This window comes from Nymphaea colorata, chromosome 5 (genome assembly GCF_008831285.2).
Source record: "Nymphaea colorata isolate Beijing-Zhang1983 chromosome 5, ASM883128v2, whole genome shotgun sequence".
Classification (NCBI taxonomy): Eukaryota; Viridiplantae; Streptophyta; class Magnoliopsida; order Nymphaeales; family Nymphaeaceae; genus Nymphaea; species Nymphaea colorata.
This window is the reverse complement of record NC_045142.1, coordinates 18,019,156-18,085,220: the sequence shown is the minus strand read 5'-3', so window position 1 is coordinate 18,085,220 and position 66,065 is coordinate 18,019,156. Positions and strand designations below refer to the sequence as shown.

At 38.0% G+C, this 66,065-nt stretch overlaps 5 protein-coding genes and 1 long non-coding RNA gene across 15 annotated transcripts; 3 read left to right on the top strand and 3 right to left on the bottom strand.

Annotated features, from left to right (window-relative positions):
* Positions 1-3,716: 3,716 nt before the first annotated feature.
* LOC116255134 (probable nucleolar protein 5-2) lies at positions 3,717-9,284 on the top strand. Its single transcript, XM_031630893.1, has 10 exons — positions 3,717-3,872; positions 4,818-4,927; positions 5,037-5,078; positions 5,208-5,387; positions 5,460-5,624; positions 6,140-6,340; positions 6,442-6,738; positions 6,904-7,104; positions 7,202-7,336; positions 8,534-9,284. Exons 2-10 carry the CDS (start codon positions 4,850-4,852, stop codon positions 8,978-8,980), a joined length of 1,746 nt encoding a protein of 581 aa, XP_031486753.1. The 5' UTR covers positions 3,717-3,872; positions 4,818-4,849; the 3' UTR covers positions 8,981-9,284.
* Positions 9,285-11,620: 2,336 nt separating this feature from the next.
* On the bottom strand, positions 11,621-20,400 carry LOC116255141 (uncharacterized). The gene is made up of 9 exons (XM_031630903.2): positions 20,143-20,400; positions 17,974-18,086; positions 16,693-16,865; positions 15,399-15,492; positions 14,764-14,874; positions 14,558-14,647; positions 13,097-13,182; positions 12,735-12,799; positions 11,621-12,278 (listed from the first exon to the last, which is right to left on the bottom strand). Exons 1-9 carry the CDS (start codon positions 20,330-20,332, stop codon positions 12,175-12,177), a joined length of 1,026 nt encoding a protein of 341 aa, XP_031486763.1. The 5' UTR covers positions 20,333-20,400; the 3' UTR covers positions 11,621-12,174.
* A 2,742-nt stretch (positions 20,401-23,142) lies between these two features.
* On the top strand, positions 23,143-30,938 carry LOC116255053 (uncharacterized). Its single transcript, XM_031630786.2, has 11 exons — positions 23,143-23,423; positions 24,334-24,429; positions 26,197-26,348; positions 26,448-26,541; positions 26,794-26,864; positions 26,962-27,068; positions 27,489-27,610; positions 27,896-27,984; positions 28,515-28,574; positions 29,339-29,443; positions 30,570-30,938. The coding sequence occupies exons 1-11, from the start codon at positions 23,258-23,260 to the stop codon at positions 30,675-30,677; spliced, it is 1,170 nt and encodes a 389-aa protein (XP_031486646.1). The 5' UTR covers positions 23,143-23,257; the 3' UTR covers positions 30,678-30,938.
* Positions 30,939-31,925: 987 nt separating this feature from the next.
* Positions 31,926-37,587, bottom strand: LOC116255222 (uncharacterized protein At2g33490-like). Its single transcript, XM_031631003.2, has 10 exons — positions 37,549-37,587; positions 36,077-36,211; positions 35,568-35,640; positions 35,173-35,247; positions 34,772-34,833; positions 34,611-34,679; positions 33,802-33,830; positions 33,518-33,722; positions 33,229-33,426; positions 31,926-32,129 (listed from the first exon to the last, which is right to left on the bottom strand). Exons 2-10 carry the CDS (start codon positions 36,200-36,202, stop codon positions 32,049-32,051), a joined length of 918 nt encoding a protein of 305 aa, XP_031486863.2. The 5' UTR covers positions 36,203-36,211; positions 37,549-37,587; the 3' UTR covers positions 31,926-32,048.
* A 2,127-nt stretch (positions 37,588-39,714) lies between these two features.
* Positions 39,715-46,166, bottom strand: LOC116254241 (probable serine/threonine-protein kinase At1g54610). 5 transcript variants are annotated; one of them, XM_031629478.1, is made up of 8 exons: positions 46,009-46,166; positions 45,078-45,703; positions 44,528-44,812; positions 43,021-43,338; positions 42,354-42,581; positions 41,507-41,607; positions 40,857-40,971; positions 39,715-40,365 (listed from the first exon to the last, which is right to left on the bottom strand). In XM_031629478.1, the coding sequence occupies exons 2-8, from the start codon at positions 45,441-45,443 to the stop codon at positions 39,988-39,990; spliced, it is 1,791 nt and encodes a 596-aa protein (XP_031485338.1). In that variant the 5' UTR covers positions 45,444-45,703; positions 46,009-46,166; the 3' UTR covers positions 39,715-39,987. The 5 variants fall into 5 exon arrangements, with proteins under 5 accessions (XP_031485338.1, XP_031485341.1, XP_031485342.1 ...); XM_031629481.2 differs by having other exon boundaries at positions 45,078-45,655; positions 46,009-46,156; XM_031629482.2 differs by having other exon boundaries at positions 45,078-45,610; positions 46,009-46,152.
* Positions 46,167-51,403: 5,237 nt separating this feature from the next.
* On the top strand, positions 51,404-59,485 carry LOC116253995 (uncharacterized). 6 transcript variants are annotated; one of them, XR_004172603.2, is made up of 5 exons: positions 51,404-51,715; positions 54,047-54,134; positions 56,331-56,423; positions 57,958-58,071; positions 58,870-59,485. It is a non-coding gene; the product is annotated as an uncharacterized LOC116253995 (long non-coding RNA). The 6 variants fall into 6 exon arrangements; XR_004172604.2 differs by having other exon boundaries at positions 56,338-56,423; positions 57,958-59,485; XR_004172602.2 differs by having other exon boundaries at positions 57,958-59,485.
* The last annotated feature ends 6,580 nt before the right edge of the window (positions 59,486-66,065 follow it).

The following is a 66,065-nucleotide window of genomic DNA, read 5'->3' as shown; positions in this document are numbered from 1 at the left end:
GTAGTTTGTGAATCATTCAAAATCAAAATAGTCATCTTTTTATGTAAAGAATTAGAAACCGAAGACACTGAAAACATGATATTAAAATCAGGAAATACGTCACCCCATTGGAGTGCTGTTGATATTCAATCCAAAGTGTCCAATTCAATATGAATTGAACAATTCAGACCACATGGAGTATAATTAAAATACAAAAAAACTTCAAAATCTTAACAAAAAAATAATTAATTGAATCGCGGACAGAGTCGAATTGATTTGCCGCCAAGTTGATACGAATATGCTGATTCTGAAAACATTGCCTGTGAGGCATTCTCAAACTAAGATAAGCCAATCAATTTTCATGCTCTATACACCACACTCTGCGCTCCATTATCTGGCCTAAGAATGTAAATGGTTCGTATCTAGCCTTTGACGAACTGGAATTAGTCAGATTTAGATTTTGGACCCAATCTTTTCATCACCAAATTTTCTGCAAGCTAGCATAAGATATGACATTTACATATAATTAGGATGAATTCTTATACAATCTTAATCAGATCTCGTAATCAGACAGATTTGGCCTTAAGGTGCAGTCATAAAGGGGTCGAATCACCCTTAATCTACATTTCCCCCATCCAATGATTCTAAGTGCAAAAATTTGGAAAAATAGAAACATGAAAACAAAGTTGCGTTGCCAACATAATTCATAATAGAAAGAAAAGAAAGGTGAAGCGAGTTATGTGTCTGGAGTGGGTGATTGGCTGCCCAAATTATGAAAATTCCCTGGATCCAGAAAAATAACCCCTTCATGGTTGTTTGGATAATTAAAGAGACCGTTTGGCAGTTGGAACACTCTGTGAGTGTTTCACTAGAACGATGTGTTTATGAATTTGACTCAATCTTTTTTGGGGCAAGTTCATAGAACAATTACAAAGTGTTATGTTTCTCAAACGACCCCAAATTGTTCCATGAACCAACCTTTTTTTTTTTTTGGTCGGGTTCATGGGACCATATGTAACATTCCATTAGCCAAATAACCCATTATATAAACAAAAATAAAAGGTGAAAACATATATTTTGCAGAAAGATAAATTATCGACCGCTTGCACGATCACGTGGTAGCCTTTAAAGAGTTGAACATGTGGTCAGTGTTGTACCCCGAATGCCCACCGCTTTCTAACATCAGATTGAACTCAATAACAAACACAAAAGCCCCCCACCACTCAATAAGAAGTCTCCTACTATATTTTGGAAATCTTTTTTTTTTTAAACATCAAGAGAAAATTCTGCTAATGTTGGTGTTGTTGATCCTCCAATTCAAGCAGCAGCCCTTAGAGGCATTTGGCAACAGGTTGTTCCATGAATCTACCCTAAACACTGAGGTAGATTCATGGAACACTTTATTATAGTATTCCATGAATTTATCCCAATCTTTACGGCTGATTTATGAAACAACAACAAACTATTATTATATATTGCCAAACAGTCTCTTGCATATCATTGGTAGCTACCACTTCTTGCACAAGCTCTCCATGGCCGCTCTCTTTGAAACTCAATGTCGCTTAGATCAATTCATGAAAATGGCAGCTTGTAGTACTTTATTTAGTTGACTTTATTTTGTGTCATTGCTTGAATATTTGCACTTTCAGTGAAGAGTGAGTGGGAGAATCCTCTTCTGTTGTTCTGAAGGGTGTTCTGTTCTTCTGCTGTTCTAGTCTTTTATTGAATCAAGTAGGTCCAATTTGATGGTGGTTTTGGTTTCTTTTAAAACCAGAAATAGAGCAAAGACTGGTAGTTTTTTTCCTCTTCTTTTCTCCCGCTTTAGTTTTTGGTTGGTAATGTCCTTGCATAAAGTTAATATCTAGGAAGATCAATGGAAGTTACAATATTTCATTGATGTTATTGCTTATTATTCAGTTTTATGATTAGATGCATGATTATGCTTGTGCCAAAAGCTCCTAATACTTGGGACAAGTCATACAATAACTGGCAGCTAAGGAATGGTAGCAGTGACAAAGTCTCTCAGCTTATCCGAATCTGAATCCCAAATCCGGTTTCACAATTTGATCTATACCCGATTTTTACATGTATATCCAAATCCAAATATGAATTATGAACCAAAGCTGGCCAAATTTCAAAATATAAAGGCATTGGGTATAGGTTGTTTGTTTAAAACTCAATCCAATCTGAATATGAATCCAATCGAATATTTATGTATATATGAATCCAAATCCAATCAGATGTTATTTCTTATATCTGAAGCCGATCTGATTTCTTAATCAGATTTTTTTTTTCTCATCTCTGACTTTTTTGAAATGGTTTAATCAGATATAGATATATTGACATCCCAAATTTAGTACTGGTCCAATCAGCTACACCAAACCCTTTATAGCCACACAAGAGCACCCATATTGTGGCCCTCCTTTTGCATGTGTTTTTTTGCTTTCAGTGCATGCATGTACTCTATTTTGTGTAAACTTTGAATAACATCGCAAAGTAAGTAGGATGTATGCGTATATATGATTTTATTTTTATATTTTTTAATATAATGTAGAGACATCTTGATAATAAAAGATATAAAACAGTTAAAAGTAAAAATGTTAAGAAGAATTCCCCAAGATATTGAGAGATTAATGCACATGGTTAAAAATGAGACAATATGAGCATAATGCACCCTACTCACATGAATATCCACTAGGAGTGGACGAAATCGGCCCAGACGAGAGTCGAAACTCCCCTTTCCCATGCCTCTTGTGTCTAGGCTGGGAAAAAAGAACACACTGTCGGGTACTGTGCCCGATCCTGTACAGTCGAAAAACATAGTCCCTATGGGTATCCAAACAAAAAAAACACGGTTCTTATCATGGTCTCTGGTCGATCAGCTAGGCTATGTAGATACAAAAACACTAATTCTTATTATGGTTTTCGATCGACCAGCTAGGCTATGTACCTTTAAGCAACATGAAGATCTATTCTTTTAGGTGTTTTCCCCTCCATAGGGGAACAAAAAAGTCAATTTAGATTTTTGAAAAAAAGAAACCTTGTTATTACTTGAAAAATTAATTGGGCTCCTCAAAAAATTTAAAGATCATACTCTCCCCACGCCCAAAAAAAGAAGGAAAAAGTCGTGGAAATGTTGAGAGCAAAATACAAACGCAGGACTAGAGCCTCAAATGCAAGAAGTGTTGGGAAATTTGAGAAGCAAAATCAATTATGTAATGGTGTCACATAAAAGCCGTGAATAATATAAATATTTGCAAGTGAATGCATGATTAAAGTGCAAGTAGAGACACACATATTTCGAACCCTACTTAAAGTTATTCAATATCTTATTGTATGCAATATGCATTATTAATGAAAAATACATTCATCAGTTTAACAATGGCACAAGCTAGGAACCGATGTAGATATCATCTCATGTGGTTGTGCAGTCAACAGAATTGTTTTGAAAATTACAAAAGGTAGCCGTCCTTTTAGAATTATAATAAAAAGGTAGGCCCTAATTAGAAATGTACAACAAGCCGAGCCAGCTTGGGCTCGTACCCTGTTTGATACGGAGTCCGAGTTCCAGGTCTTGACCTAATCTGACCGGGTCTGGTTTATAATAAGTTTGAGTCCGAAACTACCAAAGCCAATTAGGAACTAAGTGGGTCCCGAAAGACCTGGGTCCGACACAGACCCGACCCGTTGATACCAGGAGGGTTTAGGGTTTTTCTTGAAACGTCTCCCTCCGTCTCCTCTTCTTCTTCTTCAATACTCTGCGTCCGACCTTTTACCAGAATTTCTTTTGCCCGTTGAGGCTTCCTCCCAAGCAACGTGCGTCTCCTCCTCTTCATCTTCGCATCTCAGAAGCGGCTCCCCTTCCTCTGAGCATACCTCTCTGCCGGTGATAGGTAAGAATGTATTCTCTTATCTCTTTCTCCGCGGGTGAGAGGTAAAACCTCTCTTTCTCACTGTTCCGTCTCGCTTTCTCTCTCTGTCTCTCTCGCTTTCGGTCGATAGTTAAAGAGGGCTTTGAGTCCTCTTTTTCCAGCAGGGGAAACACAGGGCTTTGAGTCCTCTTTTTCCAGCAGGGGAAACAGAGGGCTCGGAGACCTCTCTCTCTCCCTCTCATTCTGCAACTGCGTTTTTTTTTTTTTGTTCCTTTTCTTCCCTTGTAATGGAATTTGTAGATGCCTCCGTTGCTCTTCTATTCGCTGTCTGTTTCTACACAGACAGCAAGTCAGATAATTAAACCGATGCCTTTCTGTTTCCATTTACATGGCTTCCATAACACACTATGCTTGAAAGTTTGGCGTGATAAGGAGTTATTACATGGTTGTATTGTGCTTAAAGTGGAAATGGTTTTTCTTTTGTCATGGTGTTTACAACAGGCAGCAGGCACATTTGGCAGTTCTTTTTTGTCATGGCTATTGTCCTGTTTGTATCGTGCTTACAGCAGTCATGCTGCCCATTTGCAATGGTCGTAAATGTTTTCCTCTTCTCCTTATCATATGTCATCAAACAACAGATTGTTTTTTCAATTCTTTTTTTGTTCTGATGCATCAAACGCCTTGAATTTGGAAGGAGTCAAAATTTCTCCTATTCCACATTCTCCTTGGAGAACATTTCTAAAGATCTTTCTCCATTAAAGCTTTTCAATGCCATCGAACGCGCTACCTGAAGGCTGTCTTTCTTTTTTCCTCTTTCTCCCTCGCAAGTGCCCTGAACCAGTCGCAGGTCTCTCTCCCTCTCTATGTTTTCTTGTTTCTCGTATTACTTTGATGTAAAAGAACCATTAGGTGACTATTTGAGTGGTCTGTTGATGTTGGTAGTGTTGGTGGTGGTGGTGGGTGCAGGTGTCGGGAAGGGCGAAGCAACCTGAGGCGAAATGCTGGTTCTTTTTGAGACCCCGACGGGGTTTGCTCTCTTCAAGGTCTTGGATGAGGGGAAGCTCTCCCAAGTAGAGGTGGGTGTCAACGACTCTCACTCTCTCTCTCTGTGCGTGCGTGCGTGCATTGACAGATACTAGATCGTCAACTTATTCACCATGTATCGCTGTTATGATATTTTTTCAGGATTTATGGAATGATTTTACAACTCCAGAATCGGCCAGAAAGGTCTCTCTGTTCCCCCCAACCCGTCTTCTCTCTCTCCACCTTCTCCCCAGTCCTCCCCCTGCCCCCACCCCCCCCCCAAAATCTCTCTCTACGTGATGATTTTCCCAACTTCTTGTTCGTTTTCTGTAGGTGGTGAAGCTAAAGGCGTTTCAGAAGTTTGAGAACGTCCCAGATGCATTGAGCTCGGCCACTTTTCTCATTGATAGTAAGCCGAGCAAGGCTCTGCGCAAGTTCCTGCGTGCCAATTGTGTTGGTGAAGAATTGGCTGTCGCGGATGCAAAGCTCGGAGGCATCATAAAGGAGAAATTGGTATTCCTCTTGCTACTCACTTAGATTTAGCATTTGATTTTCTCGTTATCCAATCTTTGGTGTTTCTGACAGGAAATAGAGTGCGTACACAACAGCGCAGTAATGGAACTGATGAGGGGAGTCAGAAATCAATTGAACGAACTCATAGCAGGACTAGATGTGCAAGATTTCAGTCGAATGAGTTGTGGTCTGGCAAGGAGCCTGTCAAGATACAAGCTGAAGTTCAGCCCAGACAAGGTGGTGATCATTGTCCTTATATAACTTCAAAATTGTATACTTTTTAGGTTTTTGACTACCCTTCTTCCTTTGTCTTTTAAAGCCGATTGGTTGATGGTTGTGCTTCCACTTCCGAAGTTCTTGTTATGTTCATTACTTCCTTTCCTGCTATCTTAGGTACTTGGTTGGTGAAATATTATGTCACTCACCCTTGGATCTTGCAGAATGTCGAAGTGCTTTTTTCAATCCATTAAATATGATTTGAAACTCTGTAGGGTCCGTATAACGGGAGCCAAGATTTTGGGAAGGGTAGTTCCTTATATTGAAACCACCTGGTAATTGGTAAACTTCAAAGTGTCTCCCTTCATGTAACTGTGTAATGTATCATATCTTCTGCTTAACAACAACGGTGGATAGAAGTTAGAAGTTAGAACTATTTCAATGCAATCAACTTGTCAGTATTTTGTGCTGTGTCATACATTTAGGATTTTTCTCCATGTCCTAAACCTTCATTATTTGTTTTTGTGTTGTTGTAGTTGGATACTATGATTGTTCAAGCTATTGGCTTACTGGATGATCTTGATAAAGAGCTTAATACTTATGCCATGAGGGTGCGTGAATGGTATGGCTGGCATTTTCCGGAGCTCGTAAAGGTTATTCCGGACAATATTCTTTATGCCAAGACAGTAAAGCTCATGGGCAACCGCTCCAATGCTGCAAATCTTGATTTTTCTGAGGTAAGCAATGGCATTTACTTCCAAATAATGTGTTTAGGTTTTTTTTCTTTTTGAGACGTTTATGTATGTTTAATTCTGTGTTAGCGGTTTCCATTCTTCAGATATTACCTGAAGAGACTGAAGCTAATTTGAAGGCCGTGGCTATGATATCAATGGGCACAGAAGTCAGTGACCTTGACTTGATCAATATTAAGTCCCTCTGTGAACAAGTGTTATCTCTTTCAGAGTATAGAGCTACACTGTATGATTATTTGAAAAATAGAATGAACACCATAGCCCCAAATCTCACTGCCCTTGTTGGGGAACTTGTTGGAGCTCGTCTCATAGCACATGGAGGTAGCTTGTTAAACTTGGCAAAACAGCCAGGAAGCACTGTCCAGATTCTTGGTGCTGAGAAGGTAAGCTTGTTTATGCATATTCCTTTATGATGAAAGTTGAATGCCAGCTACCTTGTAATATTTCATCCATAACCTCCTTCAAGAGATACACAATGATGCTGTATGCGACTCTCAGCTCATCTATGAGGTTCTGATCCATGTGTCTTGTTTCTTTTATATGTACAGGCTCTATTTAGAGCACTGAAGTCGAAACATGCAACACCAAAGTATGGGCTGCTATTCCATGCCTCTTTGATTGGGCAAGCAGCACCTAAGTTCAAAGGTAAAATATCTAGATCACTCGCCGCAAAGACTGTGCTAGCAATCAGATATGATGCACTTGGAGAAAATCAAGATGCTTCTATGGGTCTTGAAAACCGTGCAAAGGTGACAAACAATCTTATCCTTCAGTTGTCCAGTAATTATTCAATCTATTCTGGTGTTTTGATCATTTCACTGAGTCAATTTTTGAACTTTTGACCAGCTTGAAGCCCGTTTGAGGAATTTGGAAGGTAGGGAACTGGGACATTCAGCTGGATCTACTAAAGGAAAGCCCAAGATTGAACCCTATAGCCAAGATCGCAAGGCAGGCTCTGGAGCATTATTAATGGCTGCAAAGGTGAGTCTCATTTTTCATTTTCCCAATTTTCGTGTCTGCAATCTGTGGATATATTAGGAAAATGGTTGTGTCATCATGAATTAGTTGTCATTTTCTCTTTTGCTGAAATACGAATTCTAAACTGTTGATGATATAGTGAGTTCAGAAGAGTGAATTCACCCAGTTCTTAATGGTTCCACTGGGTGCACCATGGCAAGGATTTGTAGGTTTGTTGTTGGAGCATTTGACTGAATATATAATAATTATTGGCTGGTTAAACTTAAACCCTATGACACACGGACACGGCTAAACTGCCCACGTACCCCTATTGGCATGCGGATCCGGACACGGGACACGGCTGGGACACGCCAAAAAATAAAAGTTATTAATTTAATGTTTTTTTTCTTCATTTTATCATTTTTTTGTGATGCATCCAATTATTTCCATGAACAATCCTTTCAAATACTCAGTGCTTTTCTGATAAAACAAACTTTCTTACGAGATTGTAAGAGTGAACTATTATTTTAATGTTTTTTTTTTCATTTTATCATTTTTGAGAATATAACAATTTGCTGTGATCGCATGTCCAAAAATTTTGAAAATTGCCGTGTCCCTTACCCGTATCATGCCCGCACTCATGTGACATAGCTTAAACCCAAGTTTTACTGCTACATGTGTCCGTTATCTCTCTCTATGTGCAGTCAAAGAAGATTGTGAAGGCCACACAAAAGGATAAATGCTCATCCTGATGACTAATTTCTTAATGTAGAATTGTGGTCTGACCTTCATCAGAATTTATAGATTAATTGAGGCCTTGAGAGCCTCATATGACAGTTCCATGAATGACCACTACAAGCAGCGTGCTGCTGCTAGGTGAATTGGTGGAATTGTGTACCTAAAGACACTTATCTGTTCCAACTTCCATCCACATCCTCTCTGCCAACTGTACAAGATCATTGGATTGCCTTGTACCAGCAGGGCTGGTGTCTGCTGAAGTTGGATGGATAGCTCAAGAGGGTTGCTCCTCAATCAAATAAGTCCCTCAGCTTTTTTTGGAAATTTTCGTACTTGTTAATGTTGCAAAGAATTTCTATTCGGCAATTTTGTTTTGAAACTATATTGTATGCATTTTATGGTTATTAATGTTAAATTAACTTCGTGGAATAATGCTGCTACTGACAGATCTAATCACTTTACCCCTTTTCTCTTTTTCTTTAGACTTATAATCCAGCATCAGACTCTGTTCTTGGGAAGACAGTGGAAAATGAAAATGCGCCAGCTGATGAGCATGCAGAAGTTCCAACGAAGAAGAGGAAACATGAAAAGGTTAAAGCAGCAGAAGACTCTGAAAGAGGAGTTGATGTGGCAAACCTTGACCAGGAAGACGGAGTGGCAACTCCTGAAAAAAAGAAGAAGAAAAAGAAGCATCAAAAGGAAGAGAGCTCAAAGGTGGAGGAAGTTTCTGCTCCGAAGGAGGAAGAAGACACCGGAAAAGAGAAGAAAAAGAAGAAAAAGCATGCCACATCAGAGGAAGATCAAACTGCGAAGCCAGAGGAAGAAGGCGGTTTAAAGAAGAAAAAGAAAAAGAAAGATGAAGCTGCTGAGCCAGAACAGAACGATGGAGAAAAAAAGAAGAAAAAGAAGAAGAAAAACAGAGATGACTGAGCTTTTCCACAAAACTGAGATGGCATAGCTTGCAGCACAACATACGATGTGGCATAAGGTGCACGTTGCTGCTTCATTTTTCGCGTGATGCCTCCGGTTAAGTTTTAATGCAAAATTTCATGTATCGCTCCTTAGTTTCATATTTTATAGGTACCTGTTCTCATTTTTGCTGCATGTTACTGTTAGTTTCATTGCCCAGATCCAAATGGGTAGAGAATATTTATGAACAGGATGAGAATGTTTTTTGGATTAAAATCTGTTAAAATCTTTTTGCAAGTATATATATAATATTCCGGGTTCCTCATCCCTGACTACATTCAATTACCACCACTGTTCTTGGGAGGATTAATGCTTGTACAGCACACCTACAAGCTATTCAAGGTATACATGGTGCTTGTTGACTGATGATGGTGTTAGAACTTAGAACAGGTACAACATGAACGAATTGTTCCACAGATTCATCTTCCTAAGAATACATACAAAATCCGGGCATGGCCAAGGCAGAAAATAAGTTCAAAGCTATAAAGGTTTCCGTCTTCCCACAGTAAAGCAAGTGATTGGCATCTTCGAGGGGCAGAAACGGTGAGCTGATACTTGAAAACTTTATTTGCTGGAGGGATAGTGGTGGCCATGATGACGAACACAATGATTAAAGCCCCGAATAGCATCAGAAACACCCTGTCATCTTCTGACTCTAAGCAGCAGTGTTTCCCCATGACGACCAATTAAGGAGGATGGCTCTGGGTACAACTGAAGACGACGGTAGGGTTTTACAGCAGTAGCTTTATATCTTCAATGGGTAAGTCGGGGGCGTCATGAATCATGTCTCTGCTATTTCAGTCGAGTCTTCTGGGTTTTGCAGAATGGCTTTTCTATTGAAGACCAAAATCATGGTCTCCACCTCAAACAGGCTTTCCAGTTTTTATTTGGGCGTTTGATTGCTTCTGATCTGAAATCATCGGATTTGAGACTATTTTAGTTTGGAGTCTTGCTGCTTACCTGTGCATGATGGGCTGTGCCTTTTGGGTGTTGAAGGATGCAGTTGTTCTTTGTCCACAAAACAAAAAGGTGAAACCGCATGAGCTAGAAGATGTTATGGCTGGCACAACGTCAGTCATCGGTTCAATTCCCGTGTGCATCAATCCCCTATATAAACCCCAACAAGTATAGTTCTTAGAATCACGGGCACTAGCTTTCGGGGTTTTACATTCGCCGCCCGAAAGGATACTTCTCGTAGGATTTGAACCCAGAATGTCTTGTTAGTGGACGAAATCTAATGTAACCTGCCAACTGTGGGGCTTAAAACCAATCTTCGTGATGCTTGGTTTCTGGAGCAAAATTTAAATTATTTGGAGAAATGAAAGACTTTCTTGACTTGCTAACCACTAAAATCTTCAGCTACCAAGGAACTCTTTTAAGTTATATGTAGGGTTTTCCAAATTATAAGTTGTGTGAATTTAACTTTTTTAAAATTGAATCATAAATGTTACAATTTTTTTTTTTTTTTTTAAAAAGTAACTATTTGAGAGTACAGTAATCAGAGTTGGGTAACTGGATATGACCTCAATCTTTTCGAGAATCGGGTCAGGTCCAAGTCGATCCAGATTGTGATTATATTTGGGAAGAAAGCGATTTGGGTTTGGGTTCATTGGATTCCCAATTCAGTAGAACTGTTTTTGTTAAGGTTTAAGTAATAGGTCACGTTCAAGTCCGCTTTTTCTCTTTTTCATTTTCCTTTGCTTTTTTATGCTAGAAAATTTATTTTTTAAATTGAACAAAATTGAACCATTTGTAAAATATTACTAGAGATTGGACTCCACACGACTACTAGTGCGAACCAACGTTGTTAAAGACGATCCTTAGATTCAATGCAAACTGGACTGAATCGGCCTGTTTGAATCAAATTCATAAGATGTTACAGCTAAATTTAAGTGTTTTAAACATTTTTTGTTACATGATTATTACTAGTTTATTCATTTTTACATTTATTTAAAATATTCATAAATTTTGTTTATATAACCTTTCAGCCGAACTCTCATATATATTGGATTTTAAAATCAAATCGGCGAGCTCTTAATTGTCCTGATTCAAGCCATTCCAATTGAATCGATTTTTTGAGACTTTTTCGAAAAAAGCAATTCTATTTGAAAAGTGACCATAGTATTTGGAGATTTTGATATGACCGGGCAAATGGAATTAACAACCCACCACCCAAAAAAGAGGCCCAGAAACCCCCTTCATTTCCCCTACCTCTTAGTCCTGGACGCTTTGGCATCAATAATGGCAGCAGTGTACCATTGAACTTAGGTACTGCAACCGACGACTTAGTATAGCGCCTACAAGAATCAAACTAAAAGCCCGACCAGCTATGCTAGGCCTCTTGAAGCAACATTCTGATATTACAAAAAAGGACAACAAATGCAAGGGATTCTTAAACACCCAGATCAGGACTCACAAAAGAGAAATTACAAATAAGAAGCAGGCAAGGAATTTGGTTATATTTTCTGCAACTGAAAAAAAAGCAATGTGACGAAAACAAAGATTGGAACAAAGCTTTTCTATGGCTGTAATCTACAGGCGTTCAAGTTCACAGTTGAATCCTGATACCTCTAGCCGGCGGCATTCAACTAAGCTAGCTCGTGTGTTTAACAACACTTTGATTTCAGAAACCCAATTTCAGTTCACATGATGGGGAAGAACAAGCCTCATCAAGCCAAAAAATATCTGCCGTCAAGCACCAATCTTTTGATAATCCAAGAGAAGCCACTGGTTGGAATTGTCAAATACCATTCTTTGGGTATTCTGTTACCACAATCGCATTAAGTCAATAACCAGAGACTAACAAAACAGGCAAGGTAATGTTAAAAGTAGTGGTATTTCACTTTCACCATCGAAACCGCTCCCACTTCCCCTCCTTTTGGTTCCAAGACCTGCGTGTGCTGGGCAATAGAAGCCTTAAACAGTCACTCATCTGGATTTTCCAGATCTTAAATTTGAACAATGATCTCAGTACATTCAGGTACGGGTGGTATGATGATACCAAGCTGCAACGTTTATTTGAATATGCTGAAAACAATAGTGGCAGGTGAATGATCTGCGTGGCCGTGAAAAATGTGATTGTTCAACAGTAACGTTTAAGAGTCCCAAAATTGTGGATGTCCCTGCATCTAGCATTACTCAGAGGAATCGCAACTTCATACCCCCAGGAAACTCTCAAAGCTCTGGTATTTTGGCTCCCAACCAAGCTCGGCGCGTGTTTTCAAGTTGCTTAACCTCTTCCCCAGTGGGCCACTAGTTCCTGCACATTAGGTGCATACCTTCAGATACAGATTCTTTTCAAGGCTTTTATCTTTCATTAGTATACAAGATTCTCATATTCAAACAGAAAAATTACAGGGAAACTAAGAGTGCATTTGATTCCATCAGGTACCATGTCCTTTGGCTTTACTGGACTAAAAAACAGACAAAGAGGTATTCCCTGCCCCTTCTTCCGATAGTCGGGCAAGAAACTCATGAATGCCATGACACTGTTTTATTTCATGCCTTTAAATGTGTGACCTACTACTTACGGGTAGCATGAACTCGGTGTGTTTCCCAGGCCAACTTCATGTTTCAATGCTAGGTTTCAACAATTAGATCTTTGGATATACGATCATTTGAAAGGAATGTGATTTTGGTATGGCTTCCAGACCACATGTAATACAAGGATCTGAGATCTACTGTATTTAGGTGCACCCATACTGAATTATCTTACCAGTAAATCCCTGAAAGGTTTTGTTGAATTTTCGGCTTCTATTCACAATGTCCATCAGCTCCACCCTGCAAAATAACAATTCGAATGTGTTATCATAAATAAGCAGGAAAATTGCTATGCAAACTCGCATGTTGGATCGAAAGTAGGGACGCAGAGGAAATGAAACCAGCAAGAAATGAAATGATGGAAGCTTCATCACACCAGTCCTTCCTTTTCAATCACTTATGCTTGCTTATGTTTCAAGAACTGAAACGATTGATCATAAATTTTTTCTTTTAAAATTAATGCTGACAGAAATCATAAATATTGGTTTGATTTTCTGATTGAAAAGTTTAAGCAAAAGATAGCACTAATAAACATACCTCGATAAAGGATGATTGTCACAACCCAAGAACACCCTACCGCGAAGCTGCTTCTTTAAAATTGTAATTGCAAGAGATGCTGCGTCCTGTCATGAGTATAATAGTCAGAAATCCAGTCTAGAAGACATCAGGTATCACTGGATCAAGTATTTGTCAGACACCTGTCTCAACCAGAATCCAACTTCTCAGGTATGGTGATGAAAATTATGATCCAAGCACCCCTTATATCAATGCAAACCCTATGTCGTATGGGAACAGGTACAGGTACCACTGTGGGTACAGAGCATTTTCAAAAAACTTGGGTATGAGGACACCAACATATATATATATATATATATAAAGAATTTAAAGTTTAATATACTCATAAAAGCAATTGGTGACTGTACCAATTGTTATCATGCTATGCTCCTTAAGTAGAAAACGTATTAATACACTGAAAACACACAGCCGTAACAGCACGGTATGCAATATAGAATACAGAGCACTGTCTAGCATATAAATTTAAAAGAAAAACAACATAAACACTAGCAATATACATCACACACTGTATGCATGTAAATTCAAAAGAAAATAAATAAATTCTCCAAATTACTATCGGCAGCAAGCCTCTGAAACCGAAGAACGCACAAAATATAGAGACTCACATTTCATGTGGAACGGTGGAAGCTACAGCAAGAAAAAGAAGTAATCAATACATTCAGACACTGGTTTTCACAAAGGATTAACCTCAACCATCAACAGATAGCTTACTGACAGCAAGAGATATCGACCGATGGAAGGAGATATTGCCAATCTGCCAGATGGCAGGAGATATTGGCACAGGCAACACCTACTTTATGCATAATGCAGGCACACAAAAAGCTCTTACGAGCATAGAACCAACAGTTCCAAATTGAACATTCAAGAACACAGAAATTGCAGAAACAACCCGATACACCTGATATATATATATATATATATATATATATAACATAAATGATTTGATGCATGATGTTCTAGAAAATCATCTAGAAGATAGCTAATACAGCCATAAAAGGATGTAGCAAATGTACAAGTATGCAACCATCAGTCATAACAGAGAAGCATAAGGTTGGCTAACTCCAAAATGGATAGATCCAATATGCATTGACCTACTTATCTTTATGCAAGGTTAAAAGTCACCAACTGGCATTCTGTCAAAGTAAAAGCCATTGTTTTTACGCTAAAGGATATAATAGGCATTGCCAAATTAGCTACCCGTCTAGACAAAAAAAAAAAAAAACAAAAGATAGGCAACATCGAATACGTTAGTCAACTGCACTGCCGTGGCAATCCAGGGAAAAGAATAAATTAAGAAGTCACACACCACAAAGACTCAACCTCTATGAAAAGACTGACAATATAATGTCAGAACTTTCTTTTAGTGCTTCAGATGATGTGCCAAACATTTTCAACAAAAAGATGGAAGGCAAGACTTGTAACCTCATAGTGAATAAGATTCAGTATATGATCTGGACGACTGTCAACAGTGCCTTTCTCCAGCCAATATAAGTGGGCACCCTTACTAGAACTGTATTGAAAGTCAAGGCAATCTGCTAATTCCATGGCATAATACTATAACTTCTGTTATTTAAAGTTAAAAAATACATAAGTATAAAAGTGAAAAATAAAAGCAGCTCCAAGGATATATAAAGTCCTGCTAGTCTAACCACACAGCCACCAACCTCAAGGACTTCCTTTTCTGCTTTAAGAAGAACATCTGCCCGAGGACTTCTCCCAATTGGCAAAACTGGACTGTCCTGCATAGAAATCAAAGTGATGACAAGACCACATTAAAGGCTAAATTTGAAGCTTAATATGATATTTATCATTTTATCTAAAAAGAAAATGCAGCACAGTATTCCTCCCCATATGTTCATGTGTTAACAGCATAAAGTGAGACACTCCTAGAAAACCATAACATGGAAAACTCTTGGTTACATGTGAATTTGTCCAGCAACAAATAAAGGCTAGCAAGAGTAGACCTATGAAAAGTAAAACAAGAGCTTCGGTACTGTAGGGGTGAAAGAATGACTATAGATCAATTGACAGCATAATTAGTTAGAGCCTCGAGTTCATTAAGTTAACAAGTCACTAATGGTACTCCCTGAAACTTAGCAATAAGGCCTCAGCTTAAACTTCAGAAGATGTTCTAGGGAGCTTATGTTAACATCATTATTTAATGTCCATCCAATAAGCTTTTGCAACCCCAATGCAGCATGAAACAAGAGGGAAGTGAAAATAGAACTGAATGGTAAACCAATATCCTTTCCCTAATTGATACCTCAGAGCACCACCCATTGTCTTCGGAGTCATAAACAGCTGTGCTTGATGTAAACAAGAATGAGCCCTCACCGCTCCACTTTGATGCAGCTAGCCTGAAAATTGCTTGATTCATTCAGATTAATAAAATCTTCTACTGCCACAATAACCATTCATAGAAACAGATTAAGTGTTTGTCAAGAACAAGATGCAGCAAGAACTTTACAACCATTAGCAACATAATAATCCATCTAAAAGTTGTATGTGAACTACAAAAAATAAGTTCTATAAGAAAGTTTATTAACTATGTTAAAAGAGTTGCATGCTGCTGAAGTACAAGCCATAACATCAAAAGCAAAAAAACATCTCTAGTATCCAACAAATGTCATATACCACATGTAACCATTAACATGCAAAAGTTAGCTGAGTTAAATAGGTTTACACCATTGTCACAAATATCAACTGCAGATTTCTATCAGTGAGGTTTCTCGGGTATTACGTAGAATTTGGTTTTCATAGGAAAATTTCATGAAACAAAAAAAACTAAAAATTATTAAGGAAGAATGAAGAAAATTATGAAAATCTGAGTTTTCCATTATTACAAAATTGTTGTTAAAATTTAAAATGTCAAAAGAATCCTCAAAAGTCAAAAAATAAAATATACCGAAAAACTTTTTCCCTAAAAACACAAAAAACACACATTTTCTTTTTGGCTTTTTTTTTTCAAAATATAGTAATCTTTTCAATTTTGTTTCCCTTTATTTTTTTTTCTCTTTTTGCATTTTTTTGAAAAGAAAAACTGATGTTTGTGGTACTGGTTTACCCTATGTCCAAGTGCTGAACTGAATATTTTATGGCCTAAAGGTTGTCTGCTCCAAAAGTTTATGCCTGTGCTTCATATGAAATAATCTCATGTTTTTTCACAGAAGTAGACAAGGCTAACTAGAGAAAGAAACCCAATTTTGCAGACCATAGGCTTGTGGCAGGGGGCAGGAAGAGTTCTATCACAAGGATACCTATTTCTAAACAGAAGAGAAAATGATTCACAATTATGAGTTAGTGGACCCATCATACATTTGAATGCAAGATAAGTTAACCTTCTTAATCAACTCCACAAATACTTTGCTTTTATATCAAACTAAGAAAGAACTGAAATGAAAATAATAGGTAAGAACAATGAAAGACAGTAAGTTCTAATTGATCAATGACAATGGTATGATGCACATTTTCATGAAGTGCCGCAAGAAAATCCAGTATAAATACGCTTAGGAGGAGGTCTTGTATTTTGTGCACTTCTATTAAAATGCAATACATACCTTAATTCACTTGGATAGTCTATGGTTTGAGAAGGAGGAGCACAAAAGATGACATATGGAAACTTATATGTTGTTTTTGAATCTCTTAGGGAAGGTGTAATCCCAATCTTAAGCAACTCATCATGGTGATTTGTAGTCACTGTCTGTCCAAAAATTTTGCACGCTGGATTTTCCTGTTAGATATGAATAAGCTATTATAGATATAGCTAAGCATTGGCCTAGTTCTAGGACATGGAAGAGAATGGAAATAAAAGTAATGCATGTGAATCGACAGTTGCCTTTCAAAATAAAGCAAATGTTCAGGACCTGGTACCGGCACATGTCATCCACTGATATTTCCCATGTAATGACTACACAACTTGAAGATCATGAAAACTTGAAAGTAACCTGGTTGGCCTTTTATAGGTGAAAGGCAAAGAAAGTGTTAAAGCTTTTACAAGATGAACTATGGGGCATAAATCATGGGAAGCTTTACACGTAAACCAGGGGGAAGTCATAACCCTTCTTTTTTATCAAGAAGCATGCAAGTAAACAAGTAATCAGTTGTAGCAAACTAATGTCAGTTGAAAATGGAAAAGATCAGTTAACTATTTGTAAATTGTATGAGAAAATATACAGTCGACATTATTGGGTTGAATGATCAGCCAGTCTGTGCAGTCAGGCAGTTCATTAGGTCAGATCTCATTGAATAATTTATGAAAAACAATAATAAATATATTATTCCAATTGTTACAGAGTGCCTGCGAACACAACATTGCCCCATCCACCATCCAAAATCATCAACTGCTTCAGCACCCACCATTGCCTTTAAATAAAGACTATTTCCTAAATACAGACCCAGTTCATCAAAAAAGCTCCTTGTTCATTCAACAATCACCCTTTTTCTAATTTTTGCTAGGTTCTCAACATTTAAGAGCATAACACACTGCCAACAAATTCCAATCAAACAATCACTCATGAAGGAGAGTTCAATTCTCTATAAATGGATAACATTTAAAATTTTCCATCTTTGCCATCCATGATGAAATGAAACCATCTTAATTAGTTTGAATTGAATAACAAAAGGTTACCACAACCCAAAAAGTTACAAGATAAAGATGCATTTAGCTAATGGTACCTGTATATATTTCCAGCAATCGGGACAAAATCTTTCACGTATTATATAATACTTATAGCAATGCTACTGACAAATTAAACATAATGCATCATAAGCTATCAATAAATAATATAGGATTACTAGTTATTTAAATGAATAGAATGCTTTATTGCACATAAGCATACCAATCTCCATTTTTCTGCCACAATACGACCGAGCACACCAGGACCCACAATTAGTAAATCCTCTTCTCTAATCAAACCAGCAGAAGAGACATCCAGATCCGCAGAAGTTGCATCTGTATACACAGAATGACATTTTTTTTTATTCTCTAATGATTTATAGTATGTACATATGTTGGTGTGGATAAAGAGAGAGATAGAGAGTAAGGTATTTATGAAATTAGCAGTCTAATAGCCATTGCAAATGATGCTCAGTGCATTGATTTAAATCACTAGTAACAACTTAGTAGTTGACATGTCAACTAGTAGCCAAGGTAAAGTAAAATTAGAAGAACATAACAATCTCAAAAAATATGAAGTTACCGACAGGGAGATCTGCAGATTTGAAGAAAAGTACGTTGGCTCCTCGGATAAGGGAAGGAAAAAGTAATCTCACCAAACTAGGCCTCTATCTTTTCAAGTATAATCACCAGTAAATTCTATTCTCTAGCATTTGTACAAACGTCACAACATTTTTTAAAAACATTGCAATAATATCAGCAGAACAGAGTAAAACAAAATGAAGGACAAAACATAATGACATCTTAAAAATATCATAACTATTTCTCTTGATATTTGGCAATAATATCATAAGTTTTTTTCCAGAAAACATATTTTAGTGTACTTAAAACCCTTATTTTCTATCTTGTGTTTCTTTTAACATTTAAAAATTACTGCTTCGAATATTATCGATATTTTTGTAGGAGAATTAGTAAAACACATAAAAAGTTATATCTTTCTGTTATTCTTATATATTTTTAGTCTTTTGAATTTCTGGTGTTTTCCTATAAAACAATCTTTCCCATAAAATACCCAGAAAAAAGAACCTCGCTGAAAAAATCCAGGCAGGCAAACTTGTGACAACATTTATAGTAAAAAGAACAAAGAAAGGCAAGCACCCTTCCCCATGAATTAATACATGTGATTCTACAAATGAGCTGTGGAACACACACATTACTTCCAGAATTCCTTGGCCAGTTGGTTACAGCCTTGGTGACTACTCAAGATCTAAGACATTAAAATCTGTTAGGAGAAGAGAATCTCGATATATGTACATATAGGATCAGGAATTCAGGATTCTAGGCAATGTCTAGACTTATTTTCTTTATTGATTTTTCCAGCTTCCATACAATTCACTGAGATATCCAGAAGGCTAACTGCTATTTTGAAGGTGTTCCAACTAAACCAAAAAATGGGAGAAAATGTATAGCAGTTCAGCGAATCAAAACCTTCAGCTAGGGGTTCCCAATGGAAATAAGTTCTTGAACCGATATTGTCACCAACTCATGGAAAGATAAAGTGATAATCATGCTAACGAGCTTTTCCCAATAAACTAAGATAAATAAATGTGGTACCTCCTCCACTTCAAACGCACTCCACTTCCTCCTCTCGAATAAACAATTTTAAAAGAATGACGTTAACCAATTACGTGCAGGCTAGTAAAAAATTTTAGATACTCGCAGGGCGATTTCTGAATAATCCCTGCAAGACATTGCTCTACAAATCTACACTGCAGAGACCACAACCAATTTCATGCAAATCATAACTAATTACGGAAACAGCATTAAATTTGCTACTCAAAAGCAACAAATAAACCATCGACATAAAACGATGATAGACTCATCTATGAACTAGCACCCAAGCAACTGAAAATAACATCAAAAGTTCAGAACACCACTTGCAAATAAAACGACAAATACCATCCTCCAGTTTACAAAAAAGGAACAGGCAAAGACGCCTTTTAAAACTAACCAACTATCCCGTTGCTTCAGCAAAAATCTCTTTGACATCCCACCGTTGTACATATAAATTCTCACTTCATTTTCTGAAGTCTGAGTCCAGGAACAAAATAACATCGCCACCAAAACCGTGCGAACTAATGCTTAAAACACACCCCGAGGATCAAACTAAAATGCATAAATAGATCTCAATTATACCATTCGACCAAGAAAACGCGAAAGAGACAAAGCGACCAAGTTGGCATCGACCAAAACGCGCAAACCAGATTAAACGATGCAGAGAACGTACACGAACGAAAAAGAATCTCGACATCTCTACAGGGTTCGATGAGAAGAACCAGACGACTTTTTGTCAGGAAATGCCAAACGAAAGAGAACCAACGACCAAACTCACCGGGAAAAGAAGAGCAACACGATTGGCTTTCCATTCTGAGCCTTCTACAAGTCGGAAAATGAGTAGAATTGCGAAGAGAGGTGCCGGGAAGAAGGCAGGGGGGTGCGAACGGAGAAGGGTGTGCCCCAAACTTGAAGGGATGGTGTCCTATGAAGGGTCTGGAGCTACTCGCAGCCAGAGGAAGGGCCATGTGAGGAGTACTTGATGGCGGAGCTGTCGATCGCCTTCATGGGGATTTGAGGTCAACAGCCTCATACTGGATAAAATGTTTTTCTTTTATCCACTTGGCCGATTTTCTAAATATTATCAAGTTTCACGCGAAGGTTGCCGAACAGTCGCAGTAACAAACTGTCGACATTTTCCCATTAAAGTGTTAAAGGGAGGCCAAAGTGGTATTTTCATACAGTTCTAGGAACACCGTTGATGTAATTTTTAGAATCTTATAGACGAATTAATATGAATATTAAATGCTATTGTTTTAGTAATTAATGTTCTAAAAAGTAGAGGTAGGTGAACAACTATTTGATTATCATTGATTGTCACTAGACACTAAAGCGTGCGTTGAATTCCTTACAAACAAATCAATATATGTTAACAAATCGAACAAATCAATATATGTTAACAAATCGCTTGTTCCTTTCATAAGTCTACGTCCAGGGGCCGTTTTGATATACCTAAAATCATTAAATTTTAGAATCAAAATGCTCAAATTTTAAGGAATGAAAATTATTAAACAAATAAAAATTTTTGTTTTCGGAATTGAAAAACTGAATTTAAGGAAAATTTATGATTATGAAATTTTCATTATTAAATCAAAATTTGAAATCATCAAGCACCCTCTTATTGAAACTCGGAAACTCAAACAAAAATGCTTTGCCCACAATAAAATATGTATTTATCAAATGCCTCATGAATGTTTTTTTTTATCTTGCCTCCAATACGATATTTGGTGTGTGTTTATGTAGTTTGGACAAAAAAACTTTTTTCAAAAGCGAACAAAAACTTGGGCCGCTGTCTTTTTATGTGTGAAAGTGTTGTTTTGCCTTGTCATTCTGACACACAACCCATGTTCTCAAAAATTGGTTGATAACTACATTCTTTAGAGTGTCATCTATAGTTGGCAAACTCGCGGTGATTCATCAATCTTCCAATCCATTAGGATGGTTATAACCCGACCTGGGCAGCCCGTCGGGCTTGGCCCGATAGCCCGGGTTCGGCCTGGTAATAACAAATATTTTTTAATTATAGAATAATTTTTTAGTAATATAAAATATATTTTTAATAATAAAATACATATTATTAAATTTTAAAAAATTTAAAAATTTATTTTTTAAATTATAAACGGGCCGAGCCGACCCGGGCCTCACATCAAGCCCGGGCCCAGCCCACCGAGCCATCGGCCCAAACTCGGACCCAACCAAGCCAGGTATCAGGTAACCGATGGGTACCCAACCCGTTGCTCAAGTCTAGTCGGACCCATTGAGTACCTTGGGATTCTCAACAAATTACATGTTCTCCTTTGTCGTGCATTACTCAATACTCAAGCTTGTTAATTTTTGAATTGTGAAATAATTCAAACTTTAGATAGACGCTTATATTACATATTATTCATTTTTAGTTGATAAAAAAAAAACAAATATAAAGTCCTAACAGACCTACCTTTGACATCTATTGACAATAAAAAATCAATATAAAAACTTATAACCTAACTCAACCGAGTCAAGTTTTTAAGCCGGTGACCTAATCTTCAGCCAATCTTACTCCAAGTCATAGGGTTGCCAACTATGCTAAAAACAATCATAAAATATTTATTACAATAGATTTATTTAAGGGATGTTTGATATACCCACAATCATAGAATTTTAGAATCATAATACTCATTGTTTAAGAAATTGGAATTATTAAGCAAACATGGTATTTTGTTTATGAAATTAGGAAACTGAAACTATTTCATTATGATTATGAAATTTTCATTCTCAAACCAAAATTCCAAACCATCGGATGCCCCCATATGAAATTTTACTTTTAGAGAGTTTTTCTGGTGAAAGCTATGTGTTTGAAATGAAGTGCAATGCAACAAGCCATCGCTTCATCAACTCATTAAAAGCTAATGATATTTTTAACAACAATTTCAAATAAATGGTCAACTCCAAAATGCTGATCCAAAAAACGAGAACCCATTCATCACATGAGTTGATTTTTAAATAATGTCGATAAAGTTGAAATGTAAATTGGTATTGGAACCAATTTGGCTCTGTCCAAGTTGGTAGCAACCCAGTCCAGTCCAGTCCAGTTCAGTTGGTAGGTCAAGGAAGCTACAAATGTTACTTACACCTATATTTAGTTCTGTCCAAGGGTTTGTGAGCCAGGCCAGTTTAAATTTGGCTGGAGTTTTAAAAGGCTCAACTCGAACTCGAACTCGGCTCAATCTGAGTATGAATTACCTAACTCGAACTCGGCTTGTTCAAGCTAAGAAGGATCAAAATTGGTTCAGTTCAACTCGAGTAGGGATCTGGCTTGAGCTTAAAGAACCATTTGAGCCATTTATTAAAAAATTTATTGTTAAACACAAATATAACTGATCCATGAACTATTGACCATACCCTTAAGAGCCACAAGGAAATCCATTGCAACATTTTTCTTTTTTTGGTGAACATTTTAAGATACCTTTGACATGTTCTTTTACATTTACGCACAAGCTTGACAAAATATAAACAACTTGAATTTGCGTTTAGAATTGAACCCAACTCGTTTACTTAATTGAATATGTTCTAACTCCGCTTGAGCTCAACTAATTTATTTAATATAATATATTTCTTAACTCTAACTCAACTCATCTATTATTAAATAAGTTAAACCTCGAATTGGCTTGAGTCATAGAGTAGTGAGTTTAAAATTTTTTAAGTATACTATGAGTTGATGCGAGTGGATTTTTCTAGCTGGGCCACCGGCTTGTTGGTGAAGTAATTTGGGTTGATTCCGAGTACCAACCCGAACCGGCAACAGAGAACCGCGAGGGTTTAGGGGAGTCTTCCCTTCACTGCCACTATTTCCTTTCTTCTTCTTCTTCTTGCTTCTGCAAGTGTTCAAGGAAGGGAGAGAGTCGATTGAGAGGATGAGGATCTCCCGAAGCGCTCGTTTTCTTGGGGCATCGATGTGCTCTGCCGTCCGTTCGGAGAATTCCATTTCGTCCGCCATCGAGGCGTCTCTGCCGTTCTCTTATTACTCTCAACAGCGCCGGACCTTATCCATCCCTTCCCTTCTGCCTCCAAGCTCACGAAGTTAGTTTTCCTTTCTGATGGTTCGCTTCACTTTTTCTTGAATAGATTCATTGAGAAATGCCGATTGCATTTGCGACCATTCTCGTTTTGTTGTTGTTGTTGTTATTATTTTTTTTTTTTTGGAGATATTTGGTCCACTTAAGCTTTAGGTTGGAGAAGAGTTCCTTGGAAGGAATTTCCTTTATATGGTGCTCGGGTCTTTTATTATTATTATTATTTTATTTTATGAGACACAGTGTTATGTTGCTTTGTTGAATGTCAAAAATGTGGAAGGCAAGTGTCGGGTTTTTAGTTTCCTGCTTCTCTGTTTAGTGATTATACACTTCGTTGTCAGCATTGTCGTCGCGGAATAGAAAGCTTTTCGACGAATTCAGTAGTTGTTGATGTAGACCCTTGTAGAAGCAGAAGTCGACCTCTCGTGGAGGAGGAATACGGCTCAGAAAATCTCACTGGGACAAGAAAGGTGTTGTCTTATGTTCTTATTCTTATCTGGTTTTGTGGTGGAGCTCTGTGAAGCAGGACGGTTTTGAACGCAGCGTATTGCATCGATGAGCTTCATGCTTTGTCTTCTTCTTTTTATTCCATGCTGTTTCCGTTGATTATAGTGAAAGATTGCAGTTTTACGTGATCTTATATACGGTAACCTACAGAATGGCAACTTCACGATTTCTTGTTTCATTTTCCTTTTTTGGTTTAAGAGTTACATTGTGGCAGTCTCGGGAGGTAAGAATGGTCGAGTGGATGTGTTTGTTCTACACAATACTGTCAGGGAATTGAAATTGGTGTAAATATATATTTAGTTTGTCCACCATTAGGTCAGAAGCTGTCAATTTACTTTTCCTAGATGCCTACCCAGCCCCTTTCTCATTATTGAAACCTACGTGACTGGTTCTGGATTCTTTTGGAGCAGATGAAATTGAACAATTTCTGGATCAAGCATTTTGCTCTACAAGTGTGAAGGCATCATTCAGTACTGAGGCAAAGACGGTTACAGCTACACCTTCAGGTCTTGAAAATTCATCTTTTGATATCCATTTCATGCAATCCCTTTTCTAGTCCACTCTGTCACTGTCTTCTCTTTTTCTTGCCTGTGCAGTTAGCTTGGACAAAGTATCATGTGTCTAGGTGGCATCTTATGTATGTGCATGGTGGCTGAACCCATACTTTTATTGTCTTATCAGTAGGTTAATTAGATCTTCTGAAGGCTGTGTTTGTTTCACCATGGAGATTCACGGATTTAAGGTCGGACCCCTCCACCCTTCCGAGTCTCCGACCTTAAATCCTTGGTTTTTAACATGTAAAGTGGATTTAAAATCCATGTTCCAAAACACACCTTTAACGCAGCCTCGGATCTAAGATCCAAGGCTATCAAACACAACAAAAGTTCTTTGTCAAACTCAGATATACTTAGAGAAGCAAAATTGCCGGCAGTACGGCTCTTGTATGTAAGCTTTCTTGGACACTCCTTTGTTGATTTCACCTTTTTTCAGTCTTGTTAGTTTGTATTTTCATTCGTTGGTAACAGATACACTCTTGTTTATTGGAGACGTTATTCATGGATATTTGCTCCTTGTCTGGACATCCTTGTAAACAACAATTTATGTTATTTTAAATGGCAAGCTATTGTATCTGGCTGTTCTATTTTTACTGTTTTAATGAATTTTACAGACTTAAGTGGAGCTGAATCCCTTTTCCGAAGAACAAGTGAAAACCTTTTGTTCTATTTACATTCCAATTTTTCAATCGCATCACGTCACACCACCACCGCCACCACCATCTCTATAGTTGCCAGCCTGCCACTGCAAGCTCTGCTTCTGTCACCATTCCAACCTTTGTTGCTGAACCTTGCTATTACCACCATCTAGGCTGCCAGCACGACACTGACATTCGGCACTTGTTGCCGTAGAGACCACTTCAGCTGTCCCTGCTATAATCAGAACGGCAATAAGGCCCCACCATTTTCAACAACCACCACCACTTGTACTACCATCATTACTGTTATACTACTGCCACTAATACTGGCACTGCCACCTCAGATATGAGCATCACCGGTCATTGGCTATCTTTTCTTCTTTTATTCTAATTAAATGGTCCTTAGTTGATAGAGTGGGAAATAAGAACAGTAAGCAGAATGGGATCAGAATTTAGAAGTCAATTCATTGCACTATGTATATGTGTGTGTGTGTGTATAAGTGAGTAGAGTTTATGCGTGGCAATCAAAATTCTTGATGGATTCCAGTTTCCATTCCTTGGGATTGAAAATCCAGTGCTAAAGGTTTCCAGTCGTTATGGCTCGATCTCCAAATATTCTTACTTTATAGTCTAATTCAAAGTAATAGAATCTTTTTGTAAACTGAGTGTATATTTCCAATTATGAGCAATAAACAAGCAAAAATCCAGCTTTGTGCTAAAGGATTCCAGTAGTCATGGTTCAACCTCCAAATTGTTACTTTATAGTTTATTCAAATTAATAGAAAACATTTTTTTGTGGGTTGAGTGTTTATTTCAATTTATGATCAATGAATAAATACTTCTGTAGAGTGTCATTGTACTAAGTATTCAGCCATTTCTCTCTTGGTTGAAAGATACTTGTGTATATGAGGAGTAAGCTCATAAGTGTTTGGAGAAACTCGTTTTCCTTTATTAGTTACACATATCTTATGGTTGACATAGTTTACTGCATCAAGCATTGAAGACATAAAAGTTTTTCTTGTTTCAGCCTTCATGTCCAAAAGATTCTAACTTTGGCATGTTGTGTGATGCTGCAATTCAGAAGCTGCACAGGAACTCTACAATAAAATGCTGAAATCTGTGGAAGCTGGAACAATGCCTCCAAATGCTTGGCTGAGGGCTATGTTTGCAAGCTGTGTAAACCGGGAAGATGTGAAGCTTCTATTCGGAATACTGCAAAAGCTTCGAATTTTTGTTAGTGACTAATTGATCAGAGCCATTTCTTCCCCTTTGAACACCCTTTGGTTGATAAGGGATATCTTACTGACATGCAGAAATGATCTCTTGCTACAGCGGCTATCCCACCTTCGCATCCATGATAATTTCAATTCTCAATACTGTATGCAAATTGCCGAGGCATGTGCACGTGCTGGTGCTGTAGACCTTGGTATGACCTCCTGGCCTTTTCCAAGGAAATAACTGTCCTTTCCCTGTCCTGCTGTTGCTACGTTTCATGGTTTCTCATTGTCAGAGCAGAAGGAGAACAATGCCCTTCTAAAAATAAACACTAGAACCAACTTTGGTCTGAAATGTGGTTTAGTCAAGTTGTTTCCTTTCATGTTTGGTTCAGCTGAGGCACCAATTGACAAAATTCTTGGCAAGTGTGGTGCTTACGTATATAAAATTTTGGTGTATGCAGGACTAAAAGTGCTTTGGAAGCATAATGTCTATGGTATAACTCCCACTATTGGATCTGCTCATTACCTGCTGGTGATTCTCACACTGGACTTTTTCAATGGATTGCTAAATTTTTCATTTGATAGTGCAATTGCCTTGATACCATTTGACTCTTTTAATGGGGCTCTAGTTACATGCAAAAGAACACAATGATGCAAAAGCGATGGTTAAGATATTGCAAGTGATGAAAAGGAATTCCTTACAATTTCAACCAACGACAGCCGACATAGTTTTCAGGTACAAGAGTTCTATTTTGTTAGTCAGATGTGTTCTTGCATAAGCTAGGGAAGATGCAAAATTCGCTTGTTAACAAGTAAATTTTCTTTTTCATTGAAACACCATCCCTTTTAACAACAGCATGCTTTTTGCTGTTCAGGTCCTTTATTGGTGACTTCATCCTTGAAATATTATTATTATCATGAGTGGATTGATTTAATACATTAGGGTGCTGAGGTCCCCAGTTGGTCTTCTGCAAAATATTTGGATGCACATTCCATGACTTGTTTAGCTCGCACTTTATTTCATTAATTTTATTAGCCATATTCCTTTAAATTCACCTTGGCAATCATGTAAGTATATTTTTCCATTTCATGGGTTAAAAGTCTCATCCAGTCGCATGATTCTGTGAACACTGAAGTTGGATTCATCTTATTGCAGCATCTGTTACAATGTGGGCGACTGGGATCTCATCTGTAAGTTTGCGAAAAAATTCATTAAGAGTGGAATAAAACTGCATCGAACTGCTTATGACATTTGGATGGATTTTGCTGCAAAAATGGGTAAGAAATATCTTCGTTAACTCAGACAGCTCATGTGTTGGATGGACAAGTTAGTTAAAGGTGTGATTGCATAAAGGAACCAAAGTGTCTACCTTTCATATATTTGCCATTAGATATAATACATCTCAAGATGTACAAAGAAAACCAGATTTCAGTAGATGACCATGTATGCTGATAAGGACTGCTGTTTCATGTGTCTTCATGATTTTGTTTGTTCTGTGCCATGTGATTGCCACCTTCTCTTTTCCTTGATGTTGTAGTTTACTTTCTTATCGGTAATTGCAGGAAAGATGGAGTTGATATGGGAAATTGAGGAGCTTAGGTCAAAATCTGGGAAGAAACATACTGTTCCAACTGCTTTTGCTTGTGTCAAGGTCCAATCCTTTTCCATCTATTTTTTATTTCCTATATTTATTGTACAAATACGTTTAAGATGAAAAGAAGAATCACAGATTAATTTGAAATGAGAAACACACGAATATGTAAATTTTCAAGGAAACAGCCAAGTTGTTGAAGGAAACCACTATCAGAGGGTTGGGTTTGGAGGCATATGAGCACCTTTATGCAATTTCAATTTTGATGGATGCCTATTATTGAGAGGATAAATTGTCATAAAAAATGAAACAACCCTTTTTTTTTACTGGAACAGAAATTGCCTCTGATGGCTTCTGAATATTCATTTTAGAGGCAGTGCTCTTTTGAATTTTGCTTAGTTAAGCTTATTCTTGACTTTTTGCTGAAGAAACAGCCGACCTCTCAGTCCTTCTAGGGATGAGACCTTAGAGAGCATTTTTATCTTATCTAAGTAAAATTAAGTGCCTTAAATGAACTATGTTGATCTAATCTGTGTTGTCAAGGGATATGTAAAATCTAAAATTCATGTTCTATCGTATGTCATCTACAGGGGTATCTACTTCAACATCAGCCTGAAAATGCTGCTGTCACCATTCATTTGCTCAGTCAGGTATGCTTTTTCATATTTGAAATTTTCAAGATGGAAGTGCAGTCCCATAGTTCCCACATTGAGTCAAGAGCATCTACATGCATATCGAGTTGGTGTCTTCTAGGGCATTCATTGGTAATTGGTGTACATTTGGATGTCCTTTATTCAAGTTTAAAGTGCTTCGATTCCACCTATATGTTCAGTTGGGTCAGTTTTTTTAAATGTTTCAAATTTCAAGTTAGAATAGCGCTTATAGTTTCCATAATGAGTCAAGAGCATGCATTTGTATTTTGAGTTGGTGTCTACAAGGGCGTTTGTTTGCAATTGGAGATTTAAGAAAGACTTCCATTCAAGTTTAAAGTTCCTCACTGTACTTCTTGTCGGCAATAAATGGCTAATAAGAAATTGTACTGGCTTCTTCCATCGGTAAGATTTTGTTGTTTATATAAGGTCAAAGTAGATATTCAAATTTGCTTACTTGCTAGCATTTTGTTGATATGGTCCTCGGTTATATTTTTCCATTTTGTGGTGCACAGATCATCCTCAAAATGCCAAAAGGCATGATTTTCCTGATGTTTCCTTTTTTGTTTAGTGATAACGAAACCATCCCACCTAATAACCTGTATTAGGTGGGGAAAATTGCAAAGACCTGAATTCACTTGAGTCTTTTCTTTTCCTGTTTCCCTCCATATTCTTGCTCATGTTATAAAAGTGTCTTGTGCTGTCTTCTCTTTAAATTTTTGACATTGCAAGACTAATCTTATGTATATCTGTTAACCTGCTAGAACCTACCTGATGCAAAGAAACCATTGATCCAAATAGAGCTTCAGAAACTAGTGACTGAATGGATTTCAGCAGTAAAAGAGCAACAAAATAAGGAGGAAAGAAAGGTCAATTTCTGCTGCTTCTTTTTCTGATTAACTGTTGGATGAATTGGCACGAGTTTGTTGCTGTGGTTTTTGCCTGTTCAATTCCTCCTGAAGTCACTGTTTCATATTTATTTCTAACACGAGCAAACTGCATCCAAAGCATGAGACTTAGTTGCTAAAAAAGCAGAATCTTCTTGGTGTTGCTATACATACACACATACATACATATATATACAACACATATAAAAAGGTTCCACATTATGTTGGCCATATCTCTTGATAGCCATACAGCACTTGCCAGCGAGGGCAAGCATGGCATATATAGCAGATCGACCCTTTTATATTTATATATGTTGTGTGTGTTCAATTTCTGCTGTTCAGTATATGGCTGTCCAGCTGGATTTCAACCAAGTTTTGATGATCTGACCACATGGATGTAGTCCAATCATCCAAATCTATGTTCCAGAACAAAAAGAATTTTCCAATGAGGTTGGGTTTTATTACATGGAAATTTGATGCTGTCAATCTTGATGGTTATATAAAATTTCATCTGCACATTGGATTTCATTGATTTGTTTTTGAACCATAAAGTTTTGGACGTTCTGATTGCATCTATGACTACTTGGTCAGATTTGCGAACAACAGCAAGGGTCCAGCCATGGAGCTGGTCAGCTTGTGGACTGCCAAATTCATGACGTTTCACAAAAATTGCTTATAAAGTTCCTCCAGCTGGGTCCTCTTTTCACTTGACACATCCATTTAGTTTGTTTTCTATTGCCACCTCAAAAATAACATCTAAAAACTTGAGCAAATTTGACCAAGATTGCCGAAACATACATGATTAAATGTACTATAAGACAAATTAATTTTCCCTTGGAATATGAATGGATTATCACAAATATCCTGAAGGTTCATTCTTGTCTGAATTGTTCTATTATAATTCTTTGAAAGCTATGTTGAATAAAAATACCATCATGCTAGTAATGGTTTGTACAAATTCTACTTTACCTTAATCAAACAATTGGGTTTCAACGCCCAACCTTTGTTTTTGGTCATTAATTCAGTTATCCAGTAATCTTTTGTTGGGTTGCTGAATTGACGTCCTTTTCATGTTTGTTTGTAACGTGATCTCTTTGATCTGGACCAGGAGTTTTCTGCACGCTTGAAGAGTGATATCACAAGTATGATGGAACATCTACTAAGTATGGGCCTCGAACTGGAGCTCAACATGGAAGATAAACCTGTTGCTAGCTAAATTATGGATATATTGAAGCTTGAAGAAAATTCTGCCAGCACCTTATCGATCTGCTATGGGAACCAACAGGCACAAGCATATTAGGCGCTGCCTTGGACGTTACCACGGTTGGTTGCTGGAGAGAGAGAGAGAGAGAGAGAGAGCGCCCTTTCTTTTGGCACAGGTTGTATAATTAACAAAACGCTTTGCCGGTTCGCGCTTCACCAATAATGAATTTTGCACCATTCTTGTAGTCCATTTATGTATGTGTGTGTTTATTAATGCCTGCATTTTGCAAGGGGAGGAAAGGTGGTACACGTGTTTCACAGATAACAACAGAGAACGTATAGTTTTCCTTTGTGCCCTGTTTGCTGCCACAATTTCTAGCAAAGGGAGGTTCCACTAGGGTTCATATGAACATGAATCTGTTCCAATTCGTAGGGCAGGTTCATGAAACAGGACACATTGTTATTGTTGCCAACGGCCACTAGAATAACAAGTTTACTAGCATTTCGTGATATATTTTAAAACCCAACAAAAATTTCTAGTATGTAATTATTACAGCCCTTCAAATATTACAAAACCTATATTATATAAACTGTTGTTGCACTACAAATCGTCGTTAATGTGTCTAGTTACAGTCTTTTAGTGATGATTTACAGTCTTAACGTGATGATTAATTTTCATTCATCTGGCATCCGGTATATTTGAGTTTTTCTATATAATATGGGATTTTAAATCTAGCAGATACTGTGAGATGTTAAAATTAAAAATTCACCACTAAAACCAGTTGCAACATGAAAATTAGTGATGCTTTATGTGCTTTTGGCAGCACACTTCTGATTTTTAGCATTCTGGCAAAATTCGACATCCGGCAAGTTTGAATTTTCATATAATATCACGTACATTATTTGTGTTTTACGATATAAACATATAGCGCTTCCTGCTTATCAATTTTTGAGGCTCGTTTCCTTACTTTTGCTTACTATATGTCACTTACTCATATCCATTTTCTATCTTGGTAACTATGCTTGGAATGGTCGAGTTAATTAAAAAGGCAAAAATAAAATCTAGCGAAACAAAACTGAGAAGATCATCAAACCAGATCTGACCCATCAGTGGATCGAAGGAAATTCATCTCTCTTGTAAACTGAAGGTTTATATGTTTATGTCAAGATAATGAGCCTATATACAGTTCTAGACATATTTAAACAAACTAATAAGCATCAATAATAGTGCTTAAAATTTTAAACAAAAGATGGTCAATATGAACAATAAAGACGAAGGAGAAGTGCACTTCTTAGGACAAGAAAAAGCAAATGCGTCATATGAAGGAAAGCGAGCTTAAGCAGTCCTCCCGCACGCATAGTTTCATCGACGTTTATGAACATTTCAAACAAGCTCATTCTCCGATTCAACATTATCAGCCCCCAATTCTATAGGAGTAGAAATTTGATTGGCACCTTCAGATTTCTGCATGAACACAACAAGAAATAACATTCCTTAAATATGTTGAAAATTTTGTGTCAGATATTCGATAAATGATCACAAATGAAAGGGTAGGTTATGTATAAAATAAATAAGAAAAAGTATCCAACTCACATGAATTCATGTATTTGAATATATAATTGAAAAATTCAATTTTCCAGCTCAGTATCTAGTAATTATCAACATTGCTGTTGATTGCTAGCTGGTGCTTTTGTAATCTTTTGAATGGCAAAACCGTACGTTTTTGTTTGTATGAATTTAATATCACTATTTGTAGTGAAAAAAATGTGTAATTTTAAATTGAGAAAAAAAATGACTATCTACTCATAAGAAGAATTGAAACCAGCCGGAGAATTGAAACCAGCCGGCTGCTAGATGGTGCCTGATGACAAAATATCCGAAAACCCTCGCTAAAAATTCCATTGACCCAACTAGCTATGTCGAACCCCTGACGCTAATGGCGATAGTAGAGCAACATGTAGGCATGTGTGGGCAGTTTACCCATGCCCACATGGTTCCAAAAATTTTCCTTACTTATATATTGATGTTCTCTACCAGTTGCTCATTTATGTATATTGGTGCCCCAAAGTTTCAATGATTTTTTTTCAATTGTTATAAATATTATTATATCCATTGTTACAAATGTCTTTAATGGGTTTTAAACAGTCGGGCAAAAATCGGCTATTTCTTGTAAAATACATGAAAAACTAACAAGAAAACATAAAAAATAATTTGATAAAATGGTAAAAATGATGTTTTAGTATTGATAAAAATGAAGATAAATAATTCAACTTAAGTTTTAAACTTTGAAGCAAAAATAACATAAAAACAACAAGGAAAACGTGAGAAAAGTGAAAAAATAAACACGAACAATTCATTTAATTCAGAGTTAGTTTTTTTTTTTTCCAAAAAGAATGGAAAAAATGGGTTTTGTAGTTTTCTTTGTTTTTAACATTTTTATGGGATTTTTTTTTTCGAAAAAGTCGGGTTTTCTGTGACAATAACTATATCTATCATGGAACAAATTAAAATTTCATAAAATGGAAATAAGAAATTTCAGTCATAAAAGTCAACCATATCTGACCTCCAAAGAATCTTGTAAGCTTGAAGAATCCTCAAAACACATATTGCTTCTACACTCTAAACTAACACTTCCATCATTGGAATGATCATTCTGGTTGGATCCTTTGAGCTTGCTGCCATCATAATATTTCTCAAAACTATTTTGTACCTCATCTACAATAGCCTCATATGATGCTAGAGCCTTTTGAAAGAGATCAATCTGCTTATCAGGGAAAAAAGAAAGGATAATATCAACAAGAAGAAAAAGGGAAAAAAATGATGAAAATAACATGAAAACTTTAACACCAAACCTCTGCTGAAAAGTTTTGGGCTGTCTGAGCGATGAGAGTTTGACACACTGATTGCATCAAAGATTTGCATCGGCCAACATAAAATGATCCCCAATTGTAATACGCATCTCTAGCAGTCTGAAAATTTTGGAACAATTTCACTTGTTCTTTGACACTTCTTCCATTCCTTTTCTCTTTCTTCATCTTCATTTGTTGATAAAATAACCTAAAATTCATGCCATCAATCAAATAGTGTGAATTTGTCATAAATGATGCTCTAATTAACCAAGTATATGAAGTTTGACCTCTTTTCTTCACACTGCCTCCTTACTTCCTGCAGAAAAGGACAGAAACGTGTAAATTGCAAAAAAAAAAAAATTAAAATTTAACTTAAATAAATCATAAGACAGAAGCCTCAAAGGCATGGCATAGCTGGGGTGATATAGATAGTATGTTCCGCTTCTATTCTCCTGAGTACTATTCTCTTGGAACTAAAAAAAGTGCCGGGTATGCTGTTGTTGATCTGAAGGCAGCCTATCACATACCGTGGCCCCGATGCAACCTATGACTTATATATATATATATATATATATATATATATATATATATATATACACATTTACACATAGATATGTACTTCGCTTAATTCAATTGCATAGTTTCGTCATCCTAACATTTGATTAGAAGAATTTAAACCGCCATGAATTGCTTATACCTATAAATGGCGGTTGTTAGGCGGCTAGTTTACATTTTGAGCTCATGGGGTGCTAACTCACTATACTGTAAAAAAAAGGACACTGATATGCCAATTGTAACATATGCGGGGCACCACACTGCGGCTTTATACTTTGGGGGGATATGGCAAGCGGTAGAGCTTGGCTCTTTTGTTAGGTGATATGACGACATACTCATCCTATTTACCCAACAAATGATATGTTATATATATGTATATATATGTATATATATATATATATATATATATATATATAGAGAGAGAGAGAGAGAGATGAGCGACTATTCAAATGCCACTTTATATATTTTTTTAATAATAGTCACCAAATAAATACCAAATAAATTATGTTTATGCAAATGAATTGAAAGAAATTTAAAATACCTCAACAGTTTGAAGTTGATTTAAGAGACACTCCGAAGGAATTGACATTTCTTGAGACAGCTGGGCGTGCTGCGGCAACAGATTAAACAAGGAACTCAATATTTTTTTTCATATTTATAATCAATAAGCGATCGTTAACCTTCATAAAGATATCGGCCTACATATTTTTCAGCAAGCTTGTGGAGTTCGCTCTGAGCATTTCCTAGTTTAAGGAGAACATTATCTGCATTAACCGTACCAACCAATGTAAAATTATTCAACAAGATATAGAATGAAACAAAAAACCAAAACATGAAATACAAGTGAATATATTATCATATAATATGTTGGGAAACAGAGGTAGAGCCAGAAAATTCTACTTAATGGACACTAGTTATAAAATTTTAAATTTTTAAGGGTACCGATTTGTAAATGAGAACAACTTCTTTGAAGTATCAATATAACAATAAGAATTTTTGTGGGCACTCTGTGTGGGTAATTGACCACACAGTGCCTGCACCGGCCTCCGCCCTTGTGTAAATGAAGTAAAGAATTGCAACCGAAAATACTTCTATGTACTTACTGATTTTGTCATTCTCTGATGTTATCTTCAATTGCAACATGAACGTGCTAATAGCTTTACGTGACTTGGAGAATTCTGTTAAATGATACAAACTATTCAGTTTTAATGAAAGATCAAGCGTCAAATCGAAGCATATAACAAGTTCAATTCTCTTCCAAGCAAAGAGTTCAATATTAATAAAGATTAAAAATAAAAATAAATAAAAAATTTTCTCTTAAAAAAAACATAAATGTAGATCTAGTGAAACATCACTAACACTAGGAAAAACTAAGACAAAAATAAGCTGATCAAGTTAGTTTATTTTACATTTTATAAAATTAACTTAGCAAAGAAACGATATTTTAATGCGACAAGTTAATTGTTCCTCTTTAATCGACGTTAGGATGTGATCATACCGTGAACGCTGTTTTTCACGCTTGATGAAACTGAAGAATGAGCAAAAATAACTTCTCTACAGATCTGCACATCCTGCAAAATAAAAAAAAAGAGCATTTTAAATTGAGAAAAATAACAAAAAACTAGTTCGACTTAATAGAAGTATTCTTCAAATGTGCCTTGTGGCAAAAGGATAACCAATAGATGCATTATATGTATGAGAAAGACCTAAGAAAAGTAAAGAAGAATGTGAAGATCACGAGAACTTTAATTTTTATACTCAAAATATACAACTAAAAAAACAAAATGGTAAAGTTGGTAGGCGGTTAGTCTCTATTTAAAGTGTTCGGACAAACTTTTTATGCTGCAAAAAAGGATAACTGATGCACAAGTTAAAGCATAGTGAAGATGACAAGCTTAAGCTAGCATCAAATACATTAAGCCTTAAATAATCACAAAGAACACATACAATAAATCATCAACCAAAGTGAGGAAGCATCGAAGAGGAGGAAAGAGACAAAGAGAGCACCTTGGTAGCTTGTGCAACATCAAGATCAAGTTGTACAAAAGGATCATAGTAGGTCATCTTTTCTTCCTTCTTGTGATGAGTGTCCTGTTGAGGTAATCTGAGAACAGCGCGCTTCAGAGCCTTCATAGCTCTTCCCTTTCACAAGCCATTCAAGACATGAACATTAAAAAAAAAAGGGCAATGTGGACATTCATATTCGAGAAAGTGACATTGGAATTTGTTTTCTCGGCACAATCATATAAATATATGGTTTTTGTACTTAGAGAGCTAAAAATACTATAGCAATCATGTATCCGGTGGATGTGATTAAACACTTTACTCGATGCAATATATTGGTTGGAGGATTTTTCATCTAAACCCTAACAAAAAATCACTATATAATGGTTTTTTCCACATATTGTTTGGTTATGTCTATATAATTCTATATTTATTTGTTTATTTTCAATCAATTACTCTGAACTGACTAACTCTGACAAGCTAGATAGCCTTTTTATGATCTTAGGTGGCTCGTATCCGACTTCCGATTTTTACCAACTTAATTTCAGAGACAAATTTCAAAAATATTTGTTACAAAGAAAACTAATTTTTTATTTTTCTTATGATCGTAATAAGTTGGCATTTTGCATAAAAATTCAGAGCTAATTTGATTCAAGAACAAAACCTTTTCTTTTGGTGTTTTTCTCTAAGTAAAATGTGCATAGTTGGTCATTTCTAGCTCACATTTTCTTATGCTAAATCAATATTCGATAAATATGCTAGCATGCTAATATTTTAATTTAAGATAATTTTAACAAGAATTATGCATTCTGCTTTTGTTTCTGACCTGAGTGGTATAATCTATACGACGAACTGGTATAATGGGTCAATGGAAAAAAAAATCAAAATATATTCACGAGACTTATGCTTTTTATTAGGAATAAAATTATGAAATTTTATTCACCAAGTTAAAGTTCACGATTACAAGTTTTCAAGTCATGCAGACCATGGTCAGGTGTACGCTTCACTCAGGTGACGTGCGCCTCATTTCCTCGCCTTGAGGTGTACGCCTCCAAGAACATTGGCTAGGAGGCTCAAATCCACGCCAGGAAAAATTTTCTGAATATAAAGAAGGAAGGATCTCTTTTGAAGAAGATTTTGAAAGGGAATACATTATTATGAAGAAGAAACGGATAATTAGTGAGGAAATGTCCGGTTAACTTGAATATATATGTCTTGAGAAATTTTTAGTTTCACGAATGGGAAAAGATCTCTACAAACCATACCATTCACAAAAGCAAGCACAAGAGGAAAAATATTTTCACGCATGGAATGAAGATAAATATAACAGAAATGAAATAAATATAACAGAAATGAAGATCACAGATACCCAAGAGCATTTCATGAGACACCAAACTGGAAAAATGAGGGGAAGAATAGTTCCAGATCATGAAAACAGGAGATTTAAGACAGAGAGAGAGATGGCGAGTTCTAACCTGATTGGCAGGATCAAAGAGCAGAAATGAGTTACAGTGATGCTGTTGCTGCCTTATCAGAAATGATCGAGTTTCAAAAATAAAGATGGAGAAAAGGCGGTTGTGGGCGTCAAAGATTGTGGAGTCAAAGATCGAACTTATCTCAATCTCCAGGTAACGACATGAGCTAAATGAGATTGAGTTCATAAGTATAGTCTTTTTTTTTTTCACAAACACACCTAAGGTTTTGCTATAACCAATTTGATACATAGAAATAATCTTTACAAATTAATCACACCTAAATTTGGGTTTGTGTGAAAAAAAGAGTGAAATTGCATCCGTTCGAAACAAATTTTAAGTTATAACATCACTTCTGGTCTGCTTTTTTTTTTCGTTATACAAAACTGAAGCCCGTAAGAAATGATAAATTTGTGACTCTTTCAACGTTTATATGACAGTGGAGAAAGGAGTTTTGAGAAAACCAGCAAAAGTCATGTGTCTAAGATAATTTGTCTGTTGTATGGAGGACTTGAGATGAAGATGAAAGCTTACACTCGATTCTGGAAAATCTTCGAGAGAGATAAGGAACGGTAACTTTTGATGGTGGTTACAGCATAATTAAAGGGGTCAAACCATTTTTTTGACTTTCACTAGCATTATATATATATATATATATATATATATATATATTGTGTGTGTGTGATTGGATGGCTTAGATAATGTGTAGCGGTTCATTTCCCATATATATATATATATATATATATATATATTGTGTGTGTGTGTCATTGGATGGCTTAGATAATGTGTAGCGGATTATTTCCCATATATATATAGCGGATTATTTCCCATATATATATATATATATATATATATATATATATATATATATATATATATATATATATATATATATATATAATATTCGACGGATAGTCAATTATTTGTTGATAATGATATCAACGATGTCAAGTAACTTTTCCCTTTTTTAGGGCAAGTGGTTATGTTTCCACTACACAAAAAGAGATTGTAGTTCATCCTGTGTCCCTCGCCCACAGAATTCATAAGGGTTGCTTTGAGACCTGCAGTTGAAAAAAGAAGTAGCATATTAGATCGTAACAGCAATTACAGTTTTTATAACACAAAACCCCCTTGAGAGTGGGGACTGTGCTGCACCTCTCGGGGCTTTAGTAACTCTCAATCTTTAAATTGACGACTTGTGATTCCTATGAAACATTTGCGGCAAATGGGAGGCTTGTGGTTGAGATGTCTTGAATAAAATAAATTTCTCCTTCTAAAAAACTATTTTTGTGTTTTAATGCATTTATAATTGCCGACATGTTCAGTTAGAAGCATATGATTCAATGACTTAAGGTAAGTTCATATAATTAAATAATTATATTATTTAATAGCCAATGTGTATCTGAGCATATGTAGATTGTTATGAACCGATTCGATCAGTTTGACGTTTAAACTTTAAACTACAATTTTACAAACTTCATTTTTTTAAAAGTATCCTCGAATACATGTCACATTTTGTGAATCATTAATTAAGTTGATCGAACAACTCATAATCAATTTAAACATTTTGTAAACCTTATATATAAAAGTAAACAAGGTATTTCAAAAAATATATATGCAAACATAATTCATTGAAAAGCTAGAAACAAATTTTCCCACGGAATAAAACATTAACTGTCACAGCTATGGTAGCAAGAGCTCCCCCCAAACTAGACTTGAGATTCAAGGGATCAATACTCGAGGAGCCCAAACCAAGTCTGGATTGTTCAATTGGCTTGTCAAATTAGGAACCAAACATTTCTGTGAGGACTGAAAAGCTAACAGGACAGTCCCCAGGAACATAAAATAGCTGGTCGGCTAAAAGGATGCATAAAAAGCACGTGGCCTTTAGGTCTTTTCCCAATGGTGGGTTGTTAAAGTTTGTGTAATGGCAGGTTGATAAAGTTTTTGTAAAAACTAACAAGATAAGCTCACAAAAAGACAAGAACTAATCACTTAGGGGTAATTGGCAATGGTAATAGTAACAAATTGTTTTATATATCTATCGTAAAGAATGGGGCCAATCCACATTGGATTCCATGACAAATTCTCTTTGAGCTTGGAATCATGATCGTTCACCATAAATACGAATCAAGAATCACCACCATAAGCTCATTGAAAGAAAACCAATTACACTATAAACGAATACTTTATTATATTTATTGGAAACTTACATTAGTTTTCAGCATGATATGAGGAAAAAACAAATGCTAAATATACATATGGAGCATAAATAAGGCCAGGAATCCAACAACGTAAGGAAACTAAGGAAAAAAGAACTAACAAATGTATCAGAAAGACCACCCATCTTTCTGCGGCCAAAATGAAACTTTTCCGGTCGGTCTGCGACTAACTTCAAACTGCAGCAACGAACATGTGACTAACTCAACCTTGCCCATGCTGTTAGGAAGTTACAAACATGGCTTCCTTTCCTCTAGATCGACGCTTGTCTTTCCGAAGCTCTAATGAAACGCTAGAAGTACTTGCGAGTTTCTGGCCACGAGCAGAGGTTCGAGCAGGAGCCATGCCATTCTCACTGTGATTCTGCTTTTTGCGCCTTGTTGGTGCAACGCCAACAGGATCAAGCAAGGGGCCGGACCATGTTGACCCAGAGAGCTTTTGGGACATGAATGATGTCGAAGACAGGGAAGGCTCGGAAGGGTCAAAACCAGGCTCGCCATACAATGAACCTGAGGGGTAACCAACAGCTCCATCCAGATGAGGTGGAGGGAACTTTTCACTCTTACATTTGGCATTAGCATGAGTGATCAGGCGCCGCCTCTGTTCACAGATATAATACAAATTGAAGAGAAAGAACACATGAAACTGGTGAATTGCAGATAGAGAAGAGAGGAGGGTGTTGAGCTACTGGAAATTGAGAACCAACAAAAATGAGATTCTATGAGAACCATGGTGAGGCGCACAATCAGATTTGATTGGATAACTAAACATGTCCATGTGAACATAGAAGAAACAGAATGGTAAGAATTCATGAAAATCAATGAGTCCCCCGAAAAAATTAATCAGATGGTTTATATGCTGTCACCTAGAAAGAGTAATTTTCTCAAAGGTAGATGACACATGATACTTTGACCTTTTAAGAAGGAGATGTCAACAGTCAACATAGAAGCCATCCAATCAGATTGGTCGAACGACTCAGGGTGGTCTTCATGAATTCTCATGTTTCACAGTATAGCCCCCCAAAAAAGGTAAAACTGAAGATCATGCAAAATAAACATTATTATTAAAAGGAACAACATATAAGTTCTTACATCCAAGTTTGCTTGAAGTTCTGCATTTGCTTCAGGAGCAGGTACTGCCCTACTAGTTCGGCTTCGAGTTTTCTTGGTGCCATCCCCGCCATTAGGCCTTCCTCCAGCTCTTAACCTATCAAGGAATAAAGAATATAAAACCAAGCTTGTTTGAAAACCTCAACTCCAAATGTTATTACCCACTCATCATTATTGTCCATCACTACTGGTTCAAAATTCAAGTTGCCAAATCAACTTCCTTTTCTTGGATTTGCAAACCAATCAAGCTTTGTACACATGGCAAAAAAACATGGCAGCTTTGCCTTTATCTAAAAATCTTGCAAAGTAGCACGGGTACAGAGGTGCACATGCAATATTGTGTTCCAGCAAGTTTGACATAAAATGACCAAAATTAATTTTGAACCGACGGATTGGTTTGCTACTTAGCTGGCATTGCGTGTAGTTTCATATGCTAACTACTGTCAGTAAAGGTTTCCCCGCCTTCTACACATAATATGAACAGGGAAGGAGTTTACACTTCACGGATTTATGAATGTGATACCAGGTAGTACATAGCTAGTTGGAATCAATTCTGAAAACAAAAAAAATGGAAAGAAGAAAACACCGCAGGACAAAATCATAACTTGTGTTTAGAAGAGTCGGGGCATTACCTTCTAGCAGCCTCATCCCTTAACTTGGCATCTATTTCCTTGCTTGGAGGATACTGTGGCAGGCTTGACGGGTCACAAGCATATGGTGGTGTTGTGAAAAACTGAAAATGTACGAAGAATGATCTTAATTAAACCTAGTATTCTCAATTTAAAATATTTGAAAATAACTCACTGACATATACATTATTTGTGCAACACATTCGCATAATGACATTCTCGGGCTGTTATCTAAGTTTTTATCAAGTATTCAGCAAGTTTGTTCTCCTCGAGAAAGTTTCAGGAATTCAAAAAATATAAAAATACGAAAAATAATTTTGAGTTCTCTCACTTTCTTACAAAACCATTAGTTGAAATTTAAAAAAATAATAATATATTAAAAGAAACCGCAAAAATATTAAAAATAATTTTTTCCTAAAAAAGCACAAATCACAATAAAGACGTGATATTTTCATTTTGGCAATCTTTTTCTCAACATATCACGATGTTTCCCTGTTTTTGTGTTCCTTTATTTTCCCCTTTTCTTTTTTTTGCATTTGTTCTGAAAAAAGAATGCTGACACCTGTGACGGGTCAGACAACAATACCTTTGCAATCAAAACAAGGTTCAACATTAAGAAAGAGATTTTTCAGTGCAATATTTTCAAAAAGTTAACAAAAAGTTGCAACCACATTTTCAATACCCATTCCATAAAAAAGCATTTCAAGGACTGAAACAAAATCAGGGAAATTCTGATAAAACTCCTGAAAATCACCTCAAAAATCATACCAGCATATGCAAGACTCTCTTACTACAACTGCTTCTTTTTGTTATATTATTTTCCCAGCAACTTGTTGGTGCAAATGATTACCTCACTGTTTAAGGCAATAGTCGCGGTGCCGCGCTCAGCTGGATCAATAGCAAGAAGCATCTCAATGAGTGGCAATGAGGACGGTGGGAAGTCTTTAAATGTCTCAGCAATGCATCGTTTATATGGCTGCTGAGGTTTGAATATCGTTGCATGTGGTAGCTTTGATTTCTTCCAGTACTCCTCCGAAGGGGAGCCACAAAGCTTAAAAATTTTGTGCAACTGCTCAACCTTAAAATCAGAAGAGGAGAGAAAAAGTCAATACTTAGGATGACTAAGGTCATCTGACTCGTCCCAGAGATATGGCTCAGAGAGGGAAGTGTAGCTAAATAGCAGTAAAGAGTCGGTTAAGACTTGGTAAGTAAAGAGACAGAAGCAAACTCAAAATAGGAAAAGCATGACACTGAAACAGGTAAAAATACACTTAATGGGATTAAACAGACAAGTTCTCAGCCAAGTGACAACACTATTGACTTTCCGGTTCTGGTTGTGCTTCTTTAGGGGCAGTGAATTTCACTAAGCTGATCAACTGGTGTTTTGCACGAAATACTCAGGCAATTAGGGGATAAATATTCAATTGCCTTGATCCTAAAAATTCTTGAACACCCTATGTAATATATGCAGGAGATGAAGTATATAAGGTTCCAAAGTAAATGAACAAATAAGCTACCTCTGTCCGTCCAGGCATAATAGGCCTCCCAAACAACAACTCTGCCACGATGCAGCCTGCACTCCAAAGATCAATACCCACTCCATAATCAGTTGCTCCTAAAAGAAGCTCTGGTGGACGATACCATAGAGTAACCACTCTACTAGTCATGGGATGCTTGTGGTTAGGATCAAATAAGCAAGCTAAACCAAAATCAGCAATTTTGAGGACCCCTGCATTGTCAAGGAGAAGATTTGAACCCTTGATGTCACGATGCAGGACACCTCTGTTGTGACAATGCTCAAGCCCAGACAACAGTTGATGCATGTAGCACTTGACCTGTCAAATTAAGAACCACTCAAAGAAGAGCCAGCTGACATTATAGTACATAAGCACATAAGGACAAGCATCAGAAGGATTCATGTAACTAATCGGTGAAATAATTTCACACTACCAACAAAAGCAAGGAAAAAGCATGTTCAATCAATTTATAATATGGTGGAAAATGTTCGATTATCAAGCTCTAATAGCAGCTAGAAGTTAATTTCTACTGACTCGCTTAATGGTGCATGAAGTACCAAGAGCTTCAACTTTTCTAAAAATAGATACACAAAAGAACTATTCGGTAAGTGAACAATTGTTTCAATTTGCAGCTTTCATCACACCATCTATGCATTGAAATGCCCATGTTAGGGACAGCCCGTAATAATATGGTTAGCTAGCTTGTTAGATTAATGAAGGATGTGCAAATGAAGGCTTGAATGAAAAGAACTGTTCGGTACGTGGACAATTGTTTCAATTAGCAGCATACCATCTATGCATTGCTTTGTCACATCACATGGGTACTGCTGTAAAGGCAGCGTACCGGTACCGGTACCGGTCAGGTACAACACCGGTACTAGTACTGTCCCGGGTACCTCTTAAGTACTGGTCAAATAGTACCGGATACGGTCAACGTACCCAGGACCATATCCACCTGATTTAGGACTCGATCAAAGTTGACCGAGTCCATTCCAATCCAAAATTTAGGATTTCAGTTTTGTTCTTTACACCATTTACACTTAAGAAACACATGCAGAGCTGCACTTTCTTTAGAAACTATAAATTTTGAATCATACATGTGTTATTTTGTTTGAATTCTTATTTTATGTTATATATATATATATATAGTCGTACCCCCATACCCAAGTTTTTTGAAAATAGTCTGAACCAGTACCCATACCTATGTGACATAGATGCATTGAAATGACCATGTTAAGGGACAGCCCGTAATAATATGGTTATCTAGCATGTCAGATTAATGAAGGATGTGCAAATGAAGGCAAGGTGTGAATGAAAAGAACTGTTCGGTACGTGGACAATTGTTTCAATTAGCAGCTTTCGTCATACCATCTATGCATTGAAATGCCCATGTTAAGGGACAGCCCATAATAATATGGTTATCTAGCTTGTTAGATTAATGAAGGATGTGCAAATGAAGGCAAGGTGTGAATGGCACAAGGGGGGAGAGGGCAGCTCAAGGAAATACCTGCGGCTCTGAAAACTTGATTCCAGGGGCAGCTGCAAGCCCTGCTAAGTCATGTTCCATATACTCAAACACAAGATATAAACTACAGGACATTCTCGACGTGACTAAACCCTCTAGCTTTACTATATTTGGATGGTCCAGCCGCCGCAAGATGAGAATTTCCCTAGCCATAAACTTCACACTTTCAAGCTCCAAATTATCAAACCGTACTTTCTTTAGTGCAACTATCTTTCCAGACAAACTATCACGAGCTTTATAAACGTTGCTGTATGTTCCTTGCCCGATCTGTAACATTTGCAAGAAGAACGTCAAGGAGTAGTTCCAAACAAAAAAATCAAGGGGGAAATTACATCTACCATAATCACCAAGTAGGATCCATCTTTGAAAACCTACGTTACTATTTTTAGACATATAATCTAGGTGATAAGAAAATGAATCAGAAAGAAATTGCTCATATATGAATTGACAAGAACACCCCAACCTTAATCATTAACTCAAATAATTGGGGATATCCATTGTATGGGTAAAAAAAAATGGAAGACTAGCTCACCTTCTCAATCTTCTCAAAAGTATCAGCCCGGCGAGGAGTCCATCCATTGATAGCTTCCCCAGCTACAGCAGAAAGCCATGGCGGCCATCCAGCTGCGACCTGCTCCCCATGAATATGCTTCGAAGGGTTACTCCGCCGCGGGTCTGGCTTCGATCTCCTCCCCTCTTTGGCAGGCCCCCCCTGCGCCGCCACGCCATCTAACTTCTTCTCCTCCCTTCTCCGATCACCATTTCGGACGCCGAGAGTCTCGGTTTTGGCCGCTGGCACTTGAGGCTTCCTCCCGGAAGAAACATACAGCCTCCTCTCCTTCACCCTCTCCTCTACCCGCGGCTCGGGCGTGGCCTCCTTGCCTTGAACGCAACCCATCCCTCATCTACGACCTCCTCCAAGACGCCGAATTCCGTCCTTCACGTCCAATTCCCATCCAAAAACCATGACCGCACCAGGAGAGCCCAAACCACGCTTCATTCACACCAAACAAGATCACGCCCTGCCCCTCTTTCTTTCCGCCACTATTCCCTCCCAGTTTGGCTCTACGCAGACACCAACTAACGTGAATTTCGTCTCCCAACCAAGAACTGAAACAATCCAGTAACAGAAGAATAATACTCTACCAAAATCAGCCCCTACAAAAATGGAGAAGAAGACTGATGAACCACAATTATAGCTAAAGCACACAAATTTAAAAAATTCCACTGCCGTCGCCCTCTCAAGGGAGAAGAAAAAATTAACACTTTCAATTGTCGACCACACGAAGAACAAAACCCAATTAACAAATCAATTGAAGGAAAGAAAAAAACCTCAAATCGACAACTGCGAGCTGCAATCAACTCAGGAACCACTAGAATAAGATCTGACAGAAAACCCTACAGTCCCAGAAAAACACCTTGGATTAAGGGAAGAAAAAAACTCTAGCCCCTCATATACTTACTTTGTCTTCCGATCAGAACTTTTCTCCTACTTCTACGAAGGTGAGGAAAGAAGAAGACTCTCTGTTTCTCTCTCTCTCTCTCCGACTGACTCTTCTTTCGAAGAAGAACGCAGAAAGGCACTCCCACAAAGGAAACGGCACGGCATCCCGAAAATTCATAATTTAATGGCAGCCAGATCTTGTTTTTTGGATTTTAGGAATTTGAAAAATCTCGGTATTTCCATTTATTCTGCCTCGTTGGCTCCTTTCCTCTGGGATCCTCACTGACCAAAATGCCCCTTTCCTTACGCACGGCTGGGTCCGGTGTGGGCTCCATGGCGAGACAAACTGGGCTCGATTGGCGTCAGTGGCGTTGAAATTGGTTGGCCTCAAAGTTGGTGACAGGCGGAGCAACTCCACCGAACTAACCCAGGTCTGGTCAATGTCTTGAGTCTAAGGTTTTACTACAATGCTTTGACTTGGTCTGGACCCTGCTCGCTTGATTGGCTCAGTGATCGGCTTTAAGACAAGTTTGAGGAGCCCAAGCCCAGCTCGATTAACTTAAGAGACCCGGAATCTAGCTCAATGCCCAGCCTTAATTATCATTAACACTATGAAAAAACTTCAAAAACTTATTAAACTATGTTTGATCTTTGTGTTATGCTTTTCACTTTCTAGATTTATGAATTTTAATTGATGAATCAAGCGACTAGCGGATGCACGTGTCGGCATCTATGCCGTCCTCCGGCAGCTGATTAGACAAATCAAAACCTTAATCAAAAAAAGAAAAGTAGACTTAATGCTTCTTTAATCGTGATTAGGTTGAGCAAAAAAAACTTGATTAGGAAGAGAGAGAGAGAGAGAAGTGTGGCGAGACTGGACGCCACGGGAAAGGGTCAACGGGGAGCAGTTGCGAAGCCGCAGGGCATTTCCCCGTTTCCACAGTGCAATTTCGTCAATTTCTTGATGACGTGGCCGCAATTCCCGCGAAACAATTTTTTTTTTTTTTTTTTTTTAAGGCGAAGTCAACACCAACTCCTGGAACCACGTGACTTGAGGACGCGGGTTATTGGGTCCCATAGTCGACTAAAATACCCCCAAACCTTCCCCACATTTCCGCGGTGAACTCCCGCCAAACAAAGGCGCAAGTGGCGCACTGACGGGTTAATATTGTAATAAGCTCCGGGAAATTCAACGCGATATATTTGTGTTTCAAAAACACGTTATTTTGAATTTGTTCTCCTTGCTTAGACAGGGGCATACGCGAGTTATAAACTATTATACATATACAATTTATCTTGGTTTTGTCGAGTTTTTCACATTTTCACATGAATTTAACTAAAGATTGTGATATTTTTTGAATTTTTTTCTGAGCAGTATTTCCAATTTCTATTGGGCCAAATAATATTTTTCAAAATTTTTACTTGGCCCAAATTAAAAATACTCAAGGCTTTAAAGGTAATTTTCTTTTATTTTATTTTTTAATCTAAAACCATTTCCATTGCAAAAGACATACGTCACTCATATTTGAACCAGCAACTAGCTAAAAACACAAGACTATGGCTTGTAATATTTATTTAGTGAAGAATAGTTTATGAATCACTGAAAGAAAAAATTATGGTGGCTTTTTTCTGTATGATATAATAGTTGAGAGCAGATCAAATTTTATGGGTTTGAGAAGTTGTTTTTGTATAAAATATAAACAAAAAGTGGAGTATATATGTAAATATCTTTTACATGCTTTGATTTGTCAAAAGAACGTTGGAAAACAAGATTCTTATATGTACAACACTTCAATTCTGTTAGATGTTGAATGTTGATGGATGGAATTTAATTTTTTTTGTTTAAAAGACAGCTATTATATTGATATTATTTAGGTGCAGCAACTGTTTATTTATAATAACTTTAGTGATGAATTTCTAAATTTCAGTCATTCATAATTTAGCACCGTACAACATTGACTCTCTCTCTCTCTCTTATATATATATATATATATATATATATATATATATATATATATATTGTGAGATTTAAGAAAACCATGAACACCAATTATCAGTTGTCAATTTCATTTAATTAAAAGCAACAAGTTACAGTAAGTGAAGAAATTTTCTAAGGTTATACCATCAGTTTTCATCCATCTTTTAGAAATTATTTCGCATGTAACAATCTATTAATTTGTGGACCATAAATGATTTTGAGCTTGTTATATAATATGCTAACAGTGTAACAAGTAAGAGGTATAAAATGCAAGTTATTTCGGAGGGTTATCTCGCCATCTGGGTGAAAACCAAAGCCCTCCTACTTCTTCTTGCCCCTCAAGGTTTTGTGACAGATTGTAGGTGGTAAGATAGCTGGGTTTCGAACTAAAGACACCTTGAACACACCCCCAAACCCACCCAGTTGCCGTATGCAAAATGTAAGTTATTCAATTAAGTTAAATTTTTAATAACTTTTTATACCCCATCACAAAGCAACTTTAAAAAGTCAATCTGATAGGACATGAATTCATTTTTTAGATGCTACATGCGCACTATCTAATCAAAGTGACTTAAAATAGTGCTTGTGACATTAGTGGTGCTAATAGTATAAATCTAAATACCTAAAAGAAAATTGAATCATCTTTATTTTCCTCCAGGACTCCGGCCACTTTTTGTTTTTTTTTCTTTCTAAATTTACTTGAGGGAAACTACTCTGGACTAAGTGATTTCATCGTTCGCCCATGATATAAAACTCCCACTGCCATTCCCTTGGCCCCCAGGTTCATGCAGCATTTGCTTTCATAAAGAGTATTGCCCTTATAAAAATGCTAACATAGTTGGTCGGGATAGAGGTCACATAGATAGTGCATTCTCATGTGTGCTATTTCCATCAAGTTAAAGATGGCTTGCCACCCACCCAGAACCCTAATAGGCGGGGGATGGTGGAAGTGGCCTTCGGACCTTTTTTTTTTCAACGTTGAGGCATCAATCTCATTCTAAGACTGGGAATATGGCTTGCCACCCACCCAGGACCCTAATAGGCGGGGGATGGTGGAAGTGGCCTTCGGACCTTTTTTTTCTTCAACGTTGAGGCGTCAATCTCATTCTAAGACTAGGCATCGGGCTGGGCCGACTCGATAATGAGTTCAGCCTAGGCTGGCCTAACATCTAAAACTCAGGCCCGGGCCCAATCCGACTCGAATTGATTACATTAAAAAATATTTTTTAATATAAAATAATACATAAAAATAATTAATTGTAATAAAATATTATATTATATATATATATATATATATATATATATATATAAATTAATAAAAAAAACATTATCAAGCCCGATCCGGGCTTATCGGGCCAACCCAATAACAAGGCGGGCTGGCATGGGTCTCGTTTTTCTAGGCCCGGGCCTGAGTCGGGCCGAGTACCGGGTACCCGACACCAGCCCGGCTCAGTGCCCAGGCTTGCCTCCGTCATGAAAAAAAAAAAGTTTCCCTAGCCAGACTTATGTATGAGACCTAGGGGCGAAGAGAGGATTTTTTTAGTGGCAAACCAAACGGTCCAACGAACTTATCTACCTAGAGGACCAAACTAAACTCGAATTCAAAAAATACATTAAGCAACTAAAAAAAATTCAATTTTTTAATGTAATTTGTTTTTTTAAATTAGCTGGGGTGGAGCCACGGCCTAGCGGCCCGCCCCTCCCTCTACCCATGATGAGACCTAAAGTAGTCGGCTTAGTAAGAATAGAGCTGACTGCTAGGCCGCGGTCAGTGTATCGAATTCCATGAGCGCCATCTCATGCACAAGCTAAAACAAGATGCATCCCTTGAAGTTCAAAAAGATTCAGCTTAAGGTTTTTGCTGTTGTTTCCACATGGGTTCAAGATTATGGTTGTCTAGATTTTGACATAGGAAAGTGATTTGTGTAGAGCCAACCCATTTATGGGAGGAAATAATGAAAAGGATGGGTCAGGAAAGTGACTTTGAGGTATTAGTTTCATGGTCAAGCATATACAGTAAGGTTGTGTTTGATTCACTGTGGATTTGAGATCTGCGGTGTCCATGGATTTAAGATGAGACCCTTCTCCCATCTAATCTTCAATCTATGCTACTAAGATCCTCGGTTTGTTTTAAATTAAAGATTTCTCAAAACACATCTTATAATGCAAACTTGGATTTAAGATCCGAGACTGTCAAAGGCAATCTAATCTAAGGGATGCCTGATGGTAGGAAAGTTGACAAAGAAAGGAGCTGACTCATAAATGATCTCTACATCATTATTTATTAGATCAAAAGTTTGGAAAGTACTTTCAGAATAAAATTGTATACATTATATACGTTTGAATTTCTGTGCCTTGTAGAAAAACCTACCCACATGTTCGGAGCACCAGATTCATTCCCATTTTAAATGGTATCATCAAAACAAAAATTCAGTTTAAGAAGTACCCAGTAAATTAAAAAAGATTTATGTTTGATCTATTTTTTTTTCTTGGGTCCTTCTAATAATACAGAATTTTATATCCTCTGTCTCTTTCTATGTGAGTTTTTTTTTTATTATCAATATTGTTACAGGCCATTAAGTATAGCCTTTTCGATAAAAAAAAAAAAGCCGGCTGCTCCAAACTAAGTAAATGTAGCTTAAGGATCTGTCTAACCTAAAAGTGACAATTAAGATTTTTTTTTTTTTTTTTGGTTCTGCAACAATTATAATATATTTTGTTTCTTTCCTTGAGTTTAAGGTGAGAACTAATCAGACATCATTTTCGTTCCTCTTTTTTCCTGATTTTCTTCCTAAGATCAGTATGGCTTTTATGGTCTAATAATAAGTAAATGCTTGAGGAAGATGCAATTATAGGGAATAATACTAAACCATAAATACACTCAACAGGTATAACTAAGATTGTGGCTTTCATCAACATTAGCTCCAGATCAAGTCACAGGGATATAGCTTCGTGATCATGCGCCTGTTTATCTCATGGGCACCCAAGTTCTTGTACACTTAAACCATTCTTGTTATAGAAAATCCAGGAAACCTGTATCAAAGAACATAAACCATAATTTTTTAAATTAAAATTTTGAAAAAGATTAATTAAAGAAATACAAAATAAGAACAAAATTCTTTCTATGAATGAAATCATGTGTTATATACATTTTTTTAAAACATGAAATCAAGTCTAAATGTTACTTTCTTTCCTTTGTATGTGTAGGAACTTAATCATCCGTTCCAAGATTTTTTAAACATGGGAACCTCTCCAATTTGCAAAACAAGGGGTCAGGATCGTCTTTCCGCAAATAAAATCTTGAAAGTCATGCAGAATAAAAGTTTTACTTATAACGCCGTTTTCGAAAAAGACGGAAACGTTTGGGGCGAGTTTGAAATTCTCAAAGAGAAAACGATAACAACCTCCCTCCCCTACCCGACTTCTTCCAATTTTCCCCATTTTTTCTCTCCCCTCATGCTTCCCTGCTCGAAACCGTGAACTTCCAAGGCATTCCGGTCATCTCTGGCGTCCGACGGGGTCGGTCTGACGACTGACCACCGGCGGTTTCAAATGATGGCCGATACGTCGCCACGGTAGGACGGCGAGACCGAGACTGCCCCATGGTGGCGTCCTCTCTCTAGCACCCAACTTCTTTTCCTATTCCTTTCGCTAGGTTTTCATTGCTTTAAAGTTTTGGGTTCGATCGGAAAATTTTCAGCGGCCAACCTCGGGCGACCAGCGAGGCCACCACAAACCGAGACTTCAGGTGTGTTTCTCCCAATTTTATTATATACTTTCATATATATATATATATATATATATATATATATATATATATTCCCCTTTTTCCTCTTCCTTAGCTTTTCCTTATTTTCACGGTGTGAACATTGAACTCATGGTCGACCAAACCTGTCCTCCTCCATCTCTCATTACTATAGTTCATACATGTTACATGTTTTAGATTGAAAGGGGCTTAACAAGAACCGTTCAAAATTGAGAAGATGAGTGCAGCAGTCTAGCAGCCAAAAGAACAGAACCGAGAAAAGGAAAGGCCTTGTCAGGGCACCGATTCTATATAGTTCCCTTCTTTTCTCGGTTGGGAGAATGAAGAAATTCTGTTCTCAAGAATGATGCATGCTTATGTAGAATTAATGTGCAACCATAGTACCCTGCTTTCAACAAGGCCATGCTTAGCTGATAGCATTAGTTGGTTAACTAAGAGCCAATGCATGCATGCATTGACATCATGGATGGATGTAATGTCATGCAGGTCATATAGCATAACTGGAGCCGATGGAATTGTACATGCATGTACAAACATTCATTTCACGTTTATTGAAGCACGCAAACATGACTTTTTACTAACAGATACATGCAACAATATAGGCATGCATGCATAACATGATAATTGATAAGCATGGTTCAGTTTGCGCATGCATAGGGTAGATATCAGTTGGATCTATAACATAAGCATGTAGATGGCACACATAGATTTAATAAAACTGGACACACATTCATGCATAACCATTGATGTCGTGCTAGCATTTAGTACTTTGAACCATGTGTATACACCTATGGCTGGGAGACCACTAGAGGAAAGACAACGTACCTATCCAATGGACACAGCCTTCAACACTTGCGAAGTAGCAGGGAGGGATAAAGGCAATGTTGTAAAAAGTGCATACGCCATATCAGTCTGGCTTTAAGATACGCTAATCATAATCGTATCGTGTTTTTAATAAATCAGAAAAAATAAGAAAAAATTTAAAAAATTCATAAAAAATCAGTAAAAATCAAGAATAATATATTCTTCATAAAAACACATAGATTCATAAGTCATAAGGTCCATAAGTCTATGAGATACCACATCAAAAAACAAGTTTTAAATGTTATGTATTACATCACAAGATAATAATGAAATTATGAAAATGTTCAATGTCAATACATATAAAATGAAAGTACTCTCGACTCTCATTCATAATCTTCATCATATTCATTCTCATCCTTATCTCCATTTTCTTTTTCATCTTCATCTTCACGATTAAAAAAAAAACCCTTTCCTCCCAAGGAGAATCAGGCACCCACACACAAATTAAAAGAATATTTACGATACGGAGGGTGTATCGTACGATACGGCCTCGTATCGTACGATACATACAACACTGGATAAAGGGATAAACAGAGAAAAGGGAAACAAAGAGGATTGTTTTGAACATACAATTTCTATGCTTCAGCTGGTTTATTAATGACAATGCTTGGTTGTTGCTCTTGGCAAGGTATTTTTTATATTTTCCCAATCTTTATTGACAATATATCAATAAACCATGGAAATTGCATATTTGATTTAGGCAGAAGGAAATCCATCCTTGACTATGCTTTTTATTCTCATTGAAAAAGAAAAACCGATAGAATCTATTTTAACAGTAGTGTGGCCTTTAACCCATATTCATGAGAAACTTTGCTAGCAAAATCCCCGTAGGGACCATAATGCAGATAGGTACATGTTCTTTTTTTTTTTTGGTCAATACTCTTTTAATTTAAGACAATTGTCAAACTTGTTATGGTTGTGATAAGTCAGATGTTGTGTTAAGGCTTGCTTGAAAAATACTTTCTTTGTCTTGATGTGATTGTTGACAATTTTATTGATGTCCATAATGCTAATATAAAATACATGAAGTGAGTCTATGTCTACAATAAAATCAGCATGATACTGACAATGTTTTACAAACTAGTCAACCAGCTAGAGCTTTGAAGTGTTTGTTTCGTTACAATTAGAAAACCCATGGTTGCTATGTTCTTGTTGCAGCTCAAATTTGATAGGTTGCTTTATAAGATGTAGGGGGCAATGGAGCTTATTAGAGTATAGTTGATTTCCCAAGGGTAAAAGCCTGATTATGCGGAGCCTTTTGTTGTTTCTACTTTAGGTAAAAATGTCTTATGTTATTTTAGTATTAATTGGTTGTTTGGGTTTGAATTAATGTCATAGTCTTATTACCATGCACTTATGTAGCCAGCAATTCATGATTGTATACTCTGTTATTAAGTACTACCCTCATAGATTGACTCTATTGTTAAATACTACCCTCACTGTTGACAGCTTTTCTGGACACGGACTGCTATTCCAGAGGCCAAGCGATGTGCTAAGCTTGTGAAGCAAGGTGTATCTAACCGCTGTACAATGAAGCGTAAGTTTCAGGTTAAAACAATCTGAGTATATAATATCCACAAAGATCACATAGTAAACAAAAACAAACAACATGCTTTTCTCATGCCAAAATCAGAAATGAAGGATGACACTATTTTTTCATTTGCTATGCGGACAAAATTTCATTAGTTGTTATCAACAATTTTACATCAAAGTTTGTGAAATATTTGATAAGTATTGGGGATGAAAAAAAAAAGCATTGCTTTCATTTATTTAAACAACACACTTATGAGAACACCTATTTCATCCAATAGTTACAAGTTCAAAAAATTCACTAAGATCTACAATTTTATCCAACATTTTTAAATTGGACGATTTCATTCAACTTGATTTCATTCTACATTAGGTAAAGTCTGTCATGTTGTAGAGATAAATGAAAAAAAAAAAATGTAACTATATGGAATAGGAAAATAGAAAAAGAATCGAGCGTTAACCACAAAACAGAGGGAGGGAGGGTGAGATGAGCGATAGGCAGGCAGCTGAGGAGGTGTCTGCCAAGGTTGAGGTGTCACGTCTTACGCATTGAAGCGTGCGCTTCAAACTATAACGGCACCTTGTTCATTTGGTTTTAAAATAGGACATGGTATGCTAGGCAACATTCACCTCTGTAACCTATAGCGGTGATCACTTATAGCAGTGAGCAAAGGCACCGGTAGGAAAATATAGAGCGGCCCAAAGAATCACCGGTATAAGTTACATGCAGCGGCCAATGCAGTCACCGGCACAGATGGATACCGGTACTCCTCCCCACCGGTAGAAAGCTATACCGGTGGTTTTCGCCAACCATGTGTTTCGTTCTTCTCTTTCTTGTGAGTGGTTCAATGTCACTTCCATTGCCGATATAACCTGCATTTTCGATCAAAAGATGCCTCAAGGATTCAAACGGATCCCAATATTTAGTAAATGGACTTACAAACAACGAAGTTTCTCCAAGATGGAGGGGATATTCGACGACAGGCATGTGCCTTTCATGAGGAAAGACTATGAGCTTGCGTTTAGTCATGTGACGGATGAGGTTCGTGTAATGCATAAGGGTACTGAAAGAATATTGGTTACTGAATAGCTCACTTTTCAGTGAAAATTTTGAAAGTCATTTTTTATTTGCTCAATTTGAATTTATTTTTCCCATTCGACTAAGATAAAAAAACTTTTCTTGAAGCGTGCGTTACCTACCAACTGAGAAAGCGAAACTCAAATTTTTTCTATAGTTTAATTTCGTATATTAGAGGGCGTTTGAATTTATCTTAAGTTTCCAATCTTTCATTTTATCTTAGTCAGCATAACAAAAGAAAGATCCGTCTCGCATGTCTGGAATTTAGCGGATGAATTTCGCAATTAAACTTCCGAAGACAAGCGCTCAACCTTTTGCCGGTACAAGAAAAATGTCCTTAAAAGGTTTGAATGTTTTCATTGGAATGCCACTTTTATATATGAGTCAAGCAGTTGAATGTAACGATCTTGTTATGCCTTGAAAAGTTGAGTTTCCTTTTCCAATCATACTGGGAAACGGCAGATGGCGCCATTAACTGTGCTGCTGTCTGATAAATCTCTCAGTAGTCTTTTGCCTAACGCCAACTCAAGAAGGAAACACCACACAAGTTCCTTTAGCATTGCGGTATAGCTGAATCTAGTTAGATCGTGCAGGTCCACAAGATCTGATGATCAAACTCAGTCTGACCAGGTCCTCCTTTTAGTTGGATATTGTAAAGGAAAAGAAGAATTTTCCAAATGGTAATCGAATTTAACACCAAAAATGGGTTAGGAATCTCATGAACCTGAAGCCGAATTTGAGTTTTGATAACGATTTGACCCAACTTTGCGTGAAAGCTGAATCTTTCCCGGGTCTGATGTGCTTTACTTTCGAAGACCAACTGTCACTCCGAGTTCTAATTTGTTACTGAAAATATGATGAATTTAGGTAGGAAGCACACATGGGGTGCATCATTTTCTCAGTTCATAATCACATCCTCAAAGGCTCAAGCAATGAGCGGGGTCGGCAATAGATTTAAAACAATGGATCTGGTGTGTTAAAGAGAGACACAATGAATTAAATTTCCGGTTTAATTCCGGAGTGCACAGTCAGTTCAGATTCTCAGTACTAAGTCACGTATCGACAAGTAACATTCGTTCGGTGCTTTAGAATAAGAAACGTTTTCAAAATCAAACATTGTGATAGGTTGCAGGCTTGGAAGCTGTGGAAGAGAAACAGTGCCATGCGTTGATTGATTGATGAGGCGATGGGCCAGTCCTAGGAAACAGTTTTATCCAGGTGACGTCTTCATCGTATCTCCCTCTCTCTTTCTCTCGCTGTCCCTCTCCCTCCCTCCCTGTCTCTCTCTGATTGCCATCCAATGTATAGGTCTTTTTGCTATTCACCTAAATCACGGTTGATTTGGGGTTGCTGTCTCTCCATTCCTTCACTCTGAAGTCACCGGGTGAGTGAGTAAAGAGTGAAGGAAGGAATCCTTCACTCTCAGCAAACGGAAAAGGGAACATTGCTTAGTTCCACTTGCAGATTTCTTCCCTTCTCAATCCAAGTTGTTGAAGGGCGATAGGAGATTTTCCATATTTGTCTATATTTTGCAATTTAGTTAGCTCTTAACATTGCCTGAAGTATCTATTTTTGAGGCTTGTATACGAGGCTTATGAATCTCCATCTATATGGAGTAACAGCATTGTAGGCTATTGAAATTATTATGAACCTCATAGCTTGGAATTTTTGACTTGAAATGTGGATGAAATGCAGCTAATTGATCTAAGAGCAGCGCAGCCACAAGTTCAATGTATAATTTCTGTTGAGGTTCATTTCTCTTTTCAGTTTCATTGTGGTGCTCATGAGTAGTTTCATTGCTTTCCATGTTTCTAGTCTACTCAAAAAGTATATCACATGAGATTACAGATTATTATGTTGATATATTCAGCTCATTATCTCTTATTTTTGGAGAGAAAATGTTATTTTTAGTAAGTCAACCTCAGTCTTTACTTCTTACATCAGTTACTTGACCAGATTGGCATTGTTATACTCTTTCATCTGAGTATGAATGCCTTAAACAGATGTAGGGCCAGTCTCAGCAAAACCATCATTTACACACACCAACACATGTATATTATGTTAACTCAAAATTGTAAATCTGATATATTGCTTCAATGTGGTTTTTTAGAATAATGTGAACCTCTTGGAGAGGTTTTGAGCTTATAATTGCTATACTTCAGTGGTTCTGGTTGATTCAAGACAATGCTTGTTTGTTGGTTTTAGCAAGGCTTTTTTTTTTAATCTTCATTTACAATATATCAATAAACCAGGGAAATTTCATATTGATTTAGATAGAAGGAAATCCATCCTTGACTTCCTTTTTGTTATGATTGAAAAAAAAGACCGACAAAATCTTTTTTAATAGCAGTGTGGCCTTAACTCATATTCATGATAAACTTTGCTAGCAAAATCTCCATATGATCCATAATACAAAGAGATACATGTTCTATTTTTTTTTCTTTCAATAGCCTTTTAATTTGTTCGAACAATTTATAATATTTAAGATTGCTGTCAAACCTGTTATAGTTGCGATAAGTCAGATGTTGTGTTAAGACTTGCTTGAAAGATACTTTCTTTGTCTTGATGTGACTGTTGACAATTTTATTGACGTCTATGATAAGAATCTTAAATACATGAAGTGAGTCTATGGCTACAATAAAATCAACATGATGAAATTGATGATGTTGACAAAACTAGCCAACCAGCTAGAACTTGGAAGTATTGTTTTGTTACAATTAGAAAATTCATAGTTTCTCTTTTCTTGTTGCAGTTCAAGTTAGGTTGCTTTCTAAGATGTGGGAGGCAATGGGGTTTGTTAGAATGTAGTTGCATTGCCTAGGGAAAATGCCTGATTATGCGGAGCCTTTTGTTGTCTCTACTTGAGGTAAATGCCTTATGTTATTTTAGTAATTTGGTTGCCTAGATTTGAGTTAGTGTTATCGTCTTATTAGTATTACCATGCACTTTATGTGCATGTAAATTTTAGGAGAATTACCCAATTTCAATGATTTTGTTATATTTTCAAACTGTAGTCAGCAATTCGACATCATATACTATGTTGTTAAGTACAACCAGGCAAAGTGATGCGAATGCTTGTGAAGCAACGCGTATATGAGCAATGTATAGTGAAGCGTAAGTTTCAGGTTAAAAATAATGTAGTATATAATGTTATGTGTTCCTTTCTCACGCCAAAATAAGAAATGAAGGATGACACTATTTTGTCATTTGCCATGCAGATAGAAAATTTAATTTGTTGTCATCAACAATTTTACATCTAAGTTTGAGAATTATTTAATAAGTATTGCAAATGAAAAAAAAACATTATTTTCGTTTATTTAGACAACACGCTTATGAGAGCACCTATTTCATCCACTAGTTGCAAGTTCAATAAATGCATTCAAATCTACGATTTTATCCAACATTTTTTAAATTAGACGATTTCATTCAACATGCGGTGTGATTTCAACCTACACTAGCTAAAGTTTGTCTTGTTGTAGATAAAAGAAAACAAAAACCTAACTATATGAAATAGGAAAATGGTTAACCACAAAATAGAGAGAGGGAGGGTGAGATGAGCGATAGTCAGCTGAGGAGGTGTCTGCGAAGGTTGAGGTGTACGCTTTATGCATTGTGACGTGCGCTTCAAATAACACGGGCAGTATATTTTATGCTTGTGTGGTAGGGTTACCGCAAGGTATACCGGTGGTAAACGTCTGTTACGGACCCTACTCTAGGTCCGAACCCAACAGGCACCGAGCAGGCCGAGCCCAGCAGATAAGGGCGCAAACCCATGCCTATGTTGGCTCAAACGTTAGAAGATGGGTCGGAAGAGCCTAAGGAGGTTAAGCTAGCACTCGAGCAGGTTGCAGCAGGAGGAGTGGGTGGAGCAACAAGGTCCGAGTATGAGCAACAAAAGGATGATCATCAATGCCAAATTGAACCGATGTTAGGACTTTCAGGTATAGATAAGTCTAAACCTATCTCAAGTCCTAATCCGCGAGCACTTGAGGCGATCTAGGACCAAGCTCCTAGGCAAATGGGCTAAGTCACCCAGGCTTAGCACGGATCTAAATCCAAAGTTCAGGCAGTTCCCCAAACGAGGTCCCCCACCTTGGGCTCACAAAGCTCAAGGGCGTTTGATTTGAGTTGGGCGCTAGGCCTGTTTTTTATTATGCACTTTGCTTCTAAGTACTTTGCTTAAGCATTTGATTTCATGTAATTATGAGACGGGTTGTGTTTCGATTCGTTTTGTTTGGACCGGTTCTATAGGCTTAAGAACCGAGTCATTTGCTCTTGTATATAAGCATCAAACTCTCTTTGTAAGATATGTTTTTTCAAATGGAATAGCTCATTTTTCGAGTTTTCAATCTCTCTCCTCTTGTATGTCTCTCTCTCCCTCTCGCGCACCTCCTCCCTCCCACGGCGGTGTTCCCCTCATCCCCCTCATGTCCCCTTACCCGTGACGCCTTCTACTCTCTCCCGAACCTCCATTGGTGAACTCCGGCTCCTCACAAGGCGACGACTTCATCCTTCTCCAACCGAAGGCTTCTTCTTTTTCCTCGTCTACCTCTCTTGTCTACTCCCTCCCCCTCGGCCCACAAACAACGACAGTTGGAACCATGAAAGCTCTGGTGTATTGCGGCTCCGTGGACCTCGAACATACCCCACGAAGAAGCAACTTAGATTTGGTGCCTTCCTTCGAGCCACACGAAGGTTGAGAGGCTGATCTACATCCAGGAAGATTGAAGAAGTTCGTACCCACGATCGGCTTCAATATCAACAATAATCACACAGTTAGTAGTTTGAGGTTTTCTAGTTCGAAGATAGGCATCTTGTTGGGTGTGTTCTATTGGAGAGTTTGACCCACGACCTAGGCCTAATCCACGGTGTAAACCCGTGAGTTAGTTCTAGAATCTGGCTGTGAAAATCGCTCGTAGACCCTATCTTACAAGGCTTAGAATCGTCTTTATATCTCTTAGTTCGAACCTTGAAGATTTACAAGGAATCGCACGGCTTAATTGTAAGAAAACCTATTAAGAAGGCCTCGGTTTCAAGAGTGATTCCACCAGCAAGAACAGAAGTAAAGATCATTAAAAAAGTGGTGCATTAAGGCATGATTTAGTGAAGAAAAATATACAAGAAGGATCGCCTAACCAAGAGCTACATTTCGGTCAATTTTGGTGAAGATCTGAGTTTTCTAGGCAAAGATCGATCCACGGCCGGAATTTCAAATTCCGGTGACCGCTGCTCTTTTTCCGGTCACCGCTGCAATTTACAATAAAAAGGACAGATCTGCCCCTTGGAGCATTGAAGATTCAAATTATAATGTGAGGGTATTCTGGTCATTAATGTGGAGGATCGCACTAGGGCGCAAACCCTAGTCGTCGGTGCTTCAACGTGCACTCCTTGGCTGCTGGTTTCATTTCAGGTAAGTCCCTAACTTTCCTCATTTGGTTCCATCCCAGCCGTTGACGTCGCCACATATCACGCATCTAAGCCCCTACCATTTCCATGTCAGTCACCTCACCCCTTGGTCAACCCCGTCCATAGCGAGCCAAGATCTATCGCCTCCTACAAAATAGGAAGGTGACCTTGTGCCGATTTGTCCTTTCCTTTCTCGTGCGCAAATCTCCTTGTCAACCCTAGCTGCCATCTTTCTCAGCCTTCCATCTGTACACGTGTCTTCCATCCAGGTCTCCTAGTCCCACGTCAGCCAACCGGTCCCACGCCACGTCACTCCCTCGAGTCCATGTGGCATCTACGCGTTTTGTCCCATTGCGCCATTTGTGGAAACCTCCACCGCAAGGCCTCACCCTTTCCTATTTCCTCTCCCTCGCCCTTGACTCAATCCACTTACCCAAATCGCAATCCACCTTAGCCATCCATCTCATCCACGTGTCACCATCGTGAGGAGGAAGAGATTTCACCACATCCTCGTTGGCCCTCTTGCCAAATCAAGAGCAATCTGCCGCATATCTTCTTCCCTAGAGTTTAGGAAGGTGCGGCCCACCTCTCTTTGGTGCTAGCTAACCCTAGCCGCCTTTCTTTCTTTGGCTACTAATATGGGCCTGGTGTCTCGCATCCAAGGCGCAGCCCTACTATGCAACACCAGCCTAGCCCTTACCCAAAATCGTAGGAGACCTCGCGCACCACCTAAGCCACCATTTAGGAAACCCAATCTTAGCGTCCCCACTTACCTGATTAGGTTCTCCCTTACCCGCGCGACTTCCCATCCACAATAGGCAACTCCTTAGTCGTTGTCCTTCCCCACTTCCCCCTTAGCGAACCCTAGTAGCCACTCGCCTAGCAAGTGGGCCCCTTCAACCCGAGCTTCCCCGTTGACTCCACCCTAACCCCTAGTCAACCGAACCTACCTAGCTCACTTAATCTTAACTCGAGCTATGTCCACTCGGCCTACCCTTAGTCCTCAGCCCTAATCCAATCGGAAACCTACAACTATTTTTCCTTAGCCTACCCGAATCTTAACCTCTCTTCAACTAGACTAAGCCTACCCATAGAGCCCATTCGGACTGAGCCCATCCTAGCCTTAGTTAGGACTAGGCTACTCGTCGGCTAGGTTAGCTCTTCCACCTCACTAGTCCGCAAGCGGCCTGCATCACCTTCATTGTCGGCCACTCGACGCACGTGGCCGAGCCACAAACAGGCGGCAGGCAGGTGCTGTTGCTTCCCCAGCGACAGACCCCTCGGCACGTCCGATAGCACCCGCGCCCGCGACCCCTCCAGCGTGCCCGACATCCAGTAGTTGTCCCCCTTTGCGCAGCAGCAACTTTGGCCACCATCGCCGAGCGTTTAGTGCCCATCAGCAGCAGGCGGCTGCGAAGACCCGGCTGCACTCGGCCATCCAGGCAAGAGCGGTCGGCCATTCCAGGGGCACTTGGCCATCTAGGCAAGAGCGGTCGGCCATTCTAGGATTTTGGTTTTTAGATTGCCCTCAAGTAGGTCTTGGGAACTAGAAACTCAGATTGGTTCGGACTTTCTAGTCACAACCGGTCGGGTCCTAACAATTGGTATTAGAACCGTCTTGAAGGAAAACCCGACAGTTGCAAGCACTCGGTCCTTTGAAAGATTCAGTTTAGAGGGCAGCTTGGCAGCGGGTTTCTAGTAGATTGGTCTTTGGCAGTGGTATTCTTAGAACATATTTTCAGTATTCTAGAGCCCAGCCACGGATTTTCATATAGTGTAATTCACGGCTTTTCTTGCTACACATTGGCAAGAATAGGGTTGTGTGCCTTGCACACCCGAGGGTAGCTAAGCTCGAGGTGCATCACCGAGACGTCAGGTGAATGTGGTGATTTAGGCTCTATCCCTTGAGCCCGGTCGAGAGTGAGGTGTGACTACCGAGACACTAGGTGAGTGCGGCAGTAGGCAGGCCAACCCGTCTCCCTTGCCTATGAACACATGGGCAGCGCAGCGACAGTGTGGTCGGCAAAGTTAGTGTCAGCATAGAAGAGTCGGAGTTTGGATTTCTATAGCGTAACAATTGATCAGTTTAGAGTTTAGGTTTCGATAGTGCAGCAGTTGGATTTTATTGAGAGTGGCAGTAATCAAATTTGGATTTCTTTAGGTAGTCAGTAGTTTTTTCCCTAGCATTATTTCCTCGACTTACACCCTCCAAATGGGTAAGTCTAAGAAACAACCTACTCCCGAGAAACCCATCCTCGAAGAAGTGACAGTGGGCCAAGAAGAGCCCCAACAAACGGGCTCCGTCGAAATCCAGGACGTTACTTGGGCCGAAATGCAACATATTGAGAGGAAAATGGTTAAGATGAGACGGGATATGGAAAGACAAGAGATCTACCACAATAACGAGATGGAAAGGCAAGAAGCCGCAAGGCGGAAAAAAATGGACGAGTTTAGATCCATGTTCCAAGCCCTTACATCATCTCAAATCACCATGCAACCCACTGTGTCAACCCTCCCACCATGGATAAAGGCAAAGGAGTTCTCGGTGGACCTCCCAGTCTCCCAGTAATACAAGAAGTAGACCCAAATGCCTCCCATATAGGCACCAGCCAAGAGGGAGCTAAAGCCAAAGAAGCGAGAGGAAATAGACTCGATGTCCCTCCTCTTTTTGTTCCTCCTCCACGGGTCTCTAATGAGACAAATGGTGAGCAAGAGATAACTTCCAACCACACCCCCCATTTCGGGCAGAATCGAGTCCATGGTGAGTCCAAAGAGGAAGATGATAGGCCTTTCGTTCCATGCAGAAATAGAGAGATTCAAAGACATGAACAAAGATGGATTTCCACAGTCTGCTACGAGTTTCCAAAGTTTAATGGGGAAGCATTACGTGAATGGGTGTTTAAGGCTGAAAAGTACTTTACTTGTCTGCATGTGCCTGAAGATGAGTGGATCCAAACGTCTACCATGTATTTTGAAGGTGATGCCTCAAGCTGGTATCTATGGTTCAAACACAACCGTGACGAACCAACTTGGCAAGAAGGCAAGACTACAACTTCGATTTGGAGACTCAACCTTCATAGATTCTGATGAAGAGTTAAAAAATTTAACTCAAACCACGACAGTTCAGGCGTACCAGAAGCAGTTTGAGAGGCTCGCTAGCTTGGTCCGATTGACCGAAAGGTCTCTCATTGGAGCATTCAAAGGCGGTCTTAAGGATAAAATAAAAATTGATATGAAGACCCAGCGTTATACAAGTTTAGATGAATGCTTTGCCATGACACAAATCTACGAAAGCAGGCTTATGGAAAAGAAAGCCTTAAAGAAGGCCAAGAAGGTGAAAGACACCTAAGGAAGGGGCATACACTAAAACGTGCTACATAAGGAATGACTGAGCCCCCTATGTCAAGAAAGAGGAGGCTAGACCGGTAAATGTTTGGAAACCATCGGTCACGTACCTAACCAACTAGGTGTTGGAAGAGTTGCAATGCAAAAACTTGTGCTACAAATGTAAAGAAAAATGGGATAAGAACCACAAATGTAAAATGTACTGCCACATTCATGTTGTTGAAGAGAGAAGTGGAAGCGAAAGTGAGAGCAAGTCAGAGTTGGATTCCTGGGAAGAGGAAGAAGAGGCAACTCCCAAACAGGCCCCTACAACCGAACCAAAGATTGATTCCGAGTGGGCATTACACTCGATGGACCCCCATAAACCCAACGCAATGAGGGTTAAGGGTACCATAAATGGAAGAAAGGTGTTGATCTTGCTTGATTCAGGAGCGACCCACAACTTTATGAGCGTGGAAGCCGCCCAAGCCACGAAAATTCCTCTAGTGCCACTAAAGCCCTTGCCAGTGCTAGTAGGAAATGGATCATGGCTTTCTTGTTCACATGAGTGCAATGGAGTTGACGTTGTCATCCAGAAGAAACCATTTAAGATTGACTTGTTCGTGCTACCCATCGACGGAGTCGATCTAGTACTGGGGATGACTTGGCTTGAAACATTTGGAGTCATCGCATGGGACTTCAAGAACTTGAAGATGACCTTCACCCGTGAAGGAGAAATCGAGCCCACTACTCTCACGGACATTACCAACTCGGTTAGTCCCAAGGCTGCAATCAAAGCATTTACCTTAGAACAACCAGCATATTGGGTAGTCACCATGGCTATCGATGTTCCCAAAGGAGAAAACAATGAAGAAGAGCTAGTTCTTGACAAGGTTAAAACAGTCTTAGATCAGTTTTCAGATATCTTCGCAGAATCGAAAGACCTACCCCTCAACGGGCCTATAATCATCGATTCTCTTGACACAGGGTGTTGAACCTGTGAACGTCAGACCGTATAGGTATGGTTATAGCCAGAAGGCGGAAATAGAGCGTTTAGTGAAACATGCTCAAAGGAGGCATAATCCGCCCAAGCAGTAGTCCCTTCTTTTCTCCCATCCTATTGGTTAAAAAGAATGACAATACTTGGTGTTTTTGTGTGGACTACAAAGCATCAAGCGAAACAACCGTTAATGATCGGCATCCTACACCTATGATCGACGAGCTTCTCGACGAGCTAGCCGGTACCATAATCTTCTCCAAGATAGATCTTAGAGCCGGCTACCATTAGGTCAATATGCACCAAGAGGATGTCTCTAAGACGGCTTGAACATCTCTAAGACGACATTCAGAACGCATGACAGACACTACGAGTTTCTTGTCATGCCCTTCTTGTCAGGAAGTATCTGCAGGATTTCATCTTAGTATTTTTTTATGATATTTTGATCTACAGTAAGAATGAAGAACAACATGTTGAACATCTGGCCATTACACTGCAGGTGTTATGGGAACACCAATTATATGCGAAGATGTCCAAATGTAGCTTTGGACAGTCTTCAATCGGTTACCTTGGACACATTGTGTCCCGAGAAGGGGTTCAAGCAGACCTCGAAAAACTGAATGTCATGGATAGATGGCCATTGCTTAAAGATCTGAAGGGTCTACGAGGTTTCCTAGGATTAACGGGGTATTATAGAAGGTTTATACAAGGCTATGGAATTATCGCACAACCTCTTACCCAAATGTTGAAGAAAGGAGCCTTCCAGTGGACCGAGAAAGCAAGGGAGGCTTTTGATAAGCTAAAATCGGCCCTTATGACCGTGCCAATGTTAACCTTACCCGATTTCGACAAGACGTTCACCACTGAGACCGACGCATGTGATGTTGGAATTGGGGCAGTCCTCAGCCAGGATGGGCATCTCATCGTTTATATGTCAAAGGCCCTAACCAATAGGACAATGCCTCTATGTACCCATGAGAAGGAACTTCTAGCGATTGTGAAGGCAATGGAAAAATGAAGGTCGTATCTCATAGGACACAAGTTTATTGTACGAACATACCAGAATAGTATAAAGTATATGCTCAAGCAAAGGGTATCCACACCTACCCAACAGCATTGGTTGGCCAAATTGT

Bases quoted from the DNA above. Each gene is read 5' to 3' on its own strand.
- LOC116255134 (XM_031630893.1), top strand. From the start codon at position 4,850: ATGCTGGTTCTTTTTGAGACCCCGACGGGGTTTGCTCTCTTCAAGGTC. The intron at 5,388-5,459 runs GTATTCCTCTTG...TGTTTCTGACAG, and splicing joins GCATCATAAAGGAGAAATTG to GAAATAGAGTGCGTACACAA. The intron at 7,337-8,533 runs GTGAGTCTCATT...CTTTTTCTTTAG, and splicing joins CATTATTAATGGCTGCAAAG to ACTTATAATCCAGCATCAGA.
- LOC116255141 (XM_031630903.2), bottom strand. From the start codon at position 20,332: ATGGCCCTTCCTCTGGCTGCGAGTAGCTCCAGACCCTTCATAGGACAC. The intron at 16,866-17,973 runs GTATGCTTATGT...CATATCTAACAG, and splicing joins TGGCAGAAAAATGGAGATTG to GAAAATCCAGCGTGCAAAAT. The intron at 12,279-12,734 runs GTAAGATAATTC...CCTAATGTGCAG, and splicing joins AACCTTTCAGGGATTTACTG to GAACTAGTGGCCCACTGGGG.
- LOC116255053 (XM_031630786.2), top strand. From the start codon at position 23,258: ATGAGGATCTCCCGAAGCGCTCGTTTTCTTGGGGCATCGATGTGCTCT. The intron at 27,985-28,514 runs GTCCAATCCTTT...TGTCATCTACAG, and splicing joins CTGCTTTTGCTTGTGTCAAG to GGGTATCTACTTCAACATCA. The intron at 28,575-29,338 runs GTATGCTTTTTC...TTAACCTGCTAG, and splicing joins CCATTCATTTGCTCAGTCAG to AACCTACCTGATGCAAAGAA.
- LOC116255222 (XM_031631003.2), bottom strand. From the start codon at position 36,202: ATGAAGGCTCTGAAGCGCGCTGTTCTCAGATTACCTCAACAGGACACT. The intron at 35,248-35,567 runs GTATGATCACAT...ATCATTTAACAG, and splicing joins CGTGAAAAACAGCGTTCACG to AATTCTCCAAGTCACGTAAA. The intron at 32,130-33,228 runs GTCAGATATGGT...GTGTTCATGCAG, and splicing joins GCTTACAAGATTCTTTGGAG to AAATCTGAAGGTGCCAATCA.
- LOC116254241 (XM_031629478.1), bottom strand. From the start codon at position 45,443: ATGGGTTGCGTTCAAGGCAAGGAGGCCACGCCCGAGCCGCGGGTAGAG. The intron at 41,608-42,353 runs GTAATCATTTGC...GTACATTTTCAG, and splicing joins CTATTGCCTTAAACAGTGAG to TTTTTCACAACACCACCATA. The intron at 40,366-40,856 runs GTAAGAACTTAT...ATCTGTGAACAG, and splicing joins AACTTCAAGCAAACTTGGAT to AGGCGGCGCCTGATCACTCA.